Genomic DNA, 72,089 nt, shown 5'->3' on the forward strand with positions numbered 1-72,089 from the left:
TGGTAACCGATGTCCACTTACAGTTGTCCTCAAATAGTCTGGACTATCATTCCATGTAAATGGAACATCTTTGTGAAAGCTTTACATCATAAGATCTTACTTGCAAATGTGTTTATCTGCAGGAATGCTCTCTCTCCACATTCCTGCCTGCACTTCACGCTCCTCCAGACACGTGAACGAGCACCTCAGGTGACAGAGTGTTTCCAGTATTGGATAGTTAAACACACAACACATTTTTTCCCCTCCTTGGTTTCTGCTAATTGTGTGTTTGCTCATGATAGGACTCTGCTGCAGCTGGAGCATTAAGTGAACTCGTGGGTGTGCCTTTTTTCTGTACAAACAAAGGCACGGCGTAGTTTTATGTGATTACACCTTCTCTTTCAGAGCGTGCAGCACACTTCACCTGTATCATTACATTTCCTGCAGGCGAACACAGTGGAGGGAAGACCAGAGGGGAGAAGTCCACCCCACAGATATTATTTTAAGACATCCCAAAGAGCAATTAAGGAATGAGCAGGAATTGACCTTTAAAGGAAATGTACCTTTAATTAGGAGGCTCAACACTCCTCTCTGTGAATGGAGGGAGTGATGAAGACGTCCTCGCGCCTTCCTCTTCATTGACATGACGCACATATTTGACTCCCAGGCTTTTTGGCTGCCGGCTGCTTATAGTGTATGACAACAGTCATTCCACGCGCACGGTCCTCACAGTGAGCGCATGTCCTTTGACCTCTGTCGCTTCTAAAATAGAGGAACGACCTTGCGGAGGCTGGAGTTGCAGTTGTTGAGCGCGCGCTCACAGCGTTGTGACGTTGGGAAATATACGGACTTAACCTGTCGGAGAGAAGTCGCCACGTCTCTTATATCGCGGATTGAAGGCTGAAGTTTCGGACCCGAAGTGAGGAGGAGAAGACGTCATCGCCCCCGTATGGGTAAGCTGCGCTGCTAAATGGACTTCCAGACAACTTCATGGTGTTTTATGCAGTTTTGTTGACAGCATGGGTCTCTATGGCAGCAGTGAAGTCTTTCAAAGCCACAGCACTCCATTAAACCATCACACCGTTAAAAGGTGTTTATCAGCTGAAATCAGGGTTCACTTCTCAGGTAAAGAGGCTGATCCCTGTGGAGACAAAACAAGCCAACCCCTACTCATGCAGGTTCTTTGAGCCAAGATGTAAAAGCTTGGAGTGAAGCGATAAGAAAGAAAGAAAAAGCCAAACTAAGTTCAGTTTTTTTTAAATGTTTAATTCTTTGCTATTCGGTGTCTGTGCTGGAGATACTGTTTTATGGACAAAGTTAATCAAATAATATTTAATTTGTACCTTTTTTCATGTATTTTACATTCATTATTATATCCACTGTTACTGTAGCAGGCAGCTTCCCCCCAGAATGAACTTCCAAGTTCATTCACCCAGGTTATTGATGTTTGTCAGTTTGTAAAGTGGTCTGACATCACAGTTTGAACCACTTTTCACTCTTGCAGCAGGCTGTGTTGATGACAGTTGAGATGTTGTGAGTTTTGTGACAGATTTAGATTTTAGGTGTTTTTTTTCTGTACTCTATGTTTGACTCTCTCACATTCTGCCTCTTGTAAAAGTCAGACTCACTTACATGGATACAAATAGTGACAAAACATCTCCCTCTCTGCGTCTGCTCCTCCGTCTGGCCACTCGGACGGACAACAGTAGCGGTGGCGGGTGAGTCACCCGGAGCATCGGCCACGCTCATCCCTGTGAAGCCGGCCCATTCAAGCCCCAGCAGCTTTGTCATAGTGAAATGGGTCGAGTCTCTCTCTCTCTCTTTGTGTGACCCAACTTGACTGAAATGGGATAATTGGAGAATCCTGGGATCGGCGCTCCCTGTGGCGACTGCCGGGCCGAGCTTTCAATAAAATCATTTACAGTATGACATGTTGTTGCATGAGAAACAGGTCAGCTTTGAAAAACATCCAGATATGTGTTTATTCAGGCGTGGTGCGATCTCCCTCAGGGTCACGTGGTCTTGACCCCGGCTCAGTGGTCATGGAGCGCCATCAACATCCAAAAAAGAGATACATTCAAACCGATTTACACCATTATTATCAGCAGCTGAAGATTTTTTAATCTTCAACTTGATTAGTAAGCAGGGTAAGCACTCATGAACGGGTTAGCCGATTAATTGATTAGTTGATAGAAAGGTAATGACCAACAACTTACAAGTCGATAATTAATAATTCCAGTTTGATCGATAGGTATGTAATTTAACTTCCGGAGGGAAATTCTCATGTCAAAGCAGCAGTAATAGCAAGAATTGGACTGTTAAAACAAGACATCTGAAGCATTTCTCTATTTTCTATAATGAATAGAGTCATGAAAATAACCAGCAGATTGATCACAAATGAAAATGATCATTAGTTGTATCCCTACAAGCAATCACAATTTTGAAAAATTGTTTTTCTGAACATAAAAATCCATCTTCAAATGTGCGACAGTCCAAATCCCAGAGCTAAGCTATTATTTATGACAAAGAAAAGCATCAAATCCTCATATTTGAAGAACCGTAGAAAATAGCTGCTGATTTTCCAATTTTCTATTGATGCAGTTCTCCAACAGTCCACTTAAACACCCATTTCTGGCTCTGCTTTCTTCAGTGTGAAGATTAAAGTCCTTTCTCTCTCAAAGAGACTGTATCATGCTGGTTGTTTTAACTTTGGGTTCTCTGCAAATATGAATCGAATCTTTCAAATCTATGGCTCACTGGCATTTTCTGCTTTATTAGCAGCAGCGAGAGGATGATAAATTCTAAATGTCAGATGGTGAGTGGTTTTTCTGAGCACGCTCCTTCTGAAGCAAGCTATTGAATGCAAACTGACAGCGGATTCACACTGGAAATGTCATAATGCTTTGACACCGTGAAATGGAAATCAAAACTTTCCAAGGTAAATAGCTCACCAGGGGCGACAATGAGAGAACATAAATGTAAAAGTGGTGCAGTAAATCCCTTTCTGCTGCTTTTCCAGAGGTTGTGCACACTGTCACTCCGGGACAGGTATGTCCAGCATGTGTTGCCACATGCCAGGCACGCTGTCTCTGCCTCTCTGCTTTGCCTTCCAGAGAAAAAGAAGAGATAATAGTGTGTCGGCAACCTTTGTAATTGTATAATTGGAGCCTGTCAGAGGAGTTTTATTTGCTCAGTACTGCAGTTCTTCTGTAGGTAAAACCCTGCTTTTATAAGAGGCAAACACTCCCAAAACTTTGAAATACCGGTAAGTGGAATAAATATTATATTCTTACTGTATGATTAGGACACGTGTAGCATATTTATGCCACATCCTGCTATTGTATTATACATTGAATGGGTGTGGAATTCAGCTAAATGTGTCGTGACAGAACTGAGTATATTTAGCTGCTGTCAGCGTTTGAGCGGCTCATTGTTATCCATTAGAAGCAGCTAGTGCAGTGTAAGAGCCTTACCAGGCAGGGGGCGAGTTTCTCAGCCACTTAGTCGCTGACGCACTGGCAAGAGTAAAACTTCATGCTCCAACAAAGTGCTGTCATGAAAGAATATAGCAAAATAACGTCTAGAGGGATTTCAGACGGCTAAATGTGTGCATTTGTTCTGATCGAAGCCTGAGAGGGAAGGAATCGATAACCGTGTTGGAACTGAATCGAAGAGGCGGACCCGGTTAGGGATTCCCTTAATTGGAAAGGATAGGAAGGGAGGCGAGCACACAAGACAATCATTTAGTACAGAGCAATTAAAAACAAAACAAAGTTGTTAAACAGGTACAAGATGCAAGCTTATTCACTGTTCAAATCTCCCGTATTGCAGCTATACATGAACCATGAATGAATTTTCACCATGAAATCATATATTACTATTAGTTAGTTGGAAACAAAATGCAAAGACTGATGATAAAAAAAAATCAATTATTGTGTTGGCTTTTCAAGAGAAGCACAATAGTCACACATTTTACATATCAATAGCCTCGGAGAAAGCGTTCATGTGGATTAACTGTTTAAAGACTGATTAAGAAGATAATCTGAGAATACTGCATACATGAATACATTTAGCAGCCTGCAAGTGTTCTTGAGAATATAAGATAATAACTGTCAGAAACATTTGGATCTTTGTTTAAACTGGAATTTAGGTTTAACTTAGGTCCAGTCTTCACCAGCCCCCCCAATATGAAACTAATAAGAATCTAAAGGGGAATTTTTTATGCATGATAAAGAATGGCAGGTGGCTCTGCTGTGTCGTTCCCATGCTCTTTCCTGCTGTGAGTAGAAGTCTGTCCAGTAACGGCCTGCTTCTGTGCCATAAAAGGACACAGGATAGGAATCCTTTCCCCAGCTCCTCGCTTGATAATTTAATGAGGCTGTGTTGTCTGTGATCAGAAGATGAGCATGAAAGAGAACCTAAACAGGCTTGAGATCACTGATGTGTGTGTATATTTGGTGAGTGGATTTATTGCTGGAATTCCTGAGTCATTGACACAGGAACTCACCGCCATCAACACCGTGGTTTAAAATAGAGGGGGGGTCACTGTCAGACACTGATTGGGTCTTCAGCCTGTCTACCCTGTCTGTCTGTCTTTTTTTTATTTTTTTACATTTGTTGACATATTTGTCAGCATTAGACTTTCACCCATCAAGTGATGAAACTTGTTTGCTGTGGAAACGTCTCTAAAATTCTCAGTAAACCTTTCCGGCGTAGATACCAGTAGTCCTGTTACCATGGTGTCTGGCTTTCTGCCCCTCAGCTCTGGCAGTTCCTAACAACCGAGGGCAAAGGTCACGACCGCTCCGGCCGACAACTGTTTGGTGAAATCAGCGCCTCACACAGGGGGCACAAATAACTTTGCACCCGTCTGAATCGGAGCAACTGCGGTTTCTCCAGCAGGCACAAGTGGATGATCTGGCTTTGAGGGCGGTCACGTCTGCTGTCCTCGGCCTCCCTCTACCCCCCGCTCTGCACTTTCAGGAGCTTTATACAAGTTCAATTGACAATAGGCCGCATTCCTCTTAGCAAGTGTAGAACATGGTTCGCTGGCACTTGAAATGCTCTTCACAGCATTCATACGGGCTCCTACGTTTGAACAGTGCCCTCACTGTTAAGAATTCCCTTTTGAGACAATCGCTCACTTTGAGATAGAAATATAGCAAAAAAGCTGTGACATATAAAGCGCTTCATGTCGTCGACAGTGACAGGTCGCCCTAGTTGCCAGACGATGAAGTAAACATCCTCTCTGCGTGTGGTCGCCTCCTGCCGATTTCTGAGTGGATCATCTCAAACTCTGTTTTGTTTTGCTCCTGGAAACCTGCAGAGAGGGAGCAGCTTTAGATAGGCTTGTTCAAAATCAGGACATGTCTCACAGTCCACACTGGGTCTGACTGTACAGCAAGCACATGTGTGTTTGACAGGAGTAAAGAATTTGGATTAACTGTGGTTTTCATGTCCATGCATGTTCCACTGCTTTGAGGCTGGGATGATCTACATGAGCCACCACTGGAAACACAAGTTTGTGGAAGATATATTTTTCCAAGGTGAAAGTACCATGATGATAACCGTAACTACTAAAAATACTAAATTACAAGTAAATGTCCTGCATTCCAAATTTTATCTGAGTAAAAGCATGAATGATTAATGAGCAAAATGTACTTAAAGTATTAAAAGTGCTTATCCAAGTGTATGCTAACCAAGTGTCCAATTATGGTTTTATAATAGGAGCACATTGGTATAACACTGCCGCAACTCATGATTGTTTTCATTATCGATCGAATTGTTTTCTCGATTAATTGTTTTGTCTATAAGAAGTCTATAATTGTGAAAAATGCCCAGATCTTCTCATTTTAGAGGCTAGTAGAAGTAAATGTGTCAAACTAAAAATTGGAAAAGACATTGGTGCATTTAATTAACACACAAAAATATAATGTTAGAAGCTTTTTTATTAATGACATTAGAATTAGAATTGAATTATTTTTTAATACTCAGAGTTCCACCCCTATTGTGAGCTAATTGCGCAAGCGTTGTACAAGCTTGTCTGAACAATGTGTCATGGTAATATGTTGTTTTATCTCACCCATATTTTCCCCAGGCCCTTTGAAATCCTTGGCTCTGCTTTTGTAGCACACCATGGGAAGATTACCTTTGACCCTTGCACTCAACCCAATGATTTTGCTCATCCACCGCTGGTATTCCCAACAACAGGCTCTGAACTGAATGTCTGTCTTTTCCTGCTGCTGGAATTTGATTCATATGCTAATGAGATTAATTCCCATGCGTTTCGCTCCCCTGTGCCGTACATATCACCCCCAAAACTCGGGCCTCCCCCTCTTGCTTTCCGTCTGTTATTGTTTCTCTCGCACTCATTAACTAATCATGTATTTGTGGGGTCACAACCTTGCTCAGAGTACTCTTCAACAAGACTCTGGTAAGCAGTTCTACCTTTAAAGCAGGTGTTCTGTATCTGCATCTTCATCAGGTGTATGGACCATGAAGAGATTTCATGCATGCATCTTCTTGCTGAAATGCTCTTTGCAAATGAATAGATGAAGTGAGGCAGCTTGTGATTTCCCAGAGATAAACATTTTGCTTTGAGGTGACTTGAATTTCTGACTTTCTTGTGGAAGGTTTCTGCACATCAAAGTGCAAAATAGTTGATAGTAATACAGAAATCCTGTTTGATTGCCTTATAGGGGTCTGTTTAAATTGTACATCATTCTGGTAAAACAGTTAAACCACTGATATTGACTGCCAACCACTATAGCAACTGTTTCCTTCCAAGGTACTAATTAACCATATCTGGGGTAATATGGCCGATATCACCATTATATGTTTGAGTAAAAGCTCTTGACAGGCTGTGGTATTTTGTGATTATCTCACAGCTAAGGGGTGTTGTTTGGCCTGGGCAAAGAGGATAGCTGATGAACTCAAAACATCTTCCGACCTGAAGTGAGCTAATGCTTTTAGAAACTGAATTTATTTCATATTCAATTTGAAGACACATTTCATTTCAATTAGTTTGTTATTGATACATAATAACGTTCATACTAAAATAGATTTTGATAATATAGAAGTCTCGGAGAAAATGACCTTTCTTGTCACTTGATTTATTACCTCAGTAAACAGTGTAAATATGAGTTTATGGACTTGATTGCTAACTTCAAGTCTTCCTCAACGCAGCATCATGTTCATTTAGTAAATTATGGTGCCATTTAAAGTAAAATAGACAATACAGCAGGGTAAGCTTTAAGACAGGTTGCTTCTACAGAGTTGTCGAATTTGGCAGTCGTCCGTGTTTTTGTCTTAGAATTTGAACCCTTTCACATTTCACACTTGCTTCAGATCAAGAAAGCTAATTGTAACAATTTTGGTAAAATATGTATTTTTCAGCATTCATGCCGAAGGTATACTCTGAATGTCCTCCTTTTGTGTGATAAAATATGGTATTTGATAATTGTCAGTCAGCAGAGTTCCCAGGGGGAATGTTGCAATATCTGACTTACTGTAAACAGGCTTCCGTTGATACTTGGCTCTGATTGTGAGACCAGCCTCCACGAGTGAATCACAACCTGCAAACAAGTTCAGTGCCTGTGTTGAAACATTTTTTAACGTGATTGATGTTGCCACTTGTTATGTGGCCCACCTGTTCACAGGCTGAAAGATGTCAAGCAGTGTATCATCTGCATACAGATTGAGCGGGCCACCATGTCCTTCAGAGCATTTTTTTCAGTTGTTCTGGCACTTTCCTCCGTACACCAGCTCCAAAACTTCCGACTCAACACAGTGGAACCCCTAAAACACTCTTTAATGGACCCTTTCAATTGGGTGCGCAGACCAGAACAAACATTTTCATTCATGGTGTTCCAAAAATGCTAATGAAGCAGGGCACTTTCACAGGGTTACCCCTGTCACGGGCCTGTGTTAGACAGCAGTGAGGCTATCACTCACACAGGGGGATGCAAGGTACAACACCCATGTTTCCTGTCCGATGAGTAATTTAGACCTACAAAACTAATGTGTGTCCTCAAACACCATGGGCTCTGATCCACAGCACTGATGTAAATTTAAAGGCAAACTGAGTTTAAAATAGTGCCAGTTTTCAAGAACATAAAATGCCTCCAGTGCCTTTAGTGCTGCAATAGTAGCAGAGTGGTCTATTTTCATTATTACATTTCAATTTCAGAAAAGGTTGTATATTTCCCAGATTGATTATGTATATTGAGCCTTTTTTGTCAGAGATTGCTTCACATCGAATGATGTTGAAGGAACAGCTTCAACCTTTTAAGCCTGACAGCACAGTACCATTTCCACCCCTGTGGATTTTGAAAGGAGACCAGGAATATTAAACTTATGAATGAGGAGCTACTCGTAATTCATTGTGTTTATGTGTTTAGTGGTTTTCCTAGGGATGGGCTCAGGCCTGGAGGAAGTAGGATGAGGTGAATCATGGGCCTTAAGTCTTTTAACATGTTGTTGCAGATGCTTAATAACTCATTAATTGCCAATGCGTCATAAGCAGATAAGGAATTTACTTTTAATGAGCTTCTCAGAAGGGTAATTTTTGTAAATGCAGTTGATACCATGCCAGGTAAATTGCTTGATTGTTTTCTCCCACAAGCACTTTGTTAATGTAGAGCATTTCAACAATTAACTACCAACACTTCAGAAATGTTTCTCTTGTCTTTCATTATTTATTTTTGTAGAATGCTAACTCTTTGCACACAGCATTTGAACGAGTGTGATTATTGTCCCATATGCCAGGTATCATATTTCATATTTCTTAATCTTCCCAGATTATGCATGATACCTCTTAATGACTCTCACACTTATGGGATCGGAGTCTTGGCTCAGACATTCTTCATCCAGACAAACAGATGTTAAGGAAGAACTATTACTCTGTATCCCTTTTATGTCTTGTTTGAGAAGAAACCTAGCTGCATGTGCAAGCCGTTTGAAGAAAGACACGAATGTGTGTTGTTTTTAAAGTGACGGGAAAATCGCTCTTTTCTTTCATCCTTTTCTTTTAACCCAACTAAAGCTTGAGTAATGACATCCACAAATGATGTTTCTTGGTGTTTGAAAGGAAGCGTGGGAGAGGACACGTGGGAGAGTGAGAGTGCTCACAATGGTGTGTGTGTGTGTGTGTGTGTGTGCTACAAGACCAGGCAGGTCTGGCCCTGAGGTGAGGCTTCATAGCCTTCTGCGTCGGAGCCTTTTGGAGATGAAGGCTAATCCCTTGGATCGAAAACAGCTGTTATTTCTAAACAGCACAAAATGGGCATTTATCACTAACTTGTCAGTACGTACATGGAAGTATCTGAAGCATTGTGAGTGGCTGTTGTTCTTTCTCTCCCACCAGCCACAGAGAAGGATTGTGAGATGAGAGGAGTTAAGAGTGTCAACAGGTGTCTTCGCTGTCTTTTGTCCCGAGTGGAAACAGACAATGTATGGCCATTACGTATGGACACAAGTATTCCTATAGGGTGGATATGTGCTGTTGAGTGTTGTATATTGTTGTCACTAAACCAATAGCTGGAGAACAGTTAGCATATTTGAGAAATGGATGGGAACGTCTATGTACTATATAGACTAAGTGGAGCCATGTAATACGAATGCCTGACACATGCCTCCTACAACAGATCCTCTATTCAGAACTAAATGCTGACCAATCGGCACCTTGATGTCAGAAAAAGCATTTCAGCAACAACAAGATCAGGAGGATCAACCTAAAAAAAAAAAAAAGAAGATCCACACAAATGGCTCTAACTGGGAAGACCTTGCTCTCTCAAAACAGAGTCACACTTCATGAAAACCCACCAGACCCACCAGACCCACCAAAAAGGCTCTCCCACAATCCCCTTCCAACACCTCACATCGATGCCCAGACCTTATGATGGCCTGTGGTTACACAATTGGCCTCTTCAGCTATTTGGAGACCCACAATGAGGAAAAAAAGACCCCCCAAGAGAACGATCATCCTCGACTTTGAGTGATCACTGATGTATAGCCATGCAGTTAGCATATTTGATTAATAAATGCATATGGATGTCTTAATACACTCACATACAAGAGCTACATAAATAAAGTAGATCCGTCATAACCCACTTTAACCATTAAAAAATAAAATGACTAAAGAATGAAACCAAAATTTACACGATTTCCTCCACATTTCATGTGCTCGGGGAGGAATGCATTGTCTTTAAAAACTGGACTCGTGCCGTTGGAGCTAATCCTGCACATAAATAGACACACACACAGTGCCAGCACTGTATTTATAGGTTCTCTACCCTGAGCAACTAAACACAGAAATCAGTGTTAAAGTAAATTAAAGACACAGCCCTTTGTGTCCACTCCCCATCCAACCTGATTTATGGTATTTTACTTTTGGACAATATATATACCGGATAATTAGACCTACACAAGCAAAATCTCTTCTGTTTTTTTTTGTTGGACTTCTTAAAAAACGACTCCACCAGCCCAACAAATACCACTTTAGGCCTTCAAGATTATCCCATAAACTAATTAGCAGCTTAGTTCGGGCCTTAGAGCACAGCACTGCTCCCTTATCTGCCTCTCTGCAACAGCGATGAACAATGTGTCGGGGTGAAGGAAGGTGTGAAGAGGACTTCTCGTGGCCTTTAGTGTTTGAAGGGAGGAAACTGAGTGTGACTGTTTGTCTCCACACTGTCTCTCCCCGCGCTGCTAGCTGTGGAAAACTGATTAAGCTCCTGAATGCAACTCTTTGTCACTCTGCGAGGGACATGTTTCTATAGTGATTCTTGTTGTTTCTGAGCTTGTGGCACTCACTTTGATTTTGTCTTCTTTCAATGGAAATTCACTTTTTGCAACAATTCATTATTATAGCCCCATGTTCTATGTGAGTGTTGCTTTTCACAAGGAAGCTAAAGTACTTCAGTCTCTGTATGTTTAGGAGATGACTAATCTGATCGCTTGTGTTTTGCTATCAGGAATTTAAGATTGTAATCGCGTGTCAGCCGTTTGCATGCCAAGCTGGCTCCTGTTCATAGAGGCATAGCTTCACATGTCGCGCCGCAAAGTGCTGTGTGCCAGCACAGGAACCTGTTAAAGCTTGGTGTTACTCTAATGAGCGGCACACCTCCGAGAGGAGACTTCCGCACCACAAGAGGATAGCATTCACATTAGTAATGGACAGGATGTACTGATATGGTTGTTTAGGTTTAAATAACACACGTGCTAGTGGAGTATGAAACACAAAGTTCAACATGCTTTGCAATGATTTTGAAGTGTTTTCATGCTACTACACTTTTACCTTAAACCAGTTTTGCTTGTGTACAACGTAAAGCTGTAGCTTAAACATCATAGTGGAAGCACAGGTTTGATGCGGATGTGTTTGTTGGTGTGAGTCAGAGGGTTGTTTGTGGATTCCAGCCTGACATGATTACTAGGTTGATAAGGTGCTCGGGGGCTGAAACAGAGACACGTTACCGCATCATTAAGTAACAAGGAAGACAGGTTGAGCTTAGCGGTAAAGGGAAGGTGCGATGTTATGACCTTAACCGCCTCAAATCTTGTTTACAGGAAAGCATATCTGAAGGCTGTTAAGCCCACGTGGTCACAATGCTTGTATAGCAAATATTAAACTTCTATAAAACTGTAAATTATGTATGTTCTCTCTCCTATTGACACAAAAACTCAAAAAGAAGAATTGATTCCTGTCCTGAATAAGTGGTGTATCGGACAAATAACATAGTTGACACTATCAGATTTTGCCTGATGCTGGTATAAGTTAAGCGCTTCTGTTGTTTAATGCATGTGTGCAAATATGATCTACAGATAAGCCGGGTAATCACTGAGTATTGTTATAGAAGCCAAGGTAATAAGGTGAGATGAAGAGATGGTATTTACCTCACATAAAGTAATCAGCCAGCAAACCAGGAACCAGTGAATAGGCACTTATTCACAAACACCTTATTCAAAGCCGCTGTTGTTATTTTCCACATGGTTTTGCTCTTCTGCAGATCAATGTAATGCTTTTCACTGCATAACTCAGCAGCATGAACCCATGCATGAGAGGTTCCCTGAGGCAGCCAGAGCATTTGCCTAATTACACGTTCTTTACTATCACATTCGTTTAACATCTTGAATTTTAAGAATGAGAATTTAAGCAGCCCAACCCATTCAGTTTAAGTTACGTAACTAACCTATGTTTACCAGAGCACTCTGGTATTAGTTTATGTCGAGTTTGTCTGAAGGCTGGCTTCCTCTCTGTTGCTCTCAGCTGATTTTAATGTACTTCAAACACCTCCTCCATCCATCATTGCTGCCATTGTCTGTGTTGGCAGCAAAGCATGTCATGATTGTGTATCTTTTGTGTCCCGCAGTCGCATGTCTGCTTGTGTGAAGTGTCTACATGTCGCGTTGCATGGCCTAACACTCTGAAAATCCTTTCTATTGTGGTGTGAATGTTGGAGAATGTAATAGAATCCTGAGTGGCTCTGCTGTTGTAATAGATTTTCTGTGTCCCGGTGACCTTCCGGCCTTTCTTCGATTATACTCATCATTACACACACGCACATAATCATATATATAAATATAAGTTTACAGATTTTTTTCAACCCAGTCATCTCATGTTGCAGTATGCTGAGTGCATAGCAAGTTTGTCTGGAAGGTATTTTGTAATTGCTGTGTATTTGTGTGATTTGCAAACAGACAGAAGCAAAAAGCTTATAATTACCTGTTTGGGGAAGGAATGGTGAGAATGGCTCGGGACAGGAGGACCGCAGGGGATCGAGACATGAAGTCGGAACTCACCAATGATGCTGTTTTTGTTTTAACATTCATGTTAATTGAACGAGCACAATGGAACTGGTCATGGGTAGAGATCCTGGAAACAGTTGGCGATGTCCTGTTCACTCTCTTTTGTTCTGTTCCTTGTGTTTGTGCCTCGTTGTCCTCACTCAGCTGTGAGTCGTGATTAGAACCATGATACTTGGAATCTTAACTTGGATGATATATGTTTTTTATTGTATGTATTTTAATTGTGTTTAATTGTTTTATGAGCACAAACAAAAAAAATATCCTCAGTCCTCAAAATTCAAAATTCCACAGAAAAATGTGGTTTTCTTCTTTGACACGTAGAGTCATCAACAGTCTGATATAGAAGGCCATTATTTTCTCAATTCATTTGTTTGTAAACAGCAAAAAACAGCAAAAAACATTACATGTTCAAATTTCTGGATTTGTCTGACCAACAGTCCAAAATCCATGATATAAAACTCAGAAAAGCACAATATCATCACTAGCTTTTTCCCCAAAAACATACAGCCAGTTGACTCATATTTACTTGGACCAGATGTATGTATGTTTGACCATGCTATGACTATTGTCTTTTGCTTTACATTATTATTTGTGCACATGTCTTCACATCTCAAGCTTTGAGTGGACATGTAAGTCTGTAAGAGTTTGCCTCTAAGGTTTGTTTCTCTATGTTTATAGAAGCCAGGCTCTCATAAACATGGAAAGGGTCCATTAGACTTAAACGCACAAATTATGTGCAGACATTCTGCACTGACCGCCCCCATAATGTTCACCAAAGCATTATTTAAAGTGTTAGTCTGCTATTCTTCACTTGAGACTAGATTTTGTTGACCAATGTTTGACCAATGTCTTTTTCAAGTACAATACAAAGACACAGAACAGAACAATACACATCATGAAGTACACAAAGGCATTTGAAGAAATTCAGAATATTCAGATATCAGTGTTATATTTTGCTGGTTTGTTAACGGACTGTTTCTCATCATGGCTTATAAGGAAAAGAAAAGAATAACAGTGACAAGGGACACAGATTGTACCCCACAAACAGAATGCTCCCGTATTTCATAATGTGGTCATTGAATTGAATGAAGAAAAAAAAATAAAAAAAAAAATAAAAATAACAGTAGACTACAAAACTGTAATGAAATCACCCCCTCCAGACATAAAGGTAGATTTATAAGGGGATTTTAGAAGTTTCCTCCATCCTTACCCACTGCAGCGGTGACTGATTTTCAAACCAATATGAGGCTGCTGTTAGTTGGGCAGCCCAATAATATCCCTGGAGGAAAGTTATTACAAACAAGTTTTTTCATTTTAACAAATAAATTATAAGGGGGATTTAAGAATAGTTAATCTTAGGGTTAGACCTAATTCCAGGCTTTAATATACTGAGCTGTGACCGTCAACTCTGTTTTGACCCTGCAGGGCAGTGTGAGCACTGCTTACCCTATCGACGTGGACAGATATGTGATATTTAAACTCAGGACGGTGTCTTTTGAGCCACCTGTATTGGAAAATGCCTGCTTTACTCTTTGGAATATAAACTAGGCCTATTTAGAAAATGACAGATACATGACATCCTGACACTTCTGCAAACAAAGGGATATACATGTTGTTTGAACAGCTTCAGGAGAAAAAAAATGATGAAACTGGATCATGTTTACACATCTCTCTAGATAAGAACGTGTGCTCGCCGATACAAATCTTCACAATAAAGCAAATCGATAAGGAAAAGCCAAAGCATAAAGATGGACTGCTATCAACAACTAAATGTCTATTTCAGGCATGTTCTCCCATCCCTCCATCCATCGATACCCCGGAGCACTGCATGGAAATGAAAGTACACAAAAGCTCTGGTCCTCACTGAGAGGAGATGAGAGGAGATGACTCCCTTCTCCTTTCAATGGAGACACATTGCATTAAAACCACTGAGACGGAGCTGGGTGTAAATGGGCGTGCATAGTTTGTGGAGGGCAGGGTGGAGGGATCCAGGGTAAGAAGGGAGAGAGAGAGAGAGGGAGAGAGAGAGAGAGAGAGAGAGAGAGAGACATGCCTGTACTTCCTCTCCGCCCATTCTTTAATGCTCCCTGAGTAGCCCTGCAGTGCAGGCTTTGTCCCTCTCATTGTCACCGGCTTACAGAGCCTCTTTTCCAAGTGAGAGGCTTTGGTGACATATGTCACTTCAGTGAGTCTCCTGTCGCTCCTTTAGCTGCATGAGTGGAGGGGCGGGCAGGGAGGCGTGCCCGTGCACCCGGAGCGGGACAACGTGAGGCTGAGGAGGAAGGAATGTCAGAGGTGCTAGTTCATAGAGACTTGTTGGAATGATCCCTTGATGGTCCCTTCCTTTTTTATGGACTTGTAGTGCAGCTGCCTTGGGCCGAGCGGTGGACTTAAGATGTAGAATGACTCAGAAACCAGTAAGTCGGCTGCTGTACTGTTACTTCATGAAAAGTCACTGGTCCCTTTCTGTTTTTATTGTATATGTATTTAAGTAGAATAGCGAGTGTTCAGATGGTTTCTGCATCAGTTTGCAGTCTTCACTTTGCAGCATTCATAGTCTGTAAAAGTGCTTATTTGTTGGACTTAACTAAGAAGAAGGAGGGGGGGTCATTGAACGTGTGTTGGCAAGGATTAGGCCAAGTCATGTAGTAGTCACACTCTCTGCTCTGGCCAACCAACTGGCTTAGGGAACACAATCCCTGCAGATTTGTGTCTATGATCTGCCATGTGTTCAGGTAATTGATCCCTCGGCTCCCAAAACAAGTGCTTTGTTATGTGTTTACACGGGGACTCCGCCCCCATTTTACGCTCGAAGTGTTTGCCTTTTAAACGGACTCTTTGTCAGCTTTGTGGGAGTTGTCATTACAAGGTTTGCTGATCTCCACGTGCGTATGAACGTTAGTAATCTGCCTCACCGACGAGATTCCCTGGGCGTGTGTCAGCAACGGATTTGCTACGCGTGAATGAAAGTTGACGTTTCGGTGGTTTCCAGGATCAACACAAATCTGGATGAAAAGGCCCCACTTCTCATGTCACCGGTGGACTGTGGGCCTCTTGCACTGTCACTTTAGTTTTTACAATAGTACTGTAGGCGGTCTCTAATGCAAGGCTGAGTCGGCGTGTGCAGCCGGGCACCCGTGGGCGCGTGTGTGCGCATGATAGTTGGGTATAATAGCATGAGAGAGGCTTTACTGCATTATTACCACATGAAAAATGTGTGTTTACTCCACTAGAACAAACATCTAATTCAGTGGAATCCGGTTGGAAGATAACCCACTAAAACGTCCGTGCAAATAAATACCCTTCCACAATCTCTCAATTTGTTTAATTGATTCTAAATTCAAGCAGCTTAATCCCGCATCTCGTCCGCAACAATTACCACATTAACCTTTCTCGCTAAGAAGGGGACATCACATGAGGCTTTGCGTCCTTAGAAGAACCCTGAGTAGCCCTCAGTCATTGTTAAGCAGCGTAATGTACGACTGCCAGGGGCTCCACGTCTTCATTCTCCCGATAGCAGGATTAGTTAGAGGGTGAACCCCATTTGGCGATGCCAGCGCTGCCGCCACAGTCTCAGCACTGTGAGAGCTAAGCTGTGAAATACTGACGGGGCTTAGCCAATTTACAGTCTGCCATCCTGGATGGAGCGATTGTAGCCGACAGCGGCTTTGTGCCAGTTCGGGTTTACTGTAAGCATGCCATGCGATGCCACCAGCCAGACTTTACAGGTCAAAGGTTAATCTCCGAGCAAGTGTTGTGCAGCAACTTCACAACAATGAGGGACAGCTAATGCTAAACAGCTCGTGTCCTGAATGGGACGTCCTGCATTAAGTGAGCACAAGTTCTTTCAATGGGTCTTATCATGGAATTTTATGGAAAGTGTGCAATCTGCTTAAATGTTCTTCTTTTTTTTCATTTAAATAAACAAATACACAATATACTCAACAAAACAAAAGTGAAACAACATAAAATGACAACAAAAACACATAAAAAATATAGCTATATCAAATGTTATTCTAATTAAAGTAAAAGTTAATATTTATTTGAAACAAATGAGTCAATTTCTCTACTATTCCTCTGTGACTATTCTGCCTTAGAGTGCTAATCCTTTAATATCTATTCAATAAATGCCCTTAAGGTAATGTACGTTTACCTGCAAAAATATCATCAACCCTTAGGCACAGCATATATGTAAGGATATCATTAAAATAAGCCGAAGTTATCTTTAATGTATTTTAATCGGGATTATCCGAGAAAAACTGAGAAGTTCTTGTTTATTTATTTGCATTCTGGTTTTCTGTACTTTACTTGGCAGTCAGCCACGTTTTAAAGTGTTCTCACCAGTGCAACCTTAAGTGTGATTATTCGCAGCCCGTTTAGAGCGAAGCCACTCTCCCCGTGTGGCGTTCATTCAGCGCCGCGTCTCTGTGATTGAAGCAGACACTTAGTAGGGCTCTTATTTTAACTCTGTTGTTTCCCCCCCCCCCACAAGTTGAATTAGTCAGCGTATGATCATTTTTAAATTCTATTCTGACTATTCCAGGTCCCCCGTGCCTTACGAATCCCAAGTGACGCCAGTTGATCTGCATCAACACATTCTCCTGGTCTGTACCGGCTCCGTTAACCATTGGAGGGAGATGAGTTTGGTGAGGAGCCTGCAGCTTGTTCTGCTTCTGGCCTCGACCTCCACAGCCACGGGCCTCGACATCCCTCTGGAAGGTAGGAGGATCATGACTTAAGTAATCTCCAGTAAATATGAAGTCAGTCTACAAGATTTGTTTGATATGGAAAGCAAATATCTGTGTAATTTTAAATTCCATCCCTCTCTCTGTTTTGACATTTGTTGTCTAAAATGTTTAGTTGTCCATCCCGCTTCACTGTAGCAGCTTTTTAACATGTGTGAATAAGAAATAACAACTTGAAGTAAATTGTTTAAGTGTTGCAGGAGAGGTTTCGTTGTTTAGGCTAAGGAAGGCGTTGCAATCAAGTGTGTTTCTGCTGTTTGTCCAGATTATAGTGCTTAATGTTCCTGACTTCTCAGCTTCATATAGGCCAGTAGGACTAAGAATCAACAGTTGTGATCTTGTAACAGAAACCTTATCACCAATGTTAACATTTAACACGTTTGTGATCACGTCGTGTGTCTGTGTCTTCATATTACAGTGGAGCAGCCTCCGACCATAATAACTTACACATCTGGTCCCATTGTTGCCCTTCCTTTTGACAAAACCATCACTATCAAATGCGAAGCCCGGGGCAACCCACCGCCAGAGTAAGTGACATCGATGGGATCTCTGTGATAGGAAAACAAATCACTCACTGAAGATAAACTGTGGCAAAAGGTCACAGCACATGTCACGTACCAGTCTGTATAAATGTACATCGCTGCAAATGTTCCAACAGATACAGATGGTCAAAAGATGGCGAGGACTTTATCCCTCCCCATGTCACGACGGATGAAATATACCACAGTAATGGCACCTTTGTGCTTCACAACAAGCACCCGGTCCAGTTTCAGGGTAAATACCGATGCTACGCCTCCAACAGGCTGGGAACAGCCATGACGGAGGAGATCGACCTGAGAGTGTCCAGTGAGTAGCCTTTACATTAAACCGCTCATCTATTACATGAGTCACCAGGTCAATGAATTTGCTTTACAAGTTTTGTTGATGTTGTTTAATTGTTCTCTTTAATCAGGCGTCCCCAAATTTCCGAGGGAGTTTAATTCCCCCATTGTTGTTAATGAGGGAGAGGCAATCACCCTGCATTGTAACCCTCCAGAGGGCGTGGCCCCACGTCAGATCTACTGGATGTCTCTTGGTAAGCCAATATTCTTCCAATATAAGTCCTTAGAAATGACTCTTCAAGTGTCACTTTCAGTTGTGTTTCACATGCTGATGCTGCAGCGTTGGCCGGTAAGGGACCGCGGCCATGTCATTGTAGTAAGAGCACGGTGCAGGCTTCTCAGGTGGGATAGTGTCCTGGTCTGTCTGCCGACCTTCCTGAAGTTTCTCACAGATAAAAAGAAATAGTGGCTGACACCGTGTGCTTTGGAGGAGGCACTCGTCTGTCCTCAACCTCCTCTTGCCATCGGTGAAGTCGGCAGTGACAATAACAAAGACATTCAAGGGAAGGTGCACTCCCGAGGCCCACAAGTTTCTGCCCGCCTCTGCCAGAGAAAGTGATTTACAGTGTAAAAAAGTCAAAGTTCTGTGTAAAGTGCTTTGTCAATAGGGTCTGAGTTTTCTGTCCAGCCCCCCCCGAGAGCTCCTCACCCGCCTCCAACAGAGCCGACTGATGTCAGAAAGAAAAGGGAGTTATTTAGGTGCTCAGGTGGACGGAGCCGAGAGGCATGTGGCGAATGAAAACATGTGCAGAATTCTTGTTTTTAAAGTTGTTTAAAATTGTAGTTTTTTTCCCCCTGAGTCTTAGTTTCATACACTGCTCTCTCTGCATGCAATCCACATACATTAGTTGGACGTTCCATGTAAAATAAATCAGAAACAACAGCTTTTTTTTTTACCTTAAATGGGGACTAAACAACAAATGACTTATGTCTTAAATGAGGCTGTTAAGTAAAGGCCGACCAAGGAGTGACACTGAGCGTCACTGACCCGCGACTTAAATAATGACTCGGCGTAAACTAAACACGCTGTCACAGTTCACTTAGTTGACCGGCTCTATACAAGAAAACCCTTCGGGGCATTTCCATTAACATCCAGCGTATATAAGGCTACGCTACAATTTGCTATCATGTAGCCTGAGACTCACGATGAGTTTATGAGTAAAATAATGATTATTACTCATATCCTCGGGTGCAATTGATGGATATATTTCAGAAATCTGTCAAATCAAAAGCAGACATATCCACATTGTTATGTCATTGAACATATGCTTGTTTTCAGGTCTCCGGCACATCGAGCAGGACGAGAGGGTTTCCATGGGCCTCGATGGCAACCTGTACTTCGCTTACGCCTTACAGAAAGACAGTCGTCAGGACTACTGCTGCTTTGCTGCCTTCAACAAAATACGCACCATCGTCCAGAAAACCGCCATGGCTGTCCTGGTCCAGAGCTGTAGGTGGTCTGCGTAGCTCCCTTTGCAAATCACGATATTAAGTACATTAAGTATATGTTTACATATCCATGTATCTCCACTGTTATGTTTAAGACCTTTCTCTGCCGCATACCGAGAAGCAGGGCTTGCCTTGTCATGTTTGCTTTGCAGGGAACTGTTATGACAACGAATTGAGCAATAACATACGGGTGAAGGCTAACCATCAGCACCACTGCCAGCGTCGTGTTCACAGTATTTTGTTGTTTTCTTTTTCCCAGTGAAACCTGACAATGTTTCCACTGACAGCAGCAACGCCAGTGAGTGACATCCACACATCAAAGCAAAAAAATGCATTTCATATCATTTGGACAGGTGGCAAAGTTTGTTTGCATGATGCAAAAAAAAAAAGGATGGACAGGACATTTGTGTGTTGATCCTTTGGCCGTCCATTAAAAATGATACATCCGACTGCCCCCCCAGTGAGAATACCCGGCCTACTGCTGCCCTCTGGTGTTTACACAGAGAAGGTGCTGCTGAAGGGAGAGAAACTGCAGCTTGAGTGTATACCACAGGGATAGTATGTATCCATGCTGTATCCTCACATTAACACGACATATATGTATAGATCATATATTGTTTATCTGCCATCGTGTCTGATAATCCTTTAATGTTCTAGTCCCACTCCGAAGATAACGTGGATGAAAATGGGAGACAAGCTGCCTCCACGGGGAAAATTGAACAACTTTGGGAAGCTGCTGTCTATATCTGCTGTCGATGAAAGGGATGGTGGCAAATACATGTGTAAAGCCAAGAACCCTGCTGGAGAGACTGTCCACTACTTTGATGTCACAGTGGAAGGTAGGAGCCGACATGTATTTGTTTGTGCTTCAAAGAGGAAGCTGTTGACACGGGGACGGTCTCAGACAAACACGGGTCTTCTTAACGTCCCTCAGAGCCGCCAAAGTGGCAGACAGGGCCTCCTCAGAACCAGCTGACTGTGATCGGGACTGATGTTCACATCGAGTGCTTGGTCAGCGGAAAACCACCACCAGACATAACGTGGAGGAGGAACGGAGAGTTGTTCCGAGGTGAGTGGGAATAACTCATCTTGCAAAGCGTCCAACACACAAGTTCAAGGTGAGAGAGTTTCCTTCAACGCTCCAGGATTCATTCCTTGACAGGGAACGATTTACGTTTTCACAATTTACAATACAGACTGCTGTTCACATACTATTTGTACCATTATAATATTATAGTATAGTCATTATTAAGTATGTGTGTTACAAAAGTTTTACAATATGTGTAAGAGTGATTTATTCCAATTTTTTAATACATATCTCAGCATAATGCAACACAACTTTGCAAGTTTTCTTTATGTGTTCTGTTAAAGATTTACCATCATCTTATTTTTGTTGATGGTTATGTTTTTTCTTCACTTTTACAACTTCAGCACGTCTTTGTATGTTTAGGTAAAAAAAAAGGAGTATTGGTCATTGTATATATTATCAATTAATCTGCTGTTTATTTATTTTTCCATTAAATGATTAATCACCTAATTTCACAGAAAATTCAATTCATGTCATCAGTTTCCTCACGGAGAAAAGGAGCAAATCTTCTTTTTTTAACTTTCAAATCAGTGTTGGCCTAAAACAAACCATGGTGTCATACTTTGGTGTCGTCCTCCTGCAGAAACGAGTTTGATGTTTTTATGTGTGTGTGTGTGTGTGTGTGTGTGTTGCTGTCAGATGACCCGGGCAGCAACAAGCGAGTGCTTGAGGACACCGTGGTGCTCCATAACGCCCGACCTGAGGACAGCGCCGTCTACCAGTGTGAAGCTTCCAACAGCCACGGCAGTCTTCTGGCCAACATCAACATCATGGTCACAAGTGAGTATTCCGTGAACGCGACGGCCACTTTATCTGGAACACCTGGCGTTGTGGGTTTAGAGAGCATTTCACAGCTTCTTCAGATTAAGAGCTGGTTCTCTCTCGACAAACATTGCTTTGTCGGATCACAAACGTTTGCCACGGCTCATTATCATCCTAGAAGCATTTGCCTAAGCTTCGATTATAATGCTGAATTAATGGATCCGAGGATTTGTTTCGGTTCTAACAACATTTTTCTACTCTTCAGTTGTGTGCTCACACGCTGTAGCTCCATGTTCTTCTCTTCGACTGACGGTGGTGAAGGCTGGCCCCCTGCTACTGTCTTCTATTTATTGGATGTTATTTGGCTGCATTCATGTAGAGCTTTTTATCCAAAGCGCTTCACAATTTGTCGCTCGTTCAGCCTTATATTCACATTTCAAAACGTCCATGTTGGGTGTACGTGAGTCACCGTCTGGAGGAGAAGATGTTAAGTCAAACGGAGGTTAGCCTGATGAATAGGACTACATACAGTATGGAGAGTGTCTTCTCTATATTCAGGAACTCAATGTCATCTCTCATTCAGCATTTATTTTCCTGGACTGGAAAATCATGAGCGTGTTCTAGCCTCGCTCTAAGTGTCTGGAGATAAATTTGTTGTGATACGCCACTATAAATAATATTTGATTAAATTGAAAATCTTTATACAGAAGAAAGAAATGGGTTTACTGTTTGTATTCCATCATAAACAGGCGTCTACCGTTCTTTAAAATAATGCAAGTGCTCTTTCATCTCTGTGATATCCAACAACAGTCTTCTGTTATTCATTAACAGTTGAGGTGTAATCCCTGCTGTGTGAAAGAAATATAGTGTTCAGCAATTTCTGTTATTACAGACAATTAATGTATAAAGTCATTGATTTCTTGATTTTAGGTTTTTGGTCAATAAATAGTCAGAAAATAGTAAAAAGAAAAGGCTCATCATAGATTCCAAGAAAACCAGCTAAATGAATTCAATAAGTGTTAGAAGAGGTGATATGCTTGTGAATTATATCTGTTTTTTTCAGTCATCTGAGGCTATAGCTTTCTCTCTCCCCTTTGCTCTCAGACGTTGCCCCGTGGATACTGACCAGGGACTACCAAGAGTACGCTGTAGTGCTGGGAGCGGACGTCTTCATGGACTGCAGGGTTTTCGGCTCTCCGCCACCCACCATCGCCTGGTGAGTGAATATAGCAGGAACAGCAGGTGTATTAGTCTCGGTGTGATCCATCACTTGAGAAGTTTCACAGCATTTTGACTCAATGTGACGCGAGACTCTATCCTCCACTTGGTGTATGTATGTGCTGCACAGTCTCAGAGCAACGCGCGGTGATGTATCACGGCAGTGAGTCATGCTCGTAATCCCGCGCTGCTCCGGGTGTCTGCATGACATAGACGTCGACACATAGGTCTATTTAATGAGATAATCCTCTACTGTTCCTTGAAATTGGGCTAATTAAATCTGTGACTCTGCTTCTGTTCTACAAAGGGGAAACAGGATCTCAGACAGTCCATGAAAAGACACTCTAACATTTTGGAAAGAACCTCAAAATATTAGGACACATCTATTAGATGAAATGAAATAATGGCCCAATAATTTACAAGATGAATCTTCCCTGACATAACAATTTAAAAAAAATGAAAAGGCTCAAATCTCACCTAAACCAAATATTTAGTTCATCAAAAACTCTGAAATTGTGCCACCTTAATTGGCGATACATGTCTCTCCTATAGGAGCAAAGATAAGACTCCAGAGGCCGTCGACGGGGAACGTTTTTTCACCGTGAACGGATCGTTGCAGATCGTCAATGCAGAAAGGAATGACAGTGGGAAATATGTGTGTGTGGCCTCCAACACGGAGGGCAAATCCACCATCACCGTTGTACTGGATGTGAAAGGTATCTCGACTACACGATTAGCAAACCAAATGATCAAACAACTTTGAAATGCTTTTTTTATCTGCTTTACTAGACTCCAAAACCACATAACAGAAACAGTTTCAGTTGATTTTCTTCGACATGCCCTGCTGTGATTAATCAAGTAGTTAAAGCTAGGTGCTCGTTCCAAAAAGCCAATAGATACCGTTGCATCTGTACTTTAAATTCATCTGTCATTGATGTTATGAAGAGATGCCGCATCAATAATAATGCGGTGGAACACATTTAGAAATCTGTGTTTCATGGAGATTTCATAAATACAAATCGCCATGGAAATTTGTATTGAGCAATATCAAGCCATTTCCATTTTGATTACTCATTTCACAAATGAAAGAGGTAGTTACTGCAAGAGGGACTCATTTATAAAGTAAATCATTTGGCCCAACTTCAAATATCCGCATTTCATTTGAAGCATGCAGGGATTATGAATAGTTATTTTCTCTCGCCACAGCCTAACAAGACAGATATAACGATATTTTATGTTTTATGTGTGTGCTTATGTCCCTGGCTTTAGACCCCACAAAAATAGTGTATCCACCTCAGGATGTGCAGATCATCAGTGGGACCACAGCCCAGTTGATATGCCAGGCAGAGCTGGATAAAAGCCTGCTGGGTTCCTTTGAGGTTGTGTGGAGGAAGGACGGTGAGGAGATCCCACTGTCCTCTGAGGAAACTTCCAGGTAGGTTGTGGGGCTTGATAGTGTTTCCAGTGTGTTTTTGCCCAAGATGGCTTTTTTTCAGTGTCTTTATCTCTATGCTAATGGAGAAGAAATAAATTAATAAAAAGGCCCTTTTTTGGGATTTTGGTGGTCTTTTGTCTGCTTAATGAATTGACTGATTACCTCTGCCAAGGATGTTATATATCATTTTTTTTGCATGGTTATTAAGTAGTTCGCTCTCAAAGAAAAATGCTCAGTTTTAATGACAGTTCAATTCAGCATTCAGAATGAGAAAAAGAAAATCTGGCAAGTATAAAACATGATTGTCTATGACTATGTGCATTTTCATAGAATGGTCTCAGATGACTATTATTAAAATCAGTAACATTGTAGAGGTTTGTGCATCTCAGAGGTACTGTACGTGCTCACTGAGTGCTTGAATGTGCTTATATTAGATACTTTGTGGACGATGGCCTGTTGCAGATCATGAGTGTGAACCTGAGCGATCAGGGCATGTACACATGTGTCGCTAGAACCAGCCTCGATGAGGACAACGCCACCGCACTGCTCACCGTGCTGGGTAAGATGATTCAAATCATATAGACTATCATTCGTTGTTGATTACACATTCTTTGAAAGGACTTACAATCTAGAAAGTTTTATGAGTAATTCTAAAGAGGTTGTTGCGTTGTGATTTGGACACTTGGACACTGTAAAGTTGAGAGTTGCTGCCGAGCCCTTAATGCTGCGGTGTGTATTTTTGTTTCGCAGACGTTCCCGACGCTCCAGAAAACGTAGAGGTATCTGAAACGAAGAACCCGAGAAATGTCAGCCTGTCTTGGAAACCCGGGAGTGACCACAACAGCTCTGTAACAGGTAGGGAGTTATGTGGAGGAACCTGAAGTCTGAAAGAGCTGGTAGGTGCTAAATAATGCAGAGAAACCACATTGTTGAGGAGCTCATCAACAGCTGATTGGATACTTTGCATTGTTGTGACTCTTGAGTTGTTACACAGCGTAAATTATGTAATGACTGTGTCATTAGACACTCCTGCTCATCGGCTGTAAGAGAATATAGTAGAATAGACTCTAACTTTATTGTCCTGGAACTGGAAGTTCAACTAAAGGCAAACATTCCAAGGATTCTTTATAAAAGGATCGTCCCTCGACGCAAAGTTAGTGTTAGTGTTCATCACGAAATGCTGCCTTGCCATTCCTCAGAGAGTTAACAGGCTCCGCTGCTGTGATCGCTGTCGAGTGCAAACTGAAGTCCTTTAACAAGCGACGACTGTAAATAGCTGTGAAGTCCTGAGGAGCCTGGCAGGAAAGCTTGTGTCTCATTTGTGTTTCAAAAAGGGGACTCATTTATTTTTGGAACTTTGTGATGAGAAGAATTAAGATCAATTAATAAACGTATCCTTGGAGTGTATATTGGCTTTGATGTGTGTCATCGATCAATGATAAGAAATTAGAATAGACAGGCCTGTAGAAGATCCTCTGTTAGGCTGACGTGTGCAGACGCTCTTTTTGTTTTGTTTAATTAAACATCATGCAGCAACAGACATCAGTGGTGAGGCCAGCTCCTTACTAAATTATATCTGCGGATCTTTGGCTCAGCACCAGGTGGATGTTTGTGTAGGATTATTAATTAAATATGATTAATTTGCAGAGGAAACTGGCCAAAAGCTATGGCTGTGCCTGAAATCACTCCCTTTATTATATTCCCTACGTGATAAACATGGAGTCTGGGACTGTGTGCGAGTACTTTACTTTTTGGAGATTTTTACACTTATTAATCATCATAATCTCTGACACACATACAAGTTTAATCTGCCATACTAAATTCACACCTGTCATTTCGGGATTGCAGAAAAGTAGAATAGTTTATTTAAATAATTAGATTTTTTGTGGCCACTTGGGGGCAGTGGGGTCAAGTTGTGAAAATAACATCGACGTCACCTTTTGCAGTTGATATGACAAATTAATTTGCAAACATTAGCAGCTCATTTACTCATCTAACAGTTTCAGAGTAACATTATTAGTCATTTGCAGTTGTGTCCTGTCCAATATTCGCTCTCTTTTAGCTCTGTTTTTGGTCCCTACCAACTTCTGAGACTGCTGTGAGACCGGAACAGTCAAAATAACTTACCCCTCTTTAGCTTTACGCTAAGCTAGCTAATCACCCCTGACTCCACTTTGTACTTTACACAAACATGAGAGTCCTCTCTTCTAACTCTCAGAAATACAATCAAATAAACATGATTGTCAGATTGATGAACTATTCCTTTATTGGTCTTGTGAAAGTGTTGAAAATGTATCTTAGCTAACTCATCAATAATGCATAGTGGACTTTGCAACAAATAAAAGGACTGCATGCTTCCTCAGCAGTCGTGATCATCAGTTGTCCGGTGATGACTGAATGTGTGTGTTTGTCTCCCGTCTCCTCCGTGAGCACAGAATTTATAGTGGAGTACGAGGAGAGCCAATGGGAGCCAGGCAGGTGGAAGGAGCTACAGAAAGTCCCTGGTAACCAGGCAACAGCCGAGCTGGCACTACACGGACACCTCAACTACCAGTTCAGAGTGTATGCCGTTAATGCGGTTGGACCCGGACCCCCCAGTGAGCCCACTGAGAGATACAAAACCCCCCCTGCTGGTGAGACTCGCTCCCTTTAATTAACATGTTCTGCCTTTTGATTGGGAAAGCATGAAAAGTTTTTAAAGATTTCTTTTTGAAACGTGCAGAGAGTTGCTGTGTGAAGAGCCCAGCCTTTGGCCACGGGACTTTGTAGCAGTAGGGGTTTTGGATATTTTTTGGGTCTTAGAAGTATTAGCTCCAGCACATGATGCTGCTTAATCTTGGCTCTCATTTGAATATAAATGAGGATTCATGCACTACAATTGCCAGAGTCAATTTTAACGGTATGGATAGACTTTTGCATTGAAAATGGAATAGTATAGTAATATGATTATACAACCTCCCTTTAAAGCTCCTGATAGGAACCCAGAAAACATCAAAATCCAAGGCCCTCTCCCTCATCAAATGGACATTAGCTGGGAGGTAAGAGAAAGAGCATATGGAGCTGTAAAATGATAACTAGAAACCGTTATAACACGGGAGCAAGATCTCTAAGTCATCAGGACCGTTTTCCTGTTGCAGCCGCTGTTACCCATTGAGCACAATGGCCCTGGCCTTGAGTACAAGGTGAGCTACAGGAAAGTGGACATGGACGATGTCTGGAGGGAGCATCTGGTCAAAAGACAGTCCTTCGCTGTGAAGAACACGTCCACATTCGTCCCCTATGAGATCAAAATCCAGAGCAGGAACAGCCACGGCTGGGGACCGGAACCTAAAATCGTTACCGGTTACTCTGGAGAAGATGGTGAGTTGCAGACCTACTACTTTTTCAATATATTTCAACATTTCTGTTCATCTGTTTCATTAAAACACATTGTTTTTTGGGGGGGACTAACTGTGTCACCCTGTCTTCAGTCGTCTTTTGGCATTGTCTGCGGGAAAATGTGTCAGGTTAAGTTCTTTCCTTTTTCTCCCCGTTTTGCTCATAGTTTTTAACCCTGTGTGTCGTGCAGCTGTGAGTTTCCCCTCCCCTCTGAAAAAGAAAACGAAATAACACCTTCGCTAAATCCAGCAGGTGGCAGATAACCTTTGTAGAGCAGGGATAGGATGTCAAATTTCCACTTCTGTCTCAGAGGCTGTGGGAGATTTGACAGATCACGACACACTTTTTTTTTCCTGCTGCAGGCCAACTGAAGCACAATGGCTGCTTCTCTCTCTAGTGTCTGCTGTGCTTCTATCCTTCCCCCCGCTTCCACTCCAGTAACACGTAGAGCAGAAAATATGGAGAGCATTTCCATTTCGTGGTTGGTGTTGTATTCGCCCCTGCTAGAAAGAAGAGAAAAAGACTACCTCATTCGGTGTCCTGCTGAGTATGTATTTGTGCACATTTATGCCGGCATCACTGTTTTTTTTTTTATTCACCACCAAAACCAGCAACAGATCACTTCTGTACAGCCTCAGCCAACAGAATCCGTAAACAGCTCACACCATCCAATTAGGCCGTTTTTATACAGCAGCATCGTTTTGTTGTTTTACTTTTGCATTTATTTCAGTTGACTTTCCTCCCTTATATAAAGTTGTGTGGTAGTGCAGTGTAAGGTAGAGTTTCTGCAACGGGAGCCTTCTGTATTCATGACCTTCCTCTATGTGTTCTTTAGTTCCGACTGCAGCACCGCGGGACATAGCCGTGGAGGTGATCAACACCACGGTCCTGAGAGTCAGCTGGACCCCAGCTCCACCTGCCACAGTGAGGGGTCATCTGGGGGGCTACAGTGTAAGTTTACATGCTCCTGTAAAGCTGAATCCTTCCATTTTTGTTGTATAACTGAAGACTTTCTTTGGCAACAGACGATCTCCAAACAGAACTAACTTGGAAGCACTTTGCAGTATTTTACAATACAGTCATTATTTGGTGTTCACACAAAGGTTAATTTAGTGACTTACCCGGAATACCTGCTGCAATTAGATCTTCAAACTTCGTCTTATTATAATACTTTTTTTCCTTTCACTCGCCTGTCTTAAGTGCTTCATAATCAAAGACAGCTCCCTCACTTTCATTGTTTTGCCCTTTTATAAGTGCCCTTTTAATCAAAACTGTAGCTGCAGTACAATGTACAGCTGTAGAACAGGCAGGCTATGGCTGAGAAAAAAATATTATCATGTGATTTTACAACAGTGACTATTCTTCATTTTTACGTGTTATATCCCAAAAGTCTCAGACTCAAACCTGACTATTAAAGCTGATTATCTACTGGAACAGTAAATTACAATGACACATTGGTGTTGCTCTTAAAGCACCAAATTCACCGTTTTCTAAAAATAAAGGCATATGTCACTTAAATTTGACTAATCCATATCTGGTAGTGACATAGTCATTATAGTAATGAGCAAATAGAGGAAAGTTATGCCCTGAAATTGTAGTATTTCATAAGGTTCACCCGACCCATTTGGATGGTCCCTCATCACCGTTTTCCATCGCTTCCCTCTCACAGGTTCACTGTTTGCGGAAACGTAGTTTGCTGAATCCCAACAAGGTTTTAAACGAACGCCATTCGCTGACTTTTCCTGGGAAGAGGACTCACGCCATGGTGCCGGGCCTCCAACCGTTCTCCGAGTACAGACTCACTGTCAACGTGTTCAACAAGAAGGGCAACGGGCCCAACAGTGACCCGGTCACCTTCAACACTCCAGAGGGAGGTGAGGGGACACAAACGTACACAAACAACAAACTAAGAACTACACTCTCTCCACTTTTGGTGGAGTAGGAGACATGGTGTCCAGTAGTAAAAAATATGAACATATTCATTGAACATATTCATTGATTCTGGGTTTTTCAATGAGGGAGAAGAAGTAGCTGTAATTAAACTAGATCATTAAACTTTTTGTAGGTAAAAACTATCAAAAAAACGTAATCACTTACTATATGTTTTGAACATGTCAGAAATAAAATTAATGAGATCCAATGTTGAGTTTTTTAGATAAATAGTCATCAAAGGTAGTTTATCATGAAAAAACGTATTAAAGGCTGCTCAATGTTACAGACTTGTGAAACGACAAAGCTGCTTAAAACAGGCAAGCTGTCATACGCTGATACGATCGCTGAGTCTGTCATCTGTTCAACAAATAAGAAAAGGGAAATATCAAGCATGAAAAGACACAGACAGCAGAGAAAGACAACTTAAGTGGGACGTGACTCAAACGACTTTAACAGACTGGCACTTTGATGCAATGCGTTTTATGCCTCCACGTACATAACAAGCTGCTAGAGAAAACTATACAGCCGATGCACTAACATTACTGTCATTTTCGTAGTTCCCGAGCAAGTCCCCATCCTGACCGCCTCCAACGCCCAGCAGGACTCCATTTTGCTGGTGTGGGGCCCGCCACAGGAGACGAACGGCATCCTGGCTGGTTACCTCCTGCAGTACCACCTCAGTACGTACACACACAGTGTTGTCGGACTAATTGCTTGTTGACTTTTATAGCGCGGCCGTCTGGTTTCTCCTTAATAGGTGTCTTTTTGCCGTAGCTCGTCCGTAGCGCTGCGGGGGCAAAGTGTGAGCAGGAGCGAGGCTGCATGAGTGAGTAGGTGAGAAGAGATCAGGTTGGAGCGGGAGGAGTGGGATGTGAGTCTAACGTCCGTTTGATGAACATGAAAACATCATCATCCCATCATCTTCATCGTCTCTTGCGTTATCATCCCAGACACTAGGCTGCGCTGTTGAACACTGAACTGGTCTGCAACAGTCCACCATTGCAGGACATTTCACCCCACGTTGTATCCACCTGGAGGTTCTCTTCTAAAACGTCTTTTTTTGACGTTCATCACTCAGTATTTTTATACTGCCAACAAACTCAAAACACCTTTTATACTGGAGTTAGGGTGAACAAGTGGGTGAGGGGGCTTTCATTACGCTCGCTCTGTTTTCAAAGCCCATACTCTGGTTTGCTGACATTTCTCAAATCTTTTGTGTAACATGTGAAAGCAGAGACAGCACCTTCGCCGCCTCCGTCAGCAACCCACGGAGGCTGGCCAGCTCTTCAATACACTCCGACCCCCCCTTTTCTTCCTGCTTTTTTTCCTTTTCTTCTCCCATATCAGATTTCAGACTTTACACATATTCCCACACAATGCGGTCCGTGGGTGTTGTAAAGGCTTTTTGGTCGAATTGATTCACCGCGTAAGTCAAGCGCATCTCCGATTTTGTACCCTGATAAGTGCACAAATGTACAATAAAGTATGACTCAGGTATAAGTAAATGAGTCATGTAAATGCTGTGTAATCAGTCAATGGATAGCTCCGTTTTCTCTCCCGCAAACAAACAATTTTCCCGGAGCTCTCACCTGCATTACGACATTGGCACAGCAATGACATGAATGTGGGCCGATTTCAGGAGACGTGCGTTGCTTTCTACAGTCTGCACACATACTGTACTTTGATCAATAATGCAAGTTTGGTGATACATTATGCTGCTTGTGATTGCTGCTCCTCCGATTCTGCCTTATGTTTATTTTTTTTTCTTCATTCTCTTTGTCTTCCTTCTGTTTTTCTCTCCATCTTTTCCTTCATCATATTCCATTTCTTCTTCCTCGTGGATTTCTTCCTCCTCCTCCTCCTCCTCCTCCTCCTCTCTCCGTTGCCACTTGTTTATACGCCAGCTCCCCCAGCTCCTCTTGAGCTCTCTATCTCCCCTCTTTCATCTCCTCTCCCCTTTCTTCATAATGTATTCCTCCTCAGCTCACCTGTCACGACACATATCTGCTACACTCGCTTTCTGCATGAGCTAGCATGACATCTCTTCATCTTCCCCCTCCCTCAACCATTGACCCTTATTACAGCTGTGTTCCATTACCACACACAACTCCGAGCCAACGGTGATGACTTTTTCCCCACGTGTAACTGTAGTAGGCTCATTCATGCCTCTTGAACTGACCTGACATCTTTCTCCTTCCTCTATAGTTAATGAGACCACACTGGAGCTGGTGGATTCCCGGGAGGAGAACATCACTGGGGCTGACACCACCCAGTGGCAACTTCAGGGCTTAGCGGGGGGCAGCCTCTACCGCTTCCACCTCAGCGCCTGCACTCGGGCAGGTTGTGGTCCTCCGCTGGCCCAGGAGAGCAGCACTGTTGCTGGAAAACGTGAGTGGATAAATCAGTGCGGCTTTTCATGGTTAATAAGATATCATTTGCATTTGCATTGGATCTGAACGCCCCACCAGTGAAGCATAGTACAGACACGGTATTTGCAATCAAATGATTCATACAAAGTATCTATATCTATATACACTATATTCCCTCACCTGCCTCGACTCGCATATGAACTTGGGAAGTGACATCCCGTTCTTAAAGTGATGGTTCGGAGTGAAATGCACCCTAGGTCATTTGCACCATGACATCCAGCCAAATACCCCTTCGGAAGCAATTTTAGCGATGGTCAGCATTGGTCAAGATAGCCGCTATCAGCCGAATGTCTTAGTGCTAGCGCTACGGTACAGAGGGTATATCTCGTAAATTACCCCACTAATAATGCATGGCATGTTACCAAACTTCTGCAGTAGTACACATAGGGTCTGTACTCACAAAACGAGGCATTTGAAAGTTTGTATGTACACCAGGAGTTTATTTAAAAGAACACTTGCCTGATAGCTTCTATCCTCGGCTGCTATGCTACCGCAGCGTAGACGCCACTTCCTTGTTGACCTGATAATACAAGCATTTATAAACATTTAGCGAAACTTTTTCATACTCTCGCGTGAAACTTGCGTCACGGCATCGGCTGGGTGAACACGGAAGTGGCGTCTACGCTGCGGTAGCGTCAGTTAGCGTTAGCAGCCGAGGATAGAAGCTATCAGGCAAGTGTTCTTTTAAATAAACTCCTTATGTACTTACAAACTTTCAAATGCCTCGTTTTGTGAGTACAGACCCATGTGTACTACTGCAGAAGTTTGGTAACATTCCATGCATTATTCGTGGGGAAATTTACGAGATATACCCTCTGTACCATAGCGCTAGTACTAAGCCATTCGGCTGATAGCGGCTATCTTGTACCAATGCTGACCATCGCTAAAAATGCTTCTGAGGGGGTATTTGGCTGGATGTCATGGTGGAAATTACCTAGGGTGCATTTCACTCCGAACCATCACTTTAATCCATAGGTTTTAATATGATGTCGGTCCAACCTTTGCAGCTATAGCTTCAACTCTTCTGGGAAGGCTTTCCACAAGGTTTAGGAGTGTGTTTATGGGCATTTTTGACCATTCTTCCAGAAGTGTATTTGTGAGGTCACACACTGATGTTGGAGGGAAGGCCTGGCTCTCAGTCTCCACTCTAATTCATCCCAAAGGTATTCTATCGGGTTGAGGTCAGGGCTCTGTGCAAGCCAGTCAAGTTCATCCACACCAAACTCTCTCATCCATGTCTTTATGGACCTTGCTTTGTGCACAGTCATGTTGGAACAGGAAGGGGTCATCCCCAAACTGTTCCACAAAGTTGGGAGCATGGAATTGTCCAACATCTCTTGGTTCTTTTCACTGGAACTAAGGGGCCAAGCCCAGCTCCTGAAAAACACCCCCACACCATAATCCCCCTCCACCAAACTTTAAACGTGGCACAATGCGTACCACGTGTCACAGGTATACTAAGAATCAAGGAGGTATGGACCCAAGTGCAGATAAAAATGTTGATTTAAATAATAAGCTCACAAAAAACATCCCAAAAAACTCAGGGAAGCCACAAGGACAAAAACACTACACAAAAAAAGGGAACAAGATAATCCACAGAAAAACAGAACTCACAAACAGTAATCCAGAAAACACCAGTAGACACAGGCAGGACAGATCGGGTGATGGGTATACATCCAGGGATACAACAGACGACCGAGCAAAGACAGAAAGGAAACACAGACTAAATACATCAGGGCTAATTAGGTCGACGACAGACAGGTGTGGAAACACAAGGGCAGGCTATGGTGATTGGGGGAGAACGAGGGGCAAGGCTGACGAGACAATTAGACACAGCTGGGAGACAAAAGATGGACGGAAGCACAACATGTGACAACACACGACAGAGGGACTACAAAATAAAACAGGAAACCAACACTACAAAAACCCACAATCATGACACCACACTGGAATTCACTGAGCTCCTGAGAGCGACCCATTCTTTCACAAATGTTTGTAGAAACAGTCTGCATGCCTCGGTGCTTCGTTTTAAAAACCTGTGGCCACTGAAGTGATTGGAACACCTGATTTCAATTATTTGGATGGGTGAGTGAATACATGGCAATATAGTGTATTATTTAGAGAACTGCTTTGTCTAACTGGCATGTAATATAAGAAAAGTCTGGGTGTGGAAATGTGTTTTTTAGAGAAAGGTGTGTTACCAACTTGTGCCAATGGAGTTTGAAATGATTGGTGTTGACAAGGCGTGGATGGCCAAATGGGAATGGCCCAAACTGAATAAAAGTCAGGATGTTTTATCGTCGTAATTTTGGGTTTTTGCGCCAGTTCTCTGTTGCAGATTCCTTTATATTTGGATTTTCACTTGTCGAAGCGGTTTTCTTGAAATGATAATAGACGGCCTTCACACAACTAAAGTTTAAAGTGCTTCACAATGAGCAGAGACAATGAGGATAGAAAAAAAACATTGTTATAATGCAAATAAGCAGAGCATAACATCAGGATTGGTTATTATTAGATACGATACCAATAGAAAGGGACTGTGTGAAATCGGTAAATGTTTTGAAGCTGTTGCTATAAAAATTCTCAGTGAGATTGCCTCCCTAATATCCCGGCGAATGCTTTTCCACGGTTTGCATATCAAAAGGCGCATCTCCAGTTTTCCTATGACAGCGGTTGTGAACTTCGAGCAAAACCCGCAGCGGAGGATTCAAGTGAACCTGAAGTCAAATGAAAACAACAGGGAGTCTGCAGTTTAGGCTGGTCCTGAACCATTTAGAGCTTTATAGAAAAGCTAGAGGACTTTCTTTTAGACATTTTTTCAAAGATACTTGGAGCCAGTGTAGCCCATCTAAAACGGGAATGCTGTGCTTCCTCTTTATAGATTTATTTTGAAGTCTAGCAGCAGAAATGTGAATAATATTTATCCTTTAAATACACTTTTAAAGAGTGGAAAGTTACAATACTGTGCTGGAGATGAAAGCATGAATTGGCTTTGTGGCACCTTGCTAGCTTTGCCGTTCTTGTATCCTGGCACTATTTCTAACATTGTCTGAGATGCCGGCTGATATATAAACCTGATTAGATGAAAGAAGGAGGTTTTGGCCGATCTGCTGCTGTGAGATTTATGGTTGAGTTAAGATTCAAAGACACAGGTTTTAGGTGTGATGTCTGATTCGATCTGGGGGACCAGAGATCCAAAATTCTTGGATGATGTGTTTTCAGCCATGAGGATATATTTTTTTGAGCCATAGGTCTTATTTATCTATTTTTTTGTATTGCAGGAAGATATGACACTAATACAATCCAGGGAGTTTGTTAATTTGGCTTTACTGAAATGTATAATAGTTTTTTCATCTGCATCGCTGTGACAATTGGAAAAAAGTATTTGGTTGGTTTGTCATAAAAAAAAACATTCCAATTTATTTTCAAATTGCTTTTTTTCAAAGAGTGCGATGTGGGTCTGCACCTGAGATTCTTATTGTTCAGGGTTTTTTTTTTTGGATCAACAGCACAGAAAATCTCACTCTCGAATACGTGTTCCTGATTTTAAGGATGTAGTCTTAGACACCTTTAGAGACACATTCAAAGCACTGGTTGGAGATGAATCAACACATGGAGGATTAATTTTCCCCTTTTTTATATAGTTTTGCTATTGTAAAATGTTTTTTTTTAGAATTCATGGTGACATTTGTGAATAATTGATATACAAATGGTCATTTTGTGTGAGAATTGAACAGAAATTAACAAAAAATTGCCTTTTGAAGGACTGAATATAGCGATTGTCATCTTTCACTACAGTAAAAGTTGGGTCATGTTAACAGCTGATCCATCCCGGAAAACAAAACCGAGAAACTTCACTGTTCTGTCTGATAATACAGCTTTATTCTAAGCAATTATGGCTCTTTATGAATTAAACATGGACCTCCAGCTCAGCCTTTCCTGTCGGTGGCTCTACATGATCTCTTGAGCACTCAGATAGAGTTGATAAATCACGGTGATGTTCTGTCACCGAACCTTTTAATGACCTTGTGTGTTCATCAGGTTGTTGTTCAGGGCATCATCCAATTTCACCCGCGGGCTCGGCCTCGCTGAGTGAATTAATGAGCGGATGAGTTCAGAGAACAAAACCTCTGCTGCAGCGTCTCTGATCCTGTTCGGTGCTTTTTGAGCCACCACATCAATCCCGTCTTTGTTATAACATTCACTGATTAATTATAGGAAATAACAAATGTGGTGATTAGCATAATTTAAATACTGATTTTATTTGCTTTGTTTTTTGTAAAAGAATAAGACAATTCTGCTCAAAATAAATGTGTGTAGCCTGTTGTGTTTGTTTCAGCATATGAATTCTGCCATTAGGGTGTGCCAAAGACAAAACATTTGCAAATTCTACACACATCGGGCTTTTCATTTTAATTATGTAATAAATCTTACATGAAACAAAGCCATGCAGATTCTGTCTGTTTTAGTTTAGCTCTGTGTTAACACTTAATTTAACACTTAATTTTACCAATCTATCTCGTAGATTTGCAAAATTGCCTGCTGTTCAGTTTAGCTGCATTTGGCAGGTGTTAATTTCAGATCCATATTTTTCCCACTAAATGGTGAAAATGATTACTAGGATTTTACCAACAAATCAAAGTACCTATTTCCATAAAAACTTGGACCGCATGAGAAATATATTTCCACTCTCTCTGAGTGTTTTAATAAAAAGTAATTCATTTCTCCCTGGCTTTGATATTTCCTTCGAGAGGCGTTGCATGTTGTAGGTGGATGTTCGGCCCGAGAGCCATTAGATGCATTGTTTGTAAATATGGTTGAGTCGAGGCTCGGCGGGGAGATAAAACGCTTCGGTGTCGGAGCGCCGGGCCCGTTAGTCACAATGCAGCAGAGCAGATTTATGGACGGAGCACAGTGAATTTAGGGTCGTTGATGGAGTGATGGAGAAAAAAAACATGAATGCATGTGAGTTAGTGAGGCTGAGCTGTAAAGTGCTCTTTTTTTTTAGATTTCACCTTTTGTAACTGACTGATCTTTTAATGCTTATCGCATTTAGTCGCAATAAACAGTAGCTTAGACAGACTGACATACCAGAACAACAAAAAACAAACAGCAGTATCAGCAGATGTGTGCTCATGTGTCTTTGTTTGAAAGGATGGAGAAGAGAGCGGCTGAGGTGAGAGATGGGGGGGGGGGGGGATCCCACAGAAGGACGAGGTGAAGCATCTGTTAGAGAGAGGAGCAGGGGAAACAGAGAGAGAGAGAGAGAGAGAGAGGGAGAGACAGAGAGAGAGAGAGGCTAAAAGCCACAGCCGGAGAGTGTGGCAGACAGAGAAAAATATCTATTTCTCTCCATCAGGTCTCATGAGATAACAAAGCAGCAGAGCCGAAGCAGACTCCCTGGCAACGCATTTGAACACCAACATTAATGTCGTCGACATCTTTGCTAATAGCTGGAACTTAATGTTTCACTCTGGATAGTATTACTAACTGATAACACTAATTCAATATTCACGTAATTTGGTTCAGATTAGATCCCAAAAGTCTTGCATATCTTGACACTAAAACCCTGCATGTATGAATTGTATTGTACTGTCTGGCAGTCAGCATAAGAAATAAAAGACCCAGTGAAATGGAGCGTCTTAAGCTTCTGTACTGTGACTTTTCCCCAGAGAAACAGAATATTTCAGATACGAGAGGGATTTAAATCAAACCCTTCGCATTCGAAGTGGGCGGGCTTAGAATGTAACGCTATACGGAGCTACAGATGACTCCTCACACACCTCCTTCGTCATGATGTTATTGGTTGAAACTGGTCGGGACAAGCACACTTTATATTTTGGTTTATAGGAAGGATTGATGATTGTTTTTTTGATATAATAATACTTTTTAAAAATGTATTTGCATAGGTGGCTTATCAGTTACTGTTATTTCAAACTGACAATTATAAATGTGTGAACAAACAGCTAAATGACACATTGTCTGCTTAAAGTTAGTAAGCAATGGTAATAGCATGTAATAGGGAGGGCAAAGTGCATGGTCTTTTTTTACCCTCCACACTGCCCTCTGGTGGTGCATCTCTCCACCAGTCACCGAATCCCAAACACCACTAACAGATCACTCATGCAGGCACCCACCTGCGTTTGATTGTATTTGTAGGATGCACCGCTCACTTATTTGTGTGGGTGGATGTACATGCATGCATGTGTGTGTGTGTGTGTGTGTGTGTGTGTGTGTGCTCTGTAAACCTTAAAGCTGACTGTCCCTGTGTCTGTAATCTTCTGCTGTATTTCATTTTCTTTTTATCCCTCTGAAGATTTGTCCCCCACTCCAGCTGTGGCCCCTGTTCAGAGCAGTATGTATCTTTGCCTGCAGCAGCAGCAGTAGAGGTTGTGGTAGAGATAAACAAGGCTGTAGGTGTTTGTGTAGCGTTTCTAGTAGCTTGCTTTAGTCTCAGTATAGGTTTTTCCATTTTTTATTAGAACAGAAAACACATTGTTTCTTCTTTTGCAATGCAGACTTGTTATAAAGACCCAACTCCTCCTCCTGCAGTTATAGCATGGTTACTATCAGCCACACTGCGCATGCACACTTGTTTCCATTTATCCGGTTTTCCCCGTTGCTTTAAGGATCCGGGCTCCAAGTAGTCTACAGAGCTCACGATGCAGCGTATTAGGCCCCGACAGCATTGCAGCAGGAATCTTAACATCTGAGGTTTCTCTTTCATTTCCGGCCACAACTGTTCTCTCTTGTTTCCCAGCTCTATCCCAGGAAAGTCTACTCACCCTCCTTTAGGTATATAGCTCACTCTCTCTCACACATGTAGAGCCAATGATATCCCTGTGATCTCGTCCGGATGTACCTTCAACTTTCAACTAACAGCGCGCTTCGAGACGCGGAGTCGTTTCAACCGTTGGGAAAACGCCGACGTGCAAAGACTACATGCCACTCCCACCCACGATCTCTGCAGCTCCTCTTTATGCGTCAAAACTCCAACTCCGCTCAATTAAGTCTGGGGCCCAGCGTTGCCTTTTGAACTGTCGTCTTGAAGGGTTTCTGCTTAGCTGCAGTGTTCTCGAGCTGCAGGGGAACCTATTTGCCTCAGCTAATCCTCTTCTGCCTTATTTCTCCTGTCTGTGTTTTCATTTTCCTCCTCCCATTTCTTCTCTCTTTATCAGTTCCAGCCCTGTTGAACATAAGCTCTTACGTGAGTGACACCTTTGCCAAAATCAGCTGGACTGCCAGAGAAGAGCAGCAGGACTCGGAGCTTTATGTGGCTTATATGAATAACCGTAAGCTACTTTTCCTGTCCCCGCCTTTTCTAAACATTGATAGGCATTTTCTACGTGGCACCATGTGTAGGTGCAGCTGGGAAGGTTTTATATAAACATCTAAAAATATATTATAAGCCATCATTTCCCATGATTACCAAAAAAGTGTGTTCAGTACAACAAATAGAGCTATTTATTAGTTCCCATTAGCTCATCCTACCTATGTTCCATAGCATGCTTGCTAATACACACTTGCTGCTTGTGCACTTCTTGGCTGTGCAGGTGATGGTAACTGGCGGATTTCAGAGGCTGTAAACGCTTCCCGAAGTTTCCACGTAATCGATGGGCTCGAACCCGGTGCGGTGTACACCGTGCGCCTCGTGGCCAAGCGGCTGCTCGCTAACGCTAGCATTTTCGAAGACGTTATCCATACTCGGGTCAAAGGTGAGAGGAGAGGAAGGCGCCGCAGTCAATAGAGTTTAGCGATTTGAGCTCTAACGTGCCACAGCGATACAGGCATACCGTTGACACATGGGTATCGACTGTGGCGAACGTGTGAGGTTATTTCTCTTTCTTGCATCTCTGTGCATTTGTTTCTCCCCATCTAATATTCTTTCAGAGGAGATTCTTTCGTAGCTGAAGGGAATGTGAGTCAAATACGACGTGAGAACATCCTCTCAATCTAGAATCCATCATGTTTTTTTTTTTCTTTTCTGTTTTCAGTCAAAGACAAAGTTGTATGAGGAGCGCTTGAGGGCACTGTCATGCTCAAATAGACCAACGTGTAAAGTAGATCCTTGAGCTCCGTGTCTCTTTTTTTTGCTGCTTAGGTACGCTAGGTCGCCAGAGCGACTTTTCCACCCAGGCCTGGTTCATCGGGACCATGTGTGCTGTGGCCCTGCTCACCCTCATTGCTCTCATGGCCTGCTGGGTGAGGAGGAAAAGAGGTGGCAAGTATGCAGGTACGCCACCGCCGACCCATCGACGAGACATGTTCTCCATGGAAAAAGGTCAGTTAGTGTTCAACCGGGGTTCTCCAAAACCTTTAAACATCCCCAGTTTTACAGGATGATTTGACTCTTTGATAGAATTTTGGTTCACAATTGCGCAACAGCCCTCCCCAACACCTTGTATGGAAATGCATCACGCATGCATGACGGACAACTGCTCATGCTAACCCTGCCATGTCCAATATCATTACCCCCAAATAAACTATCCATGATTTGCTTGCTCCATTGTGAAATAACACTGTGGTCCTGTTAGTTCTGCACGGCATCTCTGATTACATCCCTCCTTGTCAAGCCAGACGCCAGGAAAAGGCAGTTGGCCGTCTTCTACACCTTCCCACCCCTCACCTGTGCAGAGCTTCCCTCGCACCTCAGTGCTCTCATGTATCAGAGACAAATTTGTTCTCGGCATGGTACCCACCTGCAAAGTGTCTCCATGCTCAGCCTGCTTCTTCGCCGCCACTCCAGCTCTTTGCCTGCAGTAGATTTTGACATTAAGCACTGAATATTTCATCAGCCCCTTGGTTCTCCCCCCTTTGCCCATCTACCACCCTTTCATGAAAACCCTCTTTTGTTTCTCTTGAAAAGCAAAAACAAAAAAATATACTTTTTTTGTAAGTATTTACACAAAGAGCTGCCGTGCAGCACTTTGGGCGGACAAACAGAAGCGAGGCTTTCAGTGTGCAGACTTGATAGAATGTTTACACAGTCATATTTAGTTGTTCTCAAGAGCTTTTTCGGCTCTGACTTTTGAGATTCAACTCCTGTATACACTCGAGTGATGTAAAAAAAAGTTCAGATCGTTTATTAGAGTCTTGACAGGAAATTCACTTGAGCTGATTAAAACTAACAAAAGGCGGATGCTACTGTTTGAGTGATTTCCCTTTGGAAAATATTCAAGATGCAATCCTTAATAGTTATTTGAAGCATTACAAATGATGTTGTCTCCCTTGCATCTATGAAAGTTCTGCTTTCACTGCGGTGCTGAAATGTCTGTCCTGCCCCTTGCAGTGAAAGCCAAGGAGGACCTCCACCCTGACGCGGAGTCACAAGGAATGAATGATGACACCTTCTGCGAATACAGGTGAGCCATCCTCCCGAGAGCTGCAGCCAAAGAAATGACTCTCCTTAAAATGTATTGTGTTGTAGCAATATTGATCTAACCACCATATGTTAAATATTCTCTGGCAGAGAAACTCATTTGTCAAGTGTCACAGTAAAATGTTTTTCTCTCCCATCCCGAAAGCAAACCGTGCATTCATGAGCTTTACCGGGATCAGCCAAGAAGACATTGTTCCCGTCATTTATTGGGCTAGGTAATCACACGGCGTAGTTAAGAGTAGTGAGTGACAAAAACGTGTGCTTTGCTCCCCTTTAGTTGAAATGATGTGCTTTTATCGTGATTCTGATGTTCAATCCCTTATCAGTAGCTAGACTTTTGTGTGTGTGTGTGTGTGTGTGTGTATAGACAGTGTATGACATAAGACGTGTGCTGTGTTTTGCTGTAGTTTTTCTGCTGACCCGCTCTTTTGACGGACATAGATCTACCTTTCGACCCTGATTCCCCTCGTGAATGAAGGTGCATGCTGTGGAATATCATCAACGCACGCCGCCACATTTTTAATCATTTCAGAAGCACGCAGACCGATTCTAGATGTACAGTAATTCCTGATGCAAAATATCTTACATTCAATGAAACAGGCCAGAACGCAAGCATGGCAAATCGGGTGGAAAAAAAACTGAGCCTTTAAGCCCGAAGCAGTCAGCTGTTGTACTTTATAATAGGTGTTGAATTCCCATTGTTTGCATTGTTTAGCTGCAACGGTGACAGTTTTGGGAAATCGGCTGAATCCTATTTTGCCTGACAGCGCCGCGGCAGCCGCGTGACAATGGAGCGTTTGTTTGGTGCACACGTCACAGAAATCACCTAAAATAGCCTTTTCTGTCCACTTTGATTCGGCTCGTCATCGCATTGTTCAGGACATGATTACTCACAACCGCTCGGTCGCTGCCAATTGCATTCCTGTGATTCTTGCCAAAAACTGTAATTCTGTAGAACAGGAAGCAAAACATTGTCTGCACGGCCCTCTTTATGTCGCTTAAAGGATTAATAATTAGGTTTTTACTGACCCGTTGCTTCAATTGACTTTATTTGGGTGAGTGGAGAGGGCTGTTGATCGATACCAATGACTCAATGATTGCTGTGCAGATGCTGAGCGCTCTTTAAGTATTGTTTAGGGCGATGACTCGATATGATCACAATATGTCCCCATTACGTGATTATTTTCCGTTATTTTGTTGCAAAATTGCAAGTGGTAATTATGCTTCAGACCATTTCTCTTTGTAAACAGCCTCTGCAGCCTTGCACCTTCGGTCCACTGCTAGAACAGCAAGTGTCATAGCTGGAGAAGCCAACAGTTTGACCCCCCCATCTTAGCACTTATCTTCATTTCCATGCACAATTAGGGAGATAGATGTGGAGAAGTTTTCGTCTCACCTTTAAACTAAAATAAATACAACTTCAGGTGCCAAGAGGGGGGAGGAAAAAAAAATACTCCTTCCACCTGAGATTTCTGTGCTGCCCCCAAACCAAGTCAGCACGGGTCAATGGCGAGACAAATTTAATTACCTTCCGCCTGGTGATGGGCCCCATCTCTCACCTGTTTGCAAGGCTTAAGGAAAGCCTTTTCACAGCAACAGCTGAGACTGAGGTTGAGCAGGATCCCCGACCAGGTCCTGAATGAAATCCGGGGCTCAAAAGCCTTCAGCCTCATTTTATCACGGTATTCAAAGTCACTGCGGGCGGGCTGCGGCGGCGTTCCACTGCTCTTAGATAACAGCCACTTATCTTCAGCACTCTAGCGTCATCAGAGAGAGCAGGTTTGATAAGAGTTGAAATGCGGACTTTATATGGCCCTCATGGTAAACGGCCTCGTGAAATAGGATAGATAAGATTGGTTATTAAAAATCCCGCGTGGAGAAGACCCGATTTGTAATCTCAGCGTTGAACCGTGTTTCTGCTCTACAATGCTGCACAAAGTGCCCAAGCGTGTATGTGACACGTGTGCCATCTTCAGCACGCTATCACATACCGGCCGCCAGAGCGCCGCCGCTGAACGCGGGAGCTCTGTGTTACGAATACTAAACCAAAGGGGAGAGAGAGAGCGAGAGGGACGTACGTGTTACCAAACATGGATGGTTTAGGGAATTAGAAAGGAGGACAGGGAGGAAAAATATCCTCAGTGTTTTGAGGTGACCCTACGTCTCGTAGCGAGACACCTGCAAGTTGGCCAGTTTCCAAGGCGTAAATTGGCATCTAATCTCCTTGGCCCATGTGTGGGCCCCTCGGGAATACCAGGAATGACAGGCTGTTTGTCTGGGATTGCATACCCCCCCCCCCCCCCCCCCCCCCTTCCCTACTCTTCTTCTTTCTCACTGCACTCTGGCAATTTCCATTGCTGGTTCTAAAGAGATTTGAAATTGCCTTTGGTCTTGAAGCCTTGGCAATTAGCAATTAGTGGAGTGATTGTAGCAAGCCCTTCTCGCCTCCCTCGTGCCCCCTTTCCTGCTGTGCAGCCGCTGCATCCACCCCCCTGCCCACCACCCGTGGTGATGTATCGGAACCATAAGAAACTCGCTTTGTGGCCGGGAGAACGTTTGTGTGGTGGTGCAGCCAAGCGTTTAATCGTCCACATGCAGTGCACGGGCCCTTTATGCTTTATGTGTCCGTGTATGTGTGGGCATATGTGATGGTGCTGTGAGTGTGTGTGCTTGTGTGTCAACCTCTGACTGCCTTGAGTGTTGCTTCTGAACTAATGCACTGCACCACTGACCCTGTCCATCCTTCTCTGTTGTCGTTAATGGCAGTGACAGCGAAGAGAAGCCACTAAAGGGCAGTGACGGGCGCTGCCTGAATGGCGGTGACGCGCTTGGGGACAACCTCAGCAGAGACAGCCTGGTTGACTACACCGACGGTGGAGAAGAATTCGACGAGGACGGTTCGTTTATCGGGGAATATTGCGGACGCAAGCGCCAAGGCTCTGTTAGTGAATCCAACGGACCCAGACCAGTCACTGCATAAAGCAGAAAACGAAAAGCTCCACTTCAATTCCTTGCAAGATACTTTTTCAATTCAGCTTCCCCCAGCACTAAATATAGCTTGAGTACCCAAATATGGGGGATGATTCTGACTCAGATGTACAAAAGTTTTGCCCAGACCTTGGAAAGAAAAGAATACATCCACCACACGCATCAGTGTGAAAACCATGTAAGTCTTTGTACATACTTTAAGAGAATGACCTGTATCATTTGACTTTTTCAAGATTGTATTCATGATAATAAAGTGTTTTTGTACCCGATATATTGATTGGTTTCTTTCACAATAGGCAGAAGATCAACTACCAATTATTTCCCACAATATCAAAAGCCCTGAACGTGTCACCAAACAGGTTGTTGGATGGATGAGAATAACACGTTTAAATAAAAGGCCTAGGCAAGCCTTTGTTTATTCCTTTATCACAGTGGCCTCTATCTCTTCCTTTGGCCATGTTATTATACCAGCGTGGTACCTGATGACCGGCAGTGCGTTGTTGATGGCTTAGATCTTGTTCTTACCATTCAGCTGACTTTTCAGGACCTGCCTTACTCTGTGTTGGTATCTGGCTTTGGCTGACTTTCTTGCAGCGTCTTCCATTTAGGACTCCAAGGTATTTGTAGCCATCCTGGACATCTGCCATGTTGCCTTCTGGGAAATCAACCCCTTCAGTGGTGATTATTTTGCCTCTCTTGGATACAATCTGAACACACTTATCTCGCCCGAATGACATCCCGATGTCATTGCTGTAGATCTTGGTGATGTGGATCAGTGTGTTGATGTCAAGCTCATTCCTGATGTCATCCATGTAGAACAGGTGGCTGCTGGTTACTCCACTTCAGAACTGGTAACCATAGCAACTCTTAGTGATGGTCTGGCTGAGGGGTTCAGGCGTATGCAGAGGTCAGAGCATCTCCTTGGTTTTTGCTGCACTTGATAACTTGTGCAGTTGGCTTTGATTTGGCCTCAAGGGTCATCTTCCGCAGCCCCCATTGAGTTCTTGATGGGTACAGTTCCAAGCATTCCAGGATCCATGTGTGTTGCATCATAGGCTATTTCTTGTAATCAATCCAGGCCGTGCCCAGGTTGGTCCGTGTGGTCTTACAGTCTCGAGTGACTGCTTTGTCAACCAGTAACTGGTGTTTGGTTCCTCTGGGCCCCGCTCATGTATTGATTGCCTACTCATCTCAGCCGCAATGATGCCTGACAGGAGCTTCCATGTTGTGCAGAGGCAAGTCATTGGCTGGCAGTTGGAAGGAATCACTCCCTTCTGGGAGTCTTTCATGATCAGGACTGTCCCAGTCTAGGTGGGTCCCGTCCATCAGCAGCTGGTTCATTTATGCTGCCAGGAGTTAATGGAGTGCAGTTTGTTTCTTTAGCCAATAGGTGTGGATCATCATGGCCTGGTGATGGTACCTGACACTCTTTCTGCCATTGTGAGGGTTACTGGGTCTGGTCGTGGGAGGTTGCTGTGTTCTGCTCTCAGATCCACTAGCCACTGAGCATTGCTGTTATGTGTTGCCTCTTTCTCCATATGTTTTCCAGTATTGTTCCATCTCATTCTGTTACCACTGGGTGTTGACTTAGGATGGAGAACACCCTGTTTATTCACCTTACTCTTCTCTTGTGCACCTCTTCAGGCGGGTAGTCAGCTGCTGAAGTATCAAACTTCCCCAGCCATGCCCCTGATTGGTTGGGGTAATTACAGCAAGCATATTTAAGCTGCTCAGCGATAAGGTGAAAGTGGAAAGTGTATTGCCTATTGCTGCATTTATCTCTGAAGGGGATTCAGGATTATACAGGGTTGCCCATAAAGTTGGAATAGTTTGCAAATGTCTTTACTTTTATAGCCCCAAACAAATGTTATGCATTAATTCATTTCACCTGGGCAATGGGGACACATAATGTAATAGGAATAAACGGAGGTTCGTGTCTGAAAACAAAATATTACAACTTATGAGCGACAGTGTATTTATTTCAAGAAGTAAAAAAAATCTAAATAAGTGAGCTTCCATCAATTTAATGAAGAGACCATTATGAAACTGAAGCAATTCATCAGGGAGTTTTTTTTAACCATGTTTATTCTGCTCCATGTCACTCCACATACCTTTCAAATTATCAGGCAGCTGTGCTATTTATTATCTTGAAATGATTAATGGTGGGGTTTTTCTTTAAGCTTTGTGCAAAGGTTCATCAGTGTCGATTTACTGTTCCTTTTCTGTCATTTAAAATGTATTTAAGCTCACTTTTTAAGTTGACATGTCCTTCCAGTAAACATAGAAAGTAAATATACTCTGAAAGAAATACTTCCCGGGTGCTTCGCTATTTACAAAATCATCCAGCAAATTTTGCTCACAAACAAAGCACAAAGCGATATCAGATACAAACATGGCTCAATTAAACTCCATATTCTCAAAAACAATTTCCCCCGTATCTCCGCAATGCATTCAGCGAATCCTCACATGCATAATGCATGCTGCTGAAATATTCATCAAGCATATAAGAAAAGTTGAGATTTGTCCAATTCAACAATCTTACTTAAACAGATGTAATAAAACAGCAGCTCAGGATGCGACTTCTCTTCAAAGAGAACGATTCATTGGTGAGAGGTTTACCCTGTATTTTAATGTTTTAAATTCTTCTCTAAGCTATTTTAAGATAAAAAGAAACAAAAAGGATTCTTGAAAACCAAAGAGATCCAGTTACTTTCATAACTTTTTCAAATCATAGCAGACTGTTTTGCATTCAACTATGCAAAACACGAAACATGGTGTTGGTCTATAGACATGCAAACCCGCGAAACTTTAAACACCACAATGCATATTGTACGAGTTCCTTTGAAGACATTAAAGACAAAAATCAGGAGTAAACACCATGCAAAAACAATAGCTGACAATGAGGACTTTTCACATCAAACCAAAAAGTACAAAAGTGGTCATATAGAAGTAAGTTTGGCTGTGAAATATAGTCAACATTTTAGTCCAATTACTTGGTACAGATGATTGGAGCCGGGTCCCGTGGCTCCAATTATCTGAGACAAAGCAGTGCCCACTCTCCCCTTCAATTTCAGAGGGGAAAATATAGCACCTTTGATGAAGCGAAAATCCCAACTTACAAAGATGGGAGATAATCGACTCATCCATCATTTGGTGGAAGCCTCTAAAGCAACCAAACTTCCCCACTGATTCATTCTCAGGTTCAAAATGAAGATTAACATTTTACCCATTTACCATATTTGTTTGTCCCAAAATTCCTAAACAAATGAAAAGTGCCTGGGACTGAAAAGAAAATATTCAATTCATCATGCATTCAAAGGAAGATGCACATAGGTGCAGGATACCCCCAGTCACAGTCTTGAGCTCTTGTTATAGAACAATACTTATTTCACTTAATCTCATTGTAAAAATCCTCTCACTTTGTCCACTGGACTGCGCACATATGACTAAAACACCTTGGAGACTAATAGCATCCGTCTATAAAACATCCTCCTTGCTGCTGTTCAGCTTGTCTGTAACCCGGTGATTAGAAATAGGCATTGTAGCCGTAATCAAACCAGACTTGGGATAGTGGAGTTGAAAAGCATGCCATGCCTCATGGCAAGATAAAGGTCATTTAAAGAGATAATCCCTGTATTGTCGGGGATTACACCCTCATCCGTTTTAAAATTGCTTTCTCCGTGGATCGCTAAAACCTCTAAACAACAACAAAAGATTATTCTAGTCACCCCCCACACAAGCTGCTTTTTTCTTCTGCTAAATCTATTTGGAGGACATGCAGGTGACCCTCTCATAAAAGTCATAAGAGCCGTGTATCGGGATGAGAGAAAGGTCAGGACGTTTTCATCACCTAGATCCATGTTTAATGGAACAGCCTCGTCGTGTCACGGCTGGAAGCTCGCACACAAACTCTCAGATCTGAGCTCAAAGCGGATCACTCCCGGTCAGTCAGCTTGATCAGAGCTGATATTTAAGCTAAGTACCCTGGAAATTGCCTGGTGGGAGAAAATCGATAGCGTACTGACACAGCTCGGCCCTGTAACCAGTCAGTGTTGCATCAACCTCAAACCAACCAAAGACGCCGCAAAGACTCCGTGCAAGATCTGTAGTGCCCGGGGGAAGATTTGCATTTTTTTTTTCAGGGAGTGAGATATTGAGTTTACACTGTGACTCCCCGGTAAAGAAAGAACGTAGCATGATGGCCATGAAGATCTCATCAATAATGAACGGCGTCAGGTTCACCGCGAGGGGAACTGTGACAGGTGTTTCCTGAGATGGAGACCTCCTTCTGTTTGCTGTTTTTTTTTTTTTTTTTTGAAGGAATGCAGCTGAAGCATTTTGCAGATGAATCCACATCAGGAGTTAAACCAATGTCACGGCTCCCGCTTTAAGCGACAAACAGACAGTCGGGCCTATTGAGAGCGACGCACGCACACTCTCTCAAGGATGAGCTTTGAGCACTTTACCAGAGAAAAGGGGTTAAGGGTGGGTGGAGGAAAAGAGGAGTCGGCTGCGGGCTCTCTTTTTTTTTTTTTTTAAAAGCTACTTCAAATTGCAGAGGAAGAAAAGCGGCTCAGAAAGAGGGCTCACGACCTTGACTCACAATCAGAACGGCAGTGTTTTATACCGCATATTCTGACCACAACCTTCGCCCTCTGTCTGCATTATTTTAAGGGAGATGCGGAATGAATGGCCGGGCTTACCTTTTTTTATTGAAAGCAGAATGGCACAAAGTAAAACGATAACGTCGAGACTATTCAAGATAGTGCTATTAGAAAAGTACATAATAAACTTCTTCCTTACCCCTTATTTCTATTGATCCCACTTTAAAAAAAAGTCGAAATGCATCAATATCATAATGAAATGTTCTCCAAGAGACATAACGCCCGGAAGAACCCCCCTCCGATTCCCGGTCTCAGGCGTCCTCCTCATTCTGTTGTCAGCTCAACATGGTGTTACACTCACCTTCTGCGAAAATTGAATTTGTCTCACTAGAATACAAATGGAATGGTATGATTCTGCATACAGAGAATCCTTTTAGAGGGCTATTATTTCCCTGCTAAACTGCTTTAGATGCAAGCCCAGACACTCTCAAATGCCAGCCAGCAATTGAGTGGATGTTTGTGCATTGTGTGTGTGTGTGTGTGTGTGTGTGTGTGTGTGTGTGTGTGTGAGAGAGAGAGAGAGAGCATATGAGATATAAAGCAGGAGGAGGGCAGGGACACTCAGCCATGGCAGAAACTAATGAGACATGCATCGGTAATATGATTACAAAGTCAGCCTGGCTGTGTCAGAGATCAGAGAGACGCTTTCGAGGCATCTGCAGGACAAAGTAGATGGCGGGATGTTTCGGTTGCATGCCAGTGATTGGCAACAAGTGCAGATGCCCACACTGCTACGCCATCATTTAGATATAATGACCACACTTACATCTGCAAAATGGAGCTTGATGAATGCTGTGAAACAACTCAGGTGTGTGTTGTTAAAGAAAAGCAGTCTGGGACTCTTTCAGGTCAACACGTCCTTATTTTGATCTGGCGAAGGATTTCATCAAGACGATCCTGCTGGAGGATTAGATAAGAGACTTGTAAGTGCTGCGTGGGCGGCGAATAATTCTCACCTTCCTTTTTTTTTCGGAGCCCGAGGCTGACGAAGCAAACAACTTGGCACAAACCCACGATCCACGCACAATATCGAGTCAGCCCTGAAGTCCCCGCCACAGAGCCGTGTGCAAAATTGGCACCCTTAACTTGCAAACAGCTAATGGAGCACAATCAAAAATGTCTTTTCTAATTTCTTCATCGCACCTGCTCACCCGCTGTGATGTTTGTAATGTTATTTTTAACGCATCAAAATCCAATTCAATTGGTCTATTTTTGAAAAATTGTCAGAAGACAAACAGGAGTGTGTTCCTTTTTAATTTTGTTTTATTTGTAGGAAGTAATAAGACTATTGTCTTCCCCCCCCAAGAAAGACAAATTGAGTTTGACACCTTACCCTGATATCCGGTTTTAGTCTTATTAAAGTACAAACGGCTGGCGGGGGCAAGACAGAAGTGGAGAAAGAGTGAGTGCATCCTTCCTCCTGCGCTTTAAAAACCAATCAAATGGGTTATTTCAGTTTGCGGACATTTGTTAATGAGCAAGTGATGAGCAGCCCTGGTTTCAAACAGAAGGGAGAGATACTTTCTTTCCAAAGCAATTCTTTTTTCGAGGAATTTGTTCCCGAGGTGCGTTTCTCGCCCAAACCGCCACTCCTGAATTATTCATGACGCCTTCATTAAAACACCAACATTTGCATAACACACAGGGCCGCGTAAGATGCATCGGGGCTTTTGATCCTGTTGTACATGTCAAATAATTTAACACAGAACCGGACCGCTAAAAAGACCAGCGAAGGTAAAAAAAAACGCACTCGGTTTGAGATGAAAAATGATCACGCTGAGATGTAAGTGGGTCAGAGTGGACCCCTTTGGTGCAATAACCCACTTGAAGAAGTAAATAAAGTGGGATAAAGTATGAATCTGGAGAACATTACTGTTTCTCTGGAGAAACTATCCAGCATTGTGATTTATTGCTATAATTATTTTGATGGCAGTGACAGTTGTTTGTCAAATGTTGTTTGTCAAATGTGGTTTCCCATACGATTTCATAACACTTTGCGATCTGACGCCGATCCAACTTCCAGACACCCCATCACATTTTTAAGTGCTTTCCCGGCTGTTCCTCCCTGGTTGCCGCAATCATGCAGATGAGCTCAGATTGAATGGTAAAAGCCACATTGGAAGGAAGGACAGGTGGAACCACTTGCCTTTGTGTCTGGAACACAAAGCTGTGTTCAGCTGAACACACACACACCAGCCGGCGTCTGAGCAAGAGCTGTGTCCACCTGTGTGTAACAGAGTCGGGATAGTGACACTGACTCCACCTGCCATGTATCCGTTAGTGTAGGTTTAGTGGTTAATGGGGGTCTTCTGAGCAGCTTAATGCTTCTGGTAGCTGGGAAACGTCATGTCTGTTTACAAAACATATGCTTAGCACCTATGTAACAGGTTCACGTCAACATATGTGGGAACATGTCATGTGAAAATGGTGAACTTGGAAAACAAGCTGCTGTTTATGGTGCGCTGCGTGATTTTGGTGAGTAAAAGAGCAAATTTCAGGGGGTAGAGCCTGTTCCAACCAACCAAGTGACCAACCAACATTACCAAGTCATTACCATGCTTACCAAGTCATTACCAGTCTCTAGCACTACAATTAGGGTTGATAGGCAATGATCCACTGTCACATTCATTACCGATGTCATTAGTTAAACAAAATACATTCAAACATCCCCAAAAAGCCAACTACAACAATGGTTTTGAAAACGACGTTTTTATTCGACTATTTTACGTACTTAAAAAAAAAGTCATCGCTTTATTTTGGATATCACAGACATGCTCTTCTGATGCCTTAATTATCTCTTCCTTCCAACACACAAAGTGTCTGAGTTCTGCTACAAATAATGATGTGGTTCAACACCTCCCTGTCCTTGGGCTGAACAATGTTCTAGTGGAGGGATTGCATTGTCACACATTCTGCATTTTTTTCAGAGCAGACAAAGTTGCCCACATTTATCAGTCTGAAGTCTCTGCATTATTCTCATAAAACGACTGATTTGGACCACAGTCTGACCATATCCTGTGTTTCTTATTCGATATCTGTCTGGATTTGATAAGGAATGGTTCCTCCATGAGAGGTCCATCTTTGGCTTTTTGCCTGAATACCAAATACCAAATAAGCCCCCCCCCCCCCCCCCCCCCCACACACACACACACACACAAATTTGTTGTCCCTTTTAAATCGCAATGTGTTGTGAAAAGGACGAGGAGGCATAATGGCTGGAAATGGCGACTAAAACTGGCGCAAAAAGCATAATTTGGCCAGATATCATCAACTCTTAAATCCTGGTGGAACACTAACATGAAAGCTGCATATTTGATTCGTTCAATTCCACTCAACACAGACTGATTACTGTAATGGCTTTGTCCTGCTCTACACCATGACAATACTTGATCCTTTTGCAGGCTGGGTACCATTACTGCTGAGCATCCACACACACACACACACACACACACACACACACACACACACACAAAGCAATAAGCGCAGATGGGTATTATGAGTTTAGTGTGGTTTTCTATCTCTCACTGTCTTTCTTTATCACTATCTTTATTATAATCATGATGTCCCCTGAAGGCACAGTTCAACTTCTGTTAAACGCTCATACTGATAGCGGCAGCAGTAAACAATATTGCGTCGCTGCAGTACTACAGCATGGATGCTATTCCGTAGACCAACTTATGTCTTTGGTTGAGTTCTGCTGCTACAACAATTCCCAGCTGCAACAATGAGTGACTGCTACTGTTTTCACCTTGTGAGTCTGTATGTGTGTGTTTGAAAAATATGATCCTTTGAGTCACGCACCTTCACAGGTGTGTAGTTGTAATCCAAATGAAGGACCAGGTTTTGAAGATGGGCGCGGTCCCGGCAGGAAGTTTAGACTTACAGCCCCACTAAAAGGCATAGTAGGTCGTTTGGAAAAACCACAGAGACTTTGACTTTGAATGCCTCACCGAACCGAAAAAGTCCCGCCACTTTGTTCAAACCTCTGTTCAAAGCTGCTCCCCCAGAACGCCAAACCAGTACTTGAGGTCAGCAGAGTGCAATCAGGAAGTAAGCATTGACAGACAGGCAGGCTGTCCAATTATTTTGTCTGACTTTTTTGATTGGACAGGGTTTTTACAGTCCTGCTACGTTCACAGATGACAATTTTTGAATTTATTTATGTCAGAGCATGTAATTTATTCATTGCCATCTTGATGTTACGAGAATTTCTAGTATTATAACAGAAAGTATTTCTGAATAGAATCACCTACTCAACCTTTAACGCTAGGATTTGGTGGGCAACAAACTCCACCAACTGAACTCTCAAATAAACGGCAGCATCGAACAGTTGCAGTAATTGGGTTTTAGAGCGCAGGCGGCATCTGATGTCCCAGATGATTCTGAGGAGATTTATTGTTCAGCAAAGCACTTTGGGATCCTGGGAGACAAGGCGGGTGTCAAATGCTCCATTACAATTATAGATCACTTATATAATTCAAATCAGTATGCTGTCTTTAAGTAATCACTTGTTTTTTACTAATTTGCAACCCTTTTTTATATCACACTGCAGAGCAGTCGTGTTTCCTCTTCTCTGCTGCTCTTCTCTCTATGTGGAGGTGCTTAGAAAACTGTTTCCATTCACCTTGTTTTTGTTTTCCTGTTTGTTTGTGACCCTGGGAGCTGCAAATTAAGAAAACATCTTTACCAATTTGAAAACTCAAGGCTGCAAATACAGAAAGCGCAACATGACTATGGAAACCGTTTCCGGGGACTCTAAAAAGCGATGCATGTGACCTGCACACACTGTTGTTGTCATGGTTTTGACTATTTGACTATCCCTCAGTGGTGTTGGAAAATGACATCTTCCTCGCTCATCTACCGTACAAATATGAGGTCAGGACCGTTCCCGAACACTCAGACTGGTTATACTGGGACAGAGAGGCTGAGTCGTCTGGTTATGCTGGTTGGTGCTTGAAGAATAAGCGAGCAGAGAAGCTGAACCGTGATCAGATTGAGGCTGAGACTTCCAAAATGGGTAGAAAAATAAACTGATACAGTTATTGTAACTCTCTGTGAAGTCTAGATTGTTTTGTCCATAAGTCTGTGTCATTTGCTTTGGAAATGTTTTATTCTTTTGATTCTAGAAGGATACTTTCTTTTTTAACTGTCTGAGTTGTGTGCTATTGTCTGGTTAATTTGAGTGAAGCTATACTGAGGAAGAGTATTGCATATTTGTAATTTATAGTAGGCCTATGTCTATAGACCTGGCAGTTGTTGTTGGTTTGGGGCGTCAGGTCTCTGTGGTCTTGTGGGTTTGTGTCATTTTTGTGCATAAATCAAAGCAAACCGTTCAAAAACGAATTATGATGATTTTGGACTAATTTCTTGGACTAATTCTATGAATTTCACCATATTGGTATTTTAACTATCATCATTCTATTGTTGAGTTATACTAGCATTATACTTGGCAGTTCTCCAAATTCACTTAACTATCTCTTGATTTTTAATAATTGCCATTTCCCACCTATTCGTGCCCCAGGTGTGAGGTTGGGGAGTTTCTTTCTTTGTATTTATTTTCTCAAGGCTTCTTTTTTCTCCCTTATGTGCCAAGTCTTTTTTTATTCTCTGTGTTTTTTTTTTTAGAGTTTTTCTTGTGTGGGTCAGGATCTGTTGCTGTTTGAACCGGTAAAGCCCACAGAGACATTTTGAGCGTTGTAGAAATAAAAACGTGACTTGACTTGCACTGCACCCACACACACACGCACACACCCACACACACACACACACATTCAATGACATTCATGGCTCACACACCACCGGTTGACCTTGCGTGAACTTGGCTTCCGTTCAAACTTTACCTGTAATGTGGGATTTGACATCTCTATTGTCCATGACAAGAAGTTAGGGACACAGAGTTTGACTTGTCTGGGCTCATAATACCTAAGTTCTTATAACTTTTCACACTCCGGTGGCTGCGAGCTTCACTAAGGAGCTGTGTCCTCCGCATCTTTCAGCCTAAATCACCTCACTTCATTTGCCTCCATTATACTCTAGCACACCATATATCTCCCGTATGACTTCAAGAAAGCTAATTTGCCCTCCATTGTCTTCGGCGACATGCAGTCAGACACAGCAGAGGCACCTCTTCCTCAATTAGCGGTCAGTCTGGAATCCATCAAGTCCTGCCTACCTCGTTTATTCGCACTTCACCCTTCTTCTTAACTCGTACACATTTTCTGCCTGAGAGAAATCTCCCCTGACATGCACGATTACTAGAAAGCCTCTCACTGTCCTTTCCCATCATACTTATTCAGCTGTGATGGAGCCTGATTCTGCCCCATAGACGGCGGAGTGTGAAATTCAGTGTTTTCTATACATCATTTGCTGTATGCAGATGGAAGTATTTCAACGCCCCTGGACTGCAATTTCCAGTCAGTCAGTCATTTCTTCCTCTCTCGTATTCTTCGGAAGAATGATGAGTGTGTGCAAACAGTTAATGAACATTACTTTTTTTGTTGGGAAACAAACCTCAGCAGGACATGAAGGGGGAAAAAATCACAAGGTGCTATATTGTTGACCTTTCACCCCGTGAGCACTCTGTGCTCCGGTAGAGAGCTCCACTCCTACACCCAGCTAGTGTAATCATTAATTTGTAATGATTCCTGGATGGAGGGAGCATGTTCAGACATCATTCAAAGCTCCAGGAGAAAAGCACTCATTTGGCATTTATGTGTCAGTTGCTCCTCGCGCCTCTACAGGGTCTTTGGAAAGAAACTTCACTGTACTCGACACCTTTTTTTTCCCCCTGTTACAGTACATTAATGCCACTTTTCTCCTTTGAGACCAATTTTCTCCAGTCTGCTGCTGAGTGCTATAGGGAACGGAAAGGCTACTGTGAAGGCATTGTGTTCTGGCACGGCACACCGGGACAGAGAGAAATAAGCTCAGTTGGCGAAAAAATATGGAAGTACCTCCTTTTGTTTTATTGTGTAAGCATGCAGTATATTTGATTTATCGCACATCAGGAATATTTGTTCTTTTCCGCAGGAGTTCTTCAGAGAGTTTGTTAGATGCACAGAGGAACTCATAAGGAGTAGATTGTATAACTCGTATCATAGACTGAATAAGTAGTCGCCTCAAAGCACAACTGCAGCGTAGCACCCTATTAAATGTAATGAATTACCAGCTGCCTTATAACCAGTATTCCACTAGACCTGGTGGGCTGGTGAGGCTCGCGGGTTGGCTCGTTCCCAGTATCTTGAAGACTGTAATGAAGAAGATGAATGAAGATGGTAAATCTTATTGTCATTTCTATTATCTTTTATTGAAGGACCGTGTGTTTCTCCCTCCCCAGACAGTAGGTAGCTCAGTTGTGTATACAGTTTTTGGATAGAGTCCATGCCACTGAGTGGGGTATAATCAGAAAACAACACCGTGGGTCATAAAACCACACTGCTATCACAGAGAAATCTCCGTGCTGCTCTCTTTTTCTGTTCTGCAGAGTGGAGAGAAAACTTTCCAGAGCCTTCAACGCAATTACACGTTTTCATCACCGCTTTTGGTCACAGGGGCATTCACGGAGTCCTGCACACAGAGTGTGAACAAAACAAATGATTTCAGTAGTGCCATTACAGTAACAAATGTGATTTTTTTTTTTTCAAAGAAAATGTTTCAAAATTATGGACACATAATGGACACATTATTCAGTGTCTTCCACAGCGGGGCCTTTTATTTTGCTGTGGATTTGGAGGTCTTTCTTTCTTTCGTGTTGCATAACTCTAATATTTAAAACGATTCAGTGGTCAAAACATTGCCAAATATCACCAAGTTCATGTTTTGTATTTCATACACTGTCAGTGCAAACCAATGTCATGATTGTTCGAAAAATAAAGCTGCTTTCTGGTTTTCTTAAATCAAATGAAAGGGATGCAATTCATTTTAAATAAAATATTGGGAGAAATCTTATTGAAAATAGTAAGATAAAGTTAAACTGAGAATAGTTGTTTTCCCTTTTAAAGTGTAGGTAAAACATGGAAGAGAAAATAAAACCAGAGCCACAGAAGAATCGATCCTACTTTACAGTATTGACTAGTTTCAAGGTGCTATGTCGTGTCTTTCAGTTATTCTGCCTCCAATAAATTATGGAGTGCAACTAAGTTGGCTGCCAACCTCCCTCTCATCTGAATTGCTCGTGATCTACCATCAGTGGTAAGTTACAGGTTTGTTTACTAACTATATCCTGCAAGTTGTGGAATGACCTGGAGGAACGTCTCTGGTTGTTCAATCGATGGTAATAAACAGGTTGGTTAAATAGAGAGGAAAATGCCCTGCAGCAACGTTTCCTATTTATTCTGAGTGGTATTTCAGGCGTTTCCAGGGGCATTATGTTTTAAAACTTACTCTCATGGATTGGTGGAGTGTGCAATTTCCACTTGCAGTGTGACCACGTACAGGGGGACCTTTTTCAAAGGGGTGACAAAGCAGAAATTTCTCTTATCTGAGTCCTCTCTGTGACATCCCACTTTTTTTTTTAGACAGAGGAAATTATGGGCCACGATCAATCGGGGGGAGAGAAAGAGAGAGGTTGCTCCAATACAACAGAGCAACTATAATTTCAAGCATGCATTATTCAACAACGCTGTAAGATCTGTGAAGCCTCAAGATTATTTACACTTTGAAAAGCATTGGCAGGGCAATTGCAGGCATGTCCTGTGGAGCCCAGAGGTAATACCTCAGCATTCCAGGAGAGTTTTTGTAATTCAGCACGCACAATATATAGATATCATATTTTAAAGCTTTTCCATCATGATTAGTTTGAACGGCTGGCTATGAATAATATAAAAAATGTAAATAAGATGGCAGAATTATATAAAAAAAAGGAATCTTTGTAGGCCACGTGTCCGCAAACCTGACCTGTCTCTTGTTTATTTCAAGAAGACAGCCGTCAGTATTGTTCTCTTGTTCTTGCTTGTGGACTATTTTTTGCAGTCGTGTCCAGGCCTTTACATTCATTATGGTAATTACCGATGGCAGTCGGCGATGACTCCTGCATGCTATGTGTCCACTGAGCTGGCGTCACAAGAAGGACAAGGCCCACGCACTGTGGCTCGCATTAGAGCCCACTCCGTTGTCTGCGTGTGCCCATGTTTATTTGTGTCTATGTGCCCATACCCCCCCCCCCCCCCCCCCCCCCCCCGCGCTACAGGCATTGCCTACAAATAACTCAAGCTCTCTGTCGTCTATTTCCAAGTCTTCCTCTCGCTCTTCATCCTCTCTGCCTCCGTCTGTGTCAGGGCGCCGGGTGTGATGCCAGGGCTCGGTAGCTGTAAGCATAAACATCTCTCCATCTCCACACGAAGTCAGACAGGGCGGGGGGGCACAGGGACAGACCCCGCGTTCGATCTTCAGCTTAGAAAATAACTTCCCACCGCCTTCTCATTGATATTCGTGAGGTGAAACAGCAGCCTGAAAAAGAACAGGCTGTCTGTTTGCAGTCTTATTTGTCTCATTTGTCTAATCAAACATCATTGCGTAGGCTTCATTATACTTTGTCATTCTTCATATTCCTGCCTCGCATGAGCGCCTTCACACTGGACAGTTTAAACAGCACCTTTTGACTTTAATTCTTCACATGCCTTTTTCAGGAGGCACCACATGAATACTGTCAGCGTAAAATTACAGTGTGACATTTTCTTATTTGCTTCCTTGCCGAGGCAGATAAGAAGAGTGAAGCCACTGTCATGTTTGTGCACTAGAATTAGAGTAGGGATTAACATGAACCTACACAGCTAAATTATCTTAGCTTAGCTTAGTTAGCCTGGCTCTGTCTACAGGCATCAGGCTCTACCAGTTCCTTTCAAGCACACTCATTGGCACATTGCATCTTGTTTGTTTAATTAGTAATAGATATATATAACTATAGATTGCTGTGTTACAGGAGGTAACTCTGTATATATATAAATATCTGACCTGCACTTTGATATGAAAAGGCGTTTCTCATTGCAGCTCGACATTAAGAAGCTGTTAAAAACTTCCTAAGGTTAATAGCTGCTAGTATTAGTTTTAGAACAGGGATTAACCCTGCTAAAGATAGTTTTAGAACAGGGATTAACCCTGCTAGGGTTAGTTTTAGAACAGGGATTAACCCTGCTAGGGATAGTTTTAGAGCAGGGATTAACCCTGCTGGGGTTAGAGCAGGGATTAACCCTGCTAGGGATAGTTTTAGAGCAGGGATTAACCCTGCTAGTATTAGTTTTAGAACAGGGATTAACCCTGCTAGGTTTAGAACAGGGATTAACCCTGCTAGGGTTAGTTTTAGAACAGAGATTAACCCTGCTAGGGATAGTTTTAGAGCAGGGATTAACCCTTCTGGGGTTAGAGCAGGGATTAACCCTGCTAGAGATAGTTTTAGAGCAGGGATTAACCCTGCTAGTATTAGTTTTAGAACAGGGATTAACCCTGCTAGGGATAGTTTTAGAACAGGGATTAACCCTGCTAGGGTTAGTTTTAGAACAGGGATTAACCCTGCTAGGGATAGTTTTAGAGCAGGGATTAACCCTGCTAGGTTTAGAACAAGGATTAACCCTGCTGGGGTTAGAGCAAGGATTAACCCTGCTAGGGATAGTTTTAGAGCAGGGATTAACCCTGCTAGGGTTAGTTTTAGAACAGGGATTAACCCTGCTAGGGATAGTTTTAGAGCAGGGATTAACCCTGCTGGGGTTAGAGCAGGGATTAACCCTGCTAGGGATAGTTTTAGAGCAGGGATTAACCCTGCTAGTATTAGTTTTAGAACAGGGATTAACCCTGCTAGGTTTAGAACAGGGATTAACCCTTCTGGGGTTAGAGCAGGGATTAACCCTGCTAGGGATAGTTTTAGAGCAGGGATTAACCCTGCTAGTATTAGTTTTAGAACAGGGATTAACCCTGCTAGGGATAGTTTTAGAACAGGGATTAACCCTGCTAGGGTTAGTTTTAGAACAGGGATTAACCCTGCTAGGGATAGTTTTAGAGCAGGGATTAACCCTGCTAGGTTTAGAACAGGGATTAACCCTGCTGGGGCTAGAGCAGGGATTAACCCTGCTAGGGATAGTTTTAGAGCAGGGATTAACCCTGCTAGTATTAGTTTTAGAACAGGGATTAACCCTGCTAGGTTTAGAACAGGGATTAACCCTTCTGGGGTTAGAGCAGGGATTAACCCTGCTAGGGATAGTTTTAGAGCAGGGATTAACCCCGCTAGTATTAGTTTTAGAACAGGGATTAACCCTGCTAGGGTTAGTTTTAGAATAGGGATTAACCCTCCTAGGGATAGTTTTAGAACAGGGATTAACCCTGCTAGGGATAGTTTTAGAATAGGGATTTACCCTGCTAGGGATAGTTTTAGAACAGGGATTAACCCTGCTAAGGATAGTTTTAGAACAGGGATTAACCCTGCTAGTATTAGTTTTAGAACAGGGATTAACCCTGCTAGGTTTAGAACAGGGATTAACCCTTCTGGGGTTAGAGCAGGGATTAACCCTGCTAGGGATAGAGCAGGGATTAACCCTGCTAGGGATAGTTTTAGAGCAGGGATTAACCCTGCTAGTATTAGTTTTAGAACAGGGATTAACCCTGCTAGGTTTAGAACAGGGATTAACCCTTCTGGGGTTTGAGCAGGGACTAACCCTGCTAGGGATAGTTTTAGAGCAGGGATTAACCCTGCTAGTATTAGTTTTAGAACAGGGATTAACCCTGCTAGGGATAGTTTTAGAACAGGGATTAACCCTGCTAGGGTTAGTTTTAGAATAGGGATTAACCCTGCTAGGGATAGTTTTAGAACAGGGATTAACACTGCTAGGGTTAGTTTTAGAATAGGGATTAACCCTCCTAGGGATAGTTTTAGAACAGGGATTAACCCTGCTAGGGATAGTTTTAGAATAGGGATTTACCCTGCTAGGGATAGTTTTAGAACAGGGATTAACCCTGCTAAGGATAGTTTTAGAACAGGGATTAACCCTGCTAATATTAGTTTTAGAACAGGGATTAACCCTGCTAGGTTCAGAACAGGGATTAACCCTTCTGGGGTTAGAGCAGGGATTAACCCTGCTAGGGATAGTTTTAGAGCAGGGATTAACCCTGCTAGTATTAGTTTTAGAACAGGGATTAACCCTGCTAGGGATAGTTTTAGAACAGGGATTAACCCTGCTAGGGTTAGTTTTAGAATAGGGATTAACCCTGCTAGGGATAGTTTTAGAACAGGGATTAACACTGCTAGGGTTAGTTTTAGAGCAGGGATTAACCCTGCTAGGGATAGTTTTAGAACAGGGATTAACCCTGCTAGTATTAGTTTTAGAACAGGGATTAACCCTGCTAGGTTTAGAACAGGGATTAACCCTTCTGGGGTTAGAGCAGGGATTAACCCTGCTAGGGATAGTTTTAGAGCAGGGATTAACCCTGCTAGGGATAGTTTTAGAGCAGGGATTAACCCTGCTAGTATTAGTTTTAGAACAGGGATTAACCCTGCTAGGGATAGTTTTAGAACAGGGATTAACCCTGCTAGGGTTAGTTTTAGAATAGGGATTAACCCTCCTAGGGATAGTTTTAGAACAGGGATTAACCCTGCTAGGGATAGTTTTAGAATAGGGATTTACCCTGCTAGGGATAGTTTTAGAACAGGGATTAACCCTGCTAAGGATAGTTTTAGAACATGGATTAACCCTGCTAGTATTAGTTTTAGAAGAGGGATTAACCCTGCTAGGTTTAGAACAGGGATTAACCCTTCTGGGGTTAGAGCAGGGATTAACCCTGCTAGGGATAGTTTTAGAGCAGGGATTAACCCTGCTAGTATTAGTTTTAGAACAGGGATTAACCCTGCTAGGGATAGTTTTAGAACAGGGATTAACCCTGCTAGGGTTAGTTTTAGAATAGGGATTAACCCTGCTAGGGATAGTTTTAGAACAGGGATTAACCCTGCTAGGGTTAGTTTTAGAATAGGGATTAACCCTGCTAGGGATAGTTTTAGAACAGGGATTAACCCTGCTAGGGATAGTTTTAGAATAGGGATTTACCCTGCTAGGGATAGTTTTAGAACAGGGATTAACCCTGCTAAGGATAGTTTTAGAACAGGGATTAACCCTGCTAGGGATAGTTTTAGAACAGGGATTAATCCTGCTAAGGATAGTTTTAGAACAGGGATTAACCCTGCTAGGGTTAGTTTTAGAGCAGGGATTAACCCTGTTAGGGTTAGTTTTAGAACAGGGATTAACCCTGTTAGGGTTAGAACAAAGATTAACCCTGCTAAGGTTCCGTTTAGAACAGGGATTAATCCTGTTATGGTTAGGGTTAGAACAAAGATTAATCCTGCTAGGGTTACATTTAGAACAGGGATTAACCCTGTTAGGGTTAGAACAGGGATTAACCCTGGTAGGGTTGGGGTTATGGTTGTACAGTTGAAATAGCTAGTCTATTAGTTAAGTGTAATTAAGGGTAGGTGGATCCATCTGACATGGATGTCGCGATCACAAGCCAATCATTGTTGTAATGAAATAAATGCATTGAATTGAATTCATTTTCGCTTTGATCTGTAATGTGTTTTAATGCCTTTTGTTTTCAATATTATTATTTCTTGTTTTTAACGTTCTACTCTTCTTTGCATTGGAAAGACAAAGTTGACTTTCTTTAACACCGCAGCCAAAAAAAGGTAGTATTTTCACCACAAAAGTCAAAGATGTGTTGCTATGGAAACTGCAAATGTCAGTGTGTGTGAGTGAAAGTCTGTCTAGCATTGTGTTGCTGATGATGGCTCAAACATCATTCTGGAGCTACGTCTTATCACACTCCTCGCTTGTTAAAAGTTTGTGCCACTTTCATGCCTGATCTCTACACTTCTTTTCACTTCCAATCAATGTGCTTGACATTTCCTTTTAGCCAGCGTGGAAGTCATTGACGCATACACCATTTATTAAAGGTTTAGGGAAGAAAATGTGTCAATTAACCATCTCCAGGTCATGCTTGTATATTGTAGTCATGCTGTCATCTTAGATGGTGCCGTCTTACTTTTCTTTAGTTGATGGATGATGCGACACTTCAGTGCAGTTCTCAACGTTTTGACACAGAGTAAATTCACATATCGGTGTTTCTGCTAAATGCCTAAGTTCTGAGTTAATGCATGCTGGGGAGTTTAGCTTAGTCAGCTAATACAGACAAGCTATAAATCTGATGCATAAGGGCCTCCACATGCATTAAGGCATCTAACACTACAGCGGTAATGTTGATATTTCACAGATTACAGAATCTCGTCTCGATAGGCTGTCGGATGACCCCAAGTTAATTAGCTCTGGTATTACTATTGCTATGCATACATCATCTCAGTGACATGCAGAGAGCTGGGAAGGTTTCTGCTCTGCTCAGCAAGGAAGCCTGTCAGAGCTATGAGATTCGTGTGACAGTGAGTCGAGCTGTAGCTGCACCGCAAGCTTCAGAGTGAGAAATCACACAGGGGTCTGATAGATAACAACATCCCAGGATGTAGCAGCAAATCTCTCTCTTTTTTTTCTTCTTCTTCTGTATCAGCACACAGTCCTCAGCATTGGCTACATGCCTGCATACATCACTCAACTTTCATCTGGCTTATGAATCTGTTTAGCGGATCCTACCACTCTGAGAACACAAAGTCTGACCCCGAGACACGAGAAAGCCACAGCATTTCATCATTATTAACCTCAGTTTACCCCAGAGGAGATCGCATCTCTTCAGAGCTATTGTGTTTCCTGCTAACTCCTGCTTGAAACACAATCTTTGCAATGATGAGCTGTGAAATGTGCTACCTGTGAATCATTGGCCCATGCAAAATTAATAGGGGAGGTGAGTATTGACCTAGGTAGCGTCTGACTTTGGAGCATGAAGAAATCGCACAGTATGTAAAGATGCATTTATATGAGTGTAACGAGATAGCTCCACCTTTGGTGTTTTTTTTCTTTTCCACAGTGTCATTTGCAGGGTCGGTCTGGATTTGTGGAGGGGAAAAAAAGGCTTCTTTGTTGTTTTTCTCTCACGAAAATAGCAGTTCTCATGAATAAGACAAAAACATTTTTCTTGAATACATTGTATTCATCATGAGTAACCCATTTTGCTCTGCAGAAATAACTAAAACATGAAAACTGACAACAGGAAACAGAAACGGAACATAAAACAGACAGAACTGTTATAAGGATATGAGCAAAACGCCTTTCCTCTGTCTGCTTTTGAATCGAAGCCACTTTGTTCATTTGATTTGGTGAGAAGCAAGGTCAGAATTGCAGCCAGCGATTTCTGTCTCCTCTATTTATGCGTTTGTATTTTTGTCAGGTCTTTGAGAGCGTATGACTAACGACACAGAAGGATCGACAAGCCGCCGCCCCAGGCTGTGAGAAAGATATGATTTATCCCTGTTATTAACCTGTGCCATTTCCCTCCACACTTATTCAAATTCATGACTAAATCCATCTCTTTTCCCGTGCCATTTTTTTCATCATTGTGCTTTTGCATTCTCCCTGTTTTGATCTATATTCCAGGATAAAGATTTGCTGTTTATACAAAGGAGGCATTTAGATGGCACCTGCTAGTGTGGGAAGGGAATGGCTATGAATCTCATATGACAATGTATTCGATTAAAAGCAGCATGAGGTGTGAGCTCGAGAAATGTCTCTGCACAAATATGCGCCGACGCATGCACACAGGCGAGTCCTCTCTCGTTTGGTCGCTTATTGCTGGCAAGCCACACACACACCACACAAATATTGAATGAGCTCAGACAAAAATCTAGCGTTTTGATTAACTTAATCTCCGGTCTTTATGGTTATGGATTCTCAGCTAAAACCCATGTCAGTAGAAAGATGAGTAGTTCTGTTTTGGCAGCTACAGGAGGTCAAGATTTATTCTAGCTTTTATTGGGAGGCACATCAATACCTCTAGCTTTCTACCACTCCCACCACTATTTACTTAGGGGGTCATCACAATGTTCCCTCAGCCCTGTGTTCCCTCATTTCTATGAACGGTTAGGGGTTAGGGTTTAGGGTTCAGGGTTAGGGTTTAGGGTTCGGGTTAGGTCGGGTTTAAACACACCCTCTTAGAAGAGCGCTACGGAGGGCATGGGCACAGGGGGATCATGGATGTAAAAAATACCAAGAAAAAGGCCCATGTTAAAAATAATGTATAGCAATTAAAAATAGCACAAAACAGGTCAGACAGCGGGAGTCTTATCACTTAATAAAACCTTCTCCTGTCCCCCGTGGTCACTCCCATGGGCAATTAAAAGAAATAATTAGGCGTATTAATATAATAATGTGAACTAAAAGAAGCAAAAGTAAACAAGAAGTAACCCTCACCCGAAAAACCATTACAAGGAAAAGCAGCAAATCCTCACATTTGAAAAGGTGTTACAATTTCATTTTTGCATGATAAATTATCAATCAATATTGTTGCAATGGATACGACAAATTGAACAAATTGGCAACAAAGACATTGGTTGACTATTCTTTTAAGCCCCAAAAGGGTCCTCTGTTGAGTAGTTTACAGCACATCATGTTTTGAAGTTTGTTTTTTTGTGTGTAGTAAATTGTAGCTCAAGCTGTCACACAATTGAAGTGACATAAAAAAAATGCAATATTTCCCCTTGAAAGTAGTGTGCATTGAATAAGTACTTGAGTACGTGTACTTAGTTCCATGCCACTAATAGAGACAAAGCTTTGGCAATTATAGTAGAGAGAGTCATAATGTAGTCAGGAAATTCTGAATGATAACGTCGTATCACATATAATAATGTGCATATATTTGGTGAACTGATAATGAACACTACATGATCAATACACAGTCCAATGGCAGAGTGTTACAGATTGTTATCATGTGCCCATCCCCAACTTTAAAGACTCCAACGGTTTATAAGTGTTTTTTACAATGTCTTCGGCAAGCGCTTCCTTTTGGAGAGACAGGTTCAAAGAATCATAAATCCAGCTGTGAAGCCAGTGGTGATTTAATAAACGGTTGTTTTATCCTGTTGTAGGTCTAACAACTCCATTTCTCATCCAGCACTTGGCAGTTAAGGCATGTTCTCAGCGACTGTAACAGCCAGAAAAATCCATTGCAAGCATGACCTGAAACTCAAAGAAGCCATTCAGCGCCCTGAAAAAAGATCTGGGGGAAACGGTTTTGGACTTTATTATTTGAGTTTCACCTCTTTGTGTGGGTTTATTTTTCCCCAGACTTTTTTTCTTTTTCTTCTTCGCATCACCACGGGATTCTCGTCTGTTGTATTTTGAAACTGCAAAGCCCTTTTTTCTCTTAACTGATCACTAATTACTTGCAAGGACAATCCTTGACTCTCCAAGTCCAGTGGGTGTAAGTGCACTGCTCAGAAGTCACCTTGTGATGCTGCCTTTCACGAGTGACCCAATTGGAATGCGTTATTACATCCACATATGGGATGAATAACAGTGTGAAAGAAAGTACAAAAGGAAACATGTCCTTGACACAATTTATGAATGATGCCATCTCTTACTAGAAGCTGTTTATGAAGCCACTGTATGCATGCAGTATTAAGCATGGTCTGCTGAGGAAAAACCCCTCAAACTCCTGTATTTTTTATTAGCAGCAGAGAAATTGGGTAATTGCTGTATGCCTTCTTTAATATGAGTGCCTGAGGACACAGCTGGACACCTTGGAGAGTTGTGAGTGAGAGTTCACTGCAGGTGAAGATGCAAGTTCACAGGAGTGCATCACGTGCATCCAAACAGGACACGCCGTACTACGCATCCTGCTTACGGATGCATGTTCTTTACGCCGGAGCACCACATCTACAGCAAAATCAACCATGAACACGACGATTCCGACGAACAGTCTTTGATTTAATGATGATCCTTTCACTCCTCATATGATGTAAGCCACATGCACAGTGAACAAAGCCAACGATTCACAGTGACATTTTTAGTTTCCAAGCTTCTAAGTAATTATTTGAAACTCTTCGCAGCTCGGAGGAATGAAGGGTGTTTTGACAGGCAGGGTGCTCTCGCAGAGGAAGCTAATTGACTTGCAGCAACTAATTAATTCAAAGGTTGCAAGGTTGCGATAACGGTGTAATGAGAGAAGGGAATGTCAACACCAGTTGATATTAGCCTTGCTAACTATAGGCGAGATAATGTTCGACAGCTTTCCTGTGGGGAGCTGGGGTTCCAGATGTAAAAACAGATGGCGGTGACACAATGCGGAGGCAACGGAGCTCTACATGCTGCAGTGACAACAACAGGTTACAGCGTCGTGTTGGAGCGGACACCACAACCTTCACGTCCATGGGACGGTGGTTAAAAACAGATGCTAAATAAGAAGAAGTATTTATCAGCACAAACATGAAGTGGAACGTATACTGCAGTAAAAGCAAGCAACTACAAAAAAAAATATGCCGTCACATCATTTACTTTTTAATTAAGTAACATTATTTCGAACCCCTTGGTAAAGTAATCATATAATGAATGATTAAAAAATAAAAATAAAAAAAGATATAAAAACACAATCAAATAGAATTTAGAAGATGTCTAAACTTAAAAATACTTCAACACTCAACATTATTGAGTGTCAAACTCATCTCTTGATTAAAAAGCTCTTGTTTGCCAAATTGAAGCTGTGTATCTTCCTTCCTTCAACAAACTTCATGTATGCACTATATTAGAAGCCTGAATTCTGCCATCCGGAGTTTGTCACCCTGACATGACTTGGAGTAGGTGGATGTGGCTCTAGCTTGGGTTGCAATAATAACACCTCTCTGCATGGACTACACCCACCCGTTGTAATCCAAATTGTCAAAAACCCCTGCTGGCTTGTCTCAGTGCAGAGGCAGGCAGTTCTACCTTAAAGCAGCAAGCTTTTTTTAATAATCCCTTCTGAAAGCTGGCTATTCAAGCATTCGATTTTTATAAAAAAAAGTTAGATAATCATGGAGATTAACCAAGTTGGAAAATGACCAAACAAAATTAACATTGCAACATTTAATTTGAAGATTTTTATGTTGAAACTGCATCATTAAATGTTGATACATGATACATCTATGAGAAAAAGGAGAATTTCTCCAAACATATTTGCATCACTTGACACCTGCATTGGGCTGTTTCAGACCCTATACTGCATAGAAATGAGAGAAATGACAGCCAAGCTTATATATGACATGGATTATTGCCTCTGGCGTCTGAAAACAACAACAAACTGTTAAACTCCACTGGTGTTTCTACTCCGCCAAAACAGGAATCAATCTGTTGTAATAGGGACAGTTGGGGCCTATTTGGTTGACCACACAGCGAGGCGGACCGGATTGTCACGTCAATGTTTTTTCCAGAGAAAACAACTTTGTCTCACTCGAAGCTATGTTGGGTTTAAAACTTTGGCGTATTTATTCAAAAGTTAAAGCTAAATAAACGAAGTAAAGCTTGTTTAAAAGACATTGTTCCCCGAGTGTGTCTTAAAAAACAAATGATGCTTAAAACCTCAAGAGGCATCTTAGCTCAATCATGTTTTCCTGAGCTTGAACATATTTTCTAATTATGCTGCGTCCCCTTTGGCTGACAGAAATGTTTTGTCTGCACTATAGCTGTGACATTTTAAAATGAGGGACACCAGACAATTAAGGCTTATACAGGGTTTGCCTCCTCATGTATGACCCCAACTTGTATTAGTAAGGTAAGCCGAAAACTCAGTAATAATGCTTTTAATTCATGGCTCATCTGTCGTTCTTTTGTCAGGTGGGGGATTTATTTTTTGTCAGAGTGCTTTGGTGAAAGCGACATGTCACTTAAGTGTGAGGCAGTTTAACCCACGGATCCGCCTGCAAAATGTCAAGTTTCATAATTATCATAAAATGGAATAAACCAAGGTTTTCACGGTGGTCACTCTTTTTTTATGTCAGTGACAGCAGTGGCTGGATGCGTTATATTTCCTGGTCGTCCATCCATCTGTTCTCAATATATCTCTGGAACATCTGAAGCAAATTTCTTCAAGTTTAGCACAAATGTCTATTGGCACTCAAGTTTAAACTGATTACAATTTGGTGGTCAAAGGTCACTGTGACCTCACGAAACACATTTTTTTGGCCATAATTCAACAATCCATATGCTAATTATACAATTTCACACAAATATCTAATGACATAAACTGATAAAAGTGAGGACATGGATGTAAACTGCGACTGGTTGCATACAAACGCGATGTCATTCTAGTTTCAGTCAGCCGTCACACGCTGTTCTTAATGTGAGAAGAAACAACAATCTTATTATTCTGCTTATTATTCTCCTAATGGCCAAATCTGGAGGAGAACTGTGGCTGAAAAAAAAAGACACAATCTATCGAGCCATCTTGAGTCGGTATCAGAAAGTTAACACCCATCCACTGCCTCCTGTTCAGTGGCTGCATAAATAGCTGCTGAGATTGCTGATTGATAATTGTCCTTATCTCCAAATGTCTCCTGTTACGGGGAAACAAATAAGGGGAGAGCTGGCAGGCAGAGGTCAACGGGAGGACTTCTACATTTCATCCGGCAAACATTGAGGGATGGAGGTGCCACGGAGTGACAGTCTCCGACCCCTAGGTGAGATCTGAAAGGGATGATAAAGGCGACTGACGGAGAGAAAATTGGCAGATAATTACAAAGGCTAGAGGGGCACATTTTGTCTCCCTTTCTCTCTATCATATAACACACACACACACACACACACACACACACACACACACACACACACACACACACACACACACACACACACACACACACACACACACACACACACACAAACAAACAGGCTTGCATAATGCAACAACAGCACCAAGTCAGTGTGAACACTGCGCAGCATCCACAGGTGGTCACCGAAATTACCCATAACTCCGGCTCCACCACCATTAGGCCACACCGGCTCGTTGTTTGCTTCGGCTTCTTTTCAGGGAAAAATGGGGGGAAAGATTTTATTTCATGAGCCTTCAGAGGAAATGTCTTTCCTGTTATAAATCATATACTGTATATCTGTGCTGGAGATGCTGACAAATTGGCTCCCTTTATATGGCCACCGCTGGTTCGGATCACATCAAGGATAATGGAACATTTGAGTCGGTGTCATGTTTGCAAGGTGGTTTTCGCCTCATTTTCCTCACTGATCAGGTGATGCGAAGTCAGATTTATAATTTTTTTTAATTTACTGAAGAGAGATAGACCGCAGTGGTATTGTGCGAAAGACTGGTGCAACACGGGCAACGCATTAAACTTTTATCAGCAGCTGAGAGCATCTCCAAACTAGCCCTGTATCCCTATAGGAATTAAGTCCATATTGAATTATTCCACGTCTCACAGTTTACATTCATAGACAACACTAAGTGCCAAACCAGGTCTGTCTCTCCTGTTAAAAATGAACAAATAGACTTGTATAGTCTTTGTGACCAGGCTTCACCTCTCGTCACAGACCAGAGATTCATGTTTGTGTTTTTATTTACCATTAAAATAGAATGGAAATATAAAACTCCACTGATATAACACTGTCAGACAAATGTATCTGAAGCCGCAGAACCAGAGATATTGTCTTTTTTTATCCACCCATTCTTCTATCTTTGCAAAACCTGACATTATCCACAATGCAACTAATTCACAGCTCATTCTGTGATTTGGGAGGACTAGCTATTAGTGGCTAATGTAGGCTCCAGCTGCTAGCCTCAAGCAGACATGAGGAGCAGGAAGCGGCGATTTTTTTTCACGTTCAATTATCGGATTTTTAAATGTGAGCTCATCTTTTTTCTTTATCACCACTCTCCACCGGCCAATTTTGAGTTAAAGAGCAAATGAATTTATTCCACGGTGTTATAGACAATACAATTTGAAACAAACTAGGATTAAATATGTTTCCTAGAGGTGACTGTGCAAATCTACTGAGGGAAATGTTTCACCTGTACTGACTCTCTACCTGTTCATTTACCCTCATCTATTATTTCTGCTAATGCCGTGTTTCTTTTTTTTTTCTCCCATCGACCACCTCCGCTGGCCATTAATCATGCCACGCGTCTCTCACTGGACGGACCCCAGGGAGGGCTGTGGGGATAAGAGGGCTGAACTGCACTTGAACTGGAAGAAATGCACCAGAGCAACAATCTGCCGAACCAAAACACGTCTTAAGAAAATCTGGTGTGCGCGAGAGAGAACGGGGGATCAGCAAGAGAGAATAAAAGCGAGAATAAAAGCACCGCCGGCTCACTGACAATACAGTCCGAAAGGATATGCTTGCCTTTTTCAGTAATGTTATTCCTTCTGAAGTAATTCTTAATCCCAAACATTGTTTCTCCACAGCCACCCTCGCCGATTCAACCTGACAGAGGCAAAGTGGGCACAGATTTATCACATCCTATTTCCAAAGTGACGCCTCGCAGCATGCAGCCTTCACCCAAAAATGTGAGAAAAATGGCAGAAGTCATTGTTCTTCCTATACTTAATGACATGTAGCTGAATATTGGAGGCATGCAGATGAGGACCGAACACTTGTTTCTACTTTTTGGCTTTTCCATATGTTGCGGTATCTTTCTTTCAACAAATGTACTTATTGTAAGTCGCATTGGACAAAAGTGTCTGCTAAATGCCCTAAATGTAAATGATCCGTGGGAGCAATGAGATCCAAATCATGGCAGACTCATGCGCTGAACCCGTATCCCTGGGCTGCTGGGAGTTGGGTTTGTTGTTTTCCCACACGCAAGGTTGTTGTTTTGTCGATGTGAGTTTTTTTCACGCAGCAAACAAAAGAGGATTTCTCTCCTGATTTGCTTCATCAGTTTGAGACATACGCGTCCTCACAATGCTCTTCTTCTCAATGAGAGAAAGCCTACACAATAAAGGAACGGTTCAACACTTTGGGAAATGCATTCATCTGCTTTCTTGTCAAAAGCGTGATGGGAAGATTGGTACCAGTGATATCATGTCTGCTATAATACGAGGCTCTAGCCAGCAGCTGGTTCGCT

General features: G+C 42.3%; 1 protein-coding gene across 3 annotated transcripts; it reads left to right on the plus strand.

Moving 5' to 3' along the window:
- Window positions 1-428: 428 nt before the first annotated feature.
- chl1a (cell adhesion molecule L1-like a) lies at window positions 429-44,735 on the plus strand. 3 transcript variants are annotated; one of them, XM_084014832.1, is made up of 29 exons: window positions 429-932; window positions 17,327-17,502; window positions 17,947-18,055; window positions 18,187-18,374; window positions 18,481-18,603; window positions 19,689-19,859; window positions 20,118-20,156; window positions 20,320-20,416; window positions 20,516-20,697; window positions 20,793-20,927; window positions 21,585-21,725; window positions 22,812-22,923; window positions 23,478-23,641; window positions 24,195-24,360; window positions 24,795-24,919; window positions 25,111-25,215; window positions 26,796-26,993; window positions 27,328-27,398; window positions 27,498-27,720; window positions 28,574-28,689; window positions 29,408-29,612; window positions 30,228-30,350; window positions 31,876-32,058; window positions 38,416-38,454; window positions 39,278-39,391; window positions 39,653-39,814; window positions 40,201-40,380; window positions 41,389-41,461; window positions 44,245-44,735. In XM_084014832.1, the coding sequence occupies exons 2-29, from the start codon at window positions 17,421-17,423 to the stop codon at window positions 44,456-44,458; spliced, it is 3,840 nt and encodes a 1,279-aa protein (XP_083870958.1). In that variant the 5' UTR covers window positions 429-932; window positions 17,327-17,420; the 3' UTR covers window positions 44,459-44,735. The 3 variants fall into 3 exon arrangements, with proteins under 3 accessions (XP_083870958.1, XP_083870960.1, XP_083870959.1); XM_084014834.1 differs by lacking the exons at window positions 38,416-38,454; window positions 39,278-39,391; window positions 39,653-39,814 and having other exon boundaries at window positions 432-932; window positions 40,201-40,332; XM_084014833.1 differs by lacking the exons at window positions 38,416-38,454; window positions 39,278-39,391; window positions 39,653-39,814 and having other exon boundaries at window positions 433-932.
- The last annotated feature ends 27,354 nt before the right edge of the window (window positions 44,736-72,089 follow it).

This window comes from Eutrigla gurnardus (assembly GCF_963514095.1).
Source record: "Eutrigla gurnardus genome assembly, chromosome: 8".
Classification (NCBI taxonomy): domain Eukaryota; kingdom Metazoa; phylum Chordata; class Actinopteri; order Perciformes; family Triglidae; genus Eutrigla; species Eutrigla gurnardus.

Bases quoted from the DNA above. Each gene is read 5' to 3' on its own strand.
- chl1a (XM_084014832.1), top strand. From the start codon at position 17,421: ATGAGTTTGGTGAGGAGCCTGCAGCTTGTTCTGCTTCTGGCCTCGACC. The intron at 20,417-20,515 runs GTATGTATCCAT...TTAATGTTCTAG, and splicing joins GAGTGTATACCACAGGGATA to TCCCACTCCGAAGATAACGT. The intron at 21,726-22,811 runs GTGAGTATTCCG...CTTTGCTCTCAG, and splicing joins CATCAACATCATGGTCACAA to ACGTTGCCCCGTGGATACTG.